Source organism: Perissodus microlepis, chromosome 3, assembly GCF_051167445.1.
Source record: "Perissodus microlepis isolate ML-2025 ecotype Zambia chromosome 3, ASM5116744v1, whole genome shotgun sequence".
In the NCBI taxonomy this organism is placed as follows: domain Eukaryota; kingdom Metazoa; phylum Chordata; class Actinopteri; order Cichliformes; family Cichlidae; genus Perissodus; species Perissodus microlepis.
Genome location: NC_140463.1, coordinates 1,729,076 through 1,801,164, shown reverse-complemented (window position 1 = coordinate 1,801,164; position 72,089 = coordinate 1,729,076). Strand labels below are relative to the sequence as shown.

Sequence of the window (72,089 nt, the reverse complement as noted above, 5' to 3'; positions counted from 1 at the left end):
AGATTTAAGTTGTTGTACATGTACAGACCATAAATATGGAGTTCAGGTCTGTTTGATGCTGCTGGGCAGACTGACCACTGGGAACCTCTGAGCTCTGCTGGTCCACTCTGTGGAGAAATCATGAAGAATTTCTGGAATTTTTAAAAAAAAAATTTTAATGTTTTTTTTTTTTTAGTTCAAATTTTAGTTGTTAGTTTTTTATGGACTTTGGTGGCAGACTTTTTAATCCCATGTATCATATCATTTTAGTATAGCAAGATACTTCTGACACCAATTGTATGCATGCATGTTGAATGTTATCACAAGTCGGCCCCAGGTTTTATTGCACCTTCACAGAGAGTATATTATAGACTTGAAGATCTCCAGACACCCTACTCTTAGGGAGGTGATGGATGGTCGTAACTTTAACCTACTCTGCTTGTTGGGTTTGGCGTAACTCACCTGCCTGCCTCCCTGCCAGGTTCTTTACAGTGAGAGAACTTGGTCTGGTTTAGCCTCACGCGGACCTTACTTCCCCCCAAGCCTTGCTTCCACCTGTAAAATTAAGATTAATGCCTCTTGCTTCCCCCTTTCTTCCTTTGGACTCTGCTGCCACACTCCTAGTGTGACTCAGGTTTTCATGTTATGTGACTTTTACTGAAATTGTTGTAGTTGAGATTAGTGCTTCACAGTTCTGCTTTTGTTCACAGCATACTACAGTAATACTCTGGTATAGTATCTAGTAATTTTGAAGTTTTTGCCAGTCATAGTGAGTTAATTTAATTTCTTAGCCCCTGAGCGTGGTGCATTGTGTTAGTGTTTTAGTTGGAGCCAACTCCAGAGTTTAGGTGTATTTCCACTCACCTTCAGTTCATGTTTAGTATGTGTGTTCTGGTTTTGGTCGAGTGAATGCTCGCGCGAGTTACTCCCACTATTCATCGCTAACCCTGTCGCTACTTTTATTGCTATTGGTGCTCTTTACTCCTGCTATTTGTACCTTGTTACCTGCTACTTGCCCCCTTGGTTTTGCTACCCTTTTCTCCTGTTACTGTTATCACCACTCACTGCTATCCTCTCCCGGCATCCCAGCTACTCCCTCCCACGGATTCCTGTTCTATTCGTGTCTATACGGCCCATCTGTGTCTCTGCTCCTGTTCATGATGTGGCCTCCCAGGATTTATGCACTGTCTGTGTGGGCCTGGATCCTTGTGTCATCGATCCTTCAACCCTGTACTGAAATCCATCAATACACAGCTGATGAGCTCCTTCGACTCCGCTTTTCCCTGGCTGCTCCACCGCCTGCTGTTCTTCACCTCCATGCGGATATTGTTTTCCTCTCTTGCCGAAGTTACATCCATGGTATTTTAATCAAGATAATTCTAAGCAACTACAATCTCTCTGGTCCACCTCTTGCCACTCTCCACAGAACCCTGGCAGGGCTGTTGACCACAATGTTTTGGCTAACCTGACCAGGTCGCCTAGCACTCTCACACAGTCTGACAGTACTTGCATCAACTTCGGCCTGCTTAACATCCGTTCGCTCACGAACAAAGGTCATCTTGTCCAGGATCTCCTCAAAGACCGTCAGTTTTACTTTTCCTATTTGCCTGAGACGTGGCAGCAGCCCAACGACTTTTCACATTTTGGAAGACCAAAGGTGTGAAAACAGCTGTCTATTGCCTATTGTTCCTGTAAGAGGTATTTAACTGAGGGCCACGCTAGGCTCAGTGAGGGATTTCGCCGATCATCTGCCCTGCGATGGCTTTTCTCTACGCATCAAGCTTGGGTTTCGGGGGTTTTTTTTATTAAAGGATCTTAGCTACCACTCACTGTTTGTCTGCAGGCTTTATTTAAATGGAAAACTCCCACAACAGGACTTACTCCTTCCAACTGCACAGCTGACAAACTACCATTCTCTGATCACCTGCTTCTTTCTTTTAATGTCCAAATGACTTTTTCCATAATCAAGAACGCTCACACTATTTCTTTTCAGAATATCAAGAAAATAAATCTTGATATTCTTTCCTCTGCTTTTTCTAGCTGATGTCTCTCAACAACCTGTCTATTCAAGATGAGCACCTCTGTTCTTTAAAGACAAACATGAACCCACTCAGGTCACACTTTCCCCCACAGATATGAGCATCACTGTCCTCAAACAGCAAATGACCAAGTCTAACATTTTGATCTTTTCTCTTTCATTGTTTTCTTTGTGAAAATCTCGGGATTTTCCAGGTCATATTTATGCAGGAAAACACAAACATGTAAAGGAGTCATCACAGTTCTCTGACCTCGTTGGTCCAGGTTCAGCACTGAAGTATGGATTGCTATCTTTGGACCGGTCACTCCTCACAGAGGAACAACTGGATCCTGCAGACTCTGCTCTGTCCTCCTCTTCCTCCATCATCATCTTCAGTCAGTCTGAGAGGTAAACCACAAACACTCAGTGAGTTGACATTAACAGGAGTAACTGAGTTACAGTCACTGACCTCTGACCTGTCATGTAACCTAGAAACCAGGTCAACATGTCTGTAGGTTCTCAGTCATCCAGGTCATGGTTATCTAAGGAGCTTGAAACGAAAAGAGACTTCTTTAAGTTTCTTGAAGATGTTTCATCTGAGAAGCTTCTTCAGTTCTAAAACCAAATGGTGGAGAGTCCCAGATATTTAAACCCTCGAGGGAAAGAGAGGGGCGCTGACCCACTTGTGATGAGGCACATGATCAGTAGTGGGTTTTACTGACTCTCACTAGCTCTGCTTTGACAGTGACAACCATCACTGAGCAGCATATCAAAGACAATTGTGCAAAAATAACTGCATGTTGCGGGTCAATGTTTGTTCATGTTAGATGTATTTCCTCTTTGTTGTGATCAGTGTTGGTCATTGCTCAAAAAAGTAATTATTACACATAATACACAGAACATTTTTATCAAAAGTAATTCATTCCATTACTTCATTATGTAATGATGTTACACAGTAACATTACTTTGATGTTACTCTGTAAAATGAGCTGAAACACTCTCATAATCACCATTTAACAATATGAAGCTGAGGCTACAGCCCCACACACCAACACAGATCCTATCCTTGACACACATGATCTTTCTCTGAGTGTTTATGAACACAAATCAAAGATGAAACCAGCACAAAGACATTTCAAAGTAATTCTACTGTAGAAACATGAACAGGTAGAAACCTGCAGCCTGACTGCTCATCAGTTTGTGACGTGTTCAAATTCAGTAGCCTTTCAGTTTATCATGGTGCTGGTCTGGTGTCAGCATTTATTCAGCTTTAACCCTCTGGGGTCCAGGGTATAACTGGCCATTTTTACCTACTTTTGATTTGACCTCTATATTTCACCTTTAAAAACTGTTTGCTTTGCCTTGTTTGGTATCTTTTTTTTCAGCACAACATAAAGTGTCTGAATTTAGTTAGTTTTTCATTTTGACTAACTGTATTGGCACAACTGATATAAAATCAGACAAATAACATAAAATCCGAGTAGGCAAAATGTGATATTTTTTACTGTACAAACCCCAAACATGTTTAACAAATGATTTTCAGAACTTAAAATGCAAATATAAATAGTAAACTTTAAAAACCTTTGTAAAATTTTTGAAACAACATACTTATATGCAAATATTCACCTGAGACAATGCCTCAGGCGTTTTTAGTACATCTCTTTACAAAATGATCGGTTGTAACAAAAAGACTTCACACAAATTATTTGTGCCATTCAAGAAAACAGTTCCTGTCCACCACAAGACACAGGGACACACCACAGGCTTCCAGGGTGTGTCACTCCCCCTGTTGTCCTCCTGGAGACAGCACTTACGTTTGGGTCTGCCTTTAGTGGCTGTCTGGACAGCATCTGTGTCTGTGAGAATAATGTGAGAAATGTGTTCAGCTCTCCTGCTGTGGGGAACACTTGTCTTGACCATGCCACAAAGCTGACACACCACCTCCACCATGAAATCTTTGTGTGCCATGGGATGAACCTGCTTGGCACTGCACATCTCACGATGCATGATGAATGCATTTAATGTCGCAATGTCCAAAGAATGCTGCAACGTGGTCCTGTACCAGCGAGCACTTTTTTTGTGAGTGGAATAATACCGAGTTAGCTGGTCAGACAGGTCAACCCCACCCATATTTTTGTTATATGCCATGATTGGTATGGGGCAGGGGATTTCTCTCGTAGCCCACTGTCCATCTCCATCCTTCACCTTTCTCTTCACCTGAAAATGAAAAGACCTGAAAAGTCTCCCCTGAAAATGCAGGATGGATGGTGGAGCACACAGACACCTCCCGTGTGTCCATCCACTTCACAAAAACAAGTGGGCCCTCTCTGATCCATCTCACAGATCCTCTTTGACATTTTCTGTTCAGAGCATTTGCCCTGTCTTTGGGACATGCTTTTCTCTTTTCCCTGTAGGTACCACATGCACCAAATCTCATCCTTGTCAGGTCCAGGAACAGTCTGGGACTTGTAAATGGTAAATGGCCTGTATTTGTATAGCGCTTTTCTAGTGCCTTAGGACCCCAAAGCGCTTTACACAACCTGTCATCCACCCATTCACACACACATTCACACACTGGTGATGGCAAGCTACATTGTAGCCACAGCCGCCCTGGGGCGCACTGACAGACGCTGGCGCCCCCAGGCCCTCTGACCACCACCAGTAGGCAACGGGTGAAGTGTCTTGCCCAAGGACACAACGACCGAGACTGTCCAAGCCGGGGCTCAAACCGGCAACCTTCCGATTACAAGGCGAACTCCCAACTCTTGCGCCACGATCGCCCCTTACATGGACGTGTAAAAATCGTCCATGTAAATATGGTATCCAGTGCCAAGACAGGAAGGCTAAATAAGATTCATCACCAATCATAGGCCAGCCTATGCTCACTTGCAGTTTCACTCTTGTATATGGTAAAGCTGATGGTGTAGCTGTCATGAACTGGCTGTGTGGAGGCAGATGAGGAGCCAAACGCAAAACTCACGGAGACAAAAAGCTGAACTCAAAATCACTGCTTTATTGCAGGCTTCACAGAGAAACAGAACTAAACTGGGAATGCTAACTGAGGACCGAGGGAACACAGAAAAGCACACAGGTTCGGGGAGGAGACATTGACGACGCAACACTGAACTGAGGGAGACATGCACATAAATACACGGAGGGTTAACGAGGGAAGTGGGAGCGCACGGGGAACACAGCTGACACAGATAATCGTAACGAGACAGGGCAGGAGTGAACACAACATGACGCATACTGACGAGAGACTGTCAAAGTAAAACAGGAAGTACACAGAGGTTCAGACAGGAGGAGAGAGAGCACAGACATAACGGGCTGGGGAAAACATTGAATGAAACACAAGGAGGGGAAACGAGGACTCACAGATACACAGAGGGGCACACAGGGGGTAATCAAATAAGGAACATCTTTAACAGAACCTAGGAACCACGGCATAAATAAGGAACAAAATACAAAAATACAAGAAAACTAAGAATGCTGGGCCAACATGGCCCAGGACCATGACATCAGCCACTTCTTGATTCAGCAAATATAGACATTTTCATCCCCCATTTAGTCAGTTTGTCTTTCATATATTGTGTCATCCCAGTTTTTGCTTTGGTTGCTACCATCATTTCATCTACTGACAACTCCCTCCTTGAGTGGTAATACGCCTGGCAGGCACTGAGGATCTCATCATATAGAGGCTTGATTCTAAAAAGTTTGTCATGGCCTGGTGTTCCCTTCTTCGTCTCATTTTTTTAGATCCTCCTCAGGATCACTGAGGTGGATGTTCCATAATATGCTGCGGAACCTGTCTCTCATCCTCACTTTGGATGGAAGGGGCACAAACAAGATATGATTCTGTCTCCAGTAATCTCTGACACTTGGAAGTGTCTCTATCTGGACACCTGGTGTTCTCCGTGGCTGAAACCTGCTGAATTCTACTTTAATGTCAGCATCCCCTTCTGACTTTCAGGGCTCAGAGCTGAGATGTGGCTCTGCTGCCTCACGCAGTGGAGATCTGTACCTGGACCTTGTCACTCTCCAGCTCAGAGTCTGGCTCCACATCTTCTTCCAGCTCAAAAAAGAGTTTCAGTGCCTGATCCACATTTAGTAGCTGTCTCATTGTTTTGATATGTGACATGTCAAACAACAACAAGAAAACAACTACAGAAGACCTCCAAAAGTTGATTCTGTTCATCAGGATGTAGCGTTTTCAGTGGAAGAAACATTTAGTCACTCATCCAAATGACTTCTTCAGTCTCAGCCGACTGCAGGTTTCTCCAATCTTATAAAAAGTACATTTGCATAATGACTGAAACCAGCCTACTGAAGGAACAAAGGGCCGAACCCTTGAAACGAGACACAGGAAGTGGTTACAGGAAGAGGGTGATAGACGGTCTGAAGGAGTTAGAAAAAGACAAGGCTATCGACCGGACCTCGTACAACAGGCTATACCCAGGGGAATCTACACCAAGTCTGTATGGTTTACCGAAGATACATAAACAGGGTGCACCTTTAAGACCGATTGTCTGTATGATCAACTCGGTCACCTACAACATCTCCAAGTTTCTGGCTTAGATCCTCAACCCGCTGGTAGGCAGCTCTGAACACGACATCCAGAACACTTTGGATTTTGTTGAGAAGGTGAGATATGTCATTATGGAGGCAGGTGAAACCATGGTTTCGTTCAATGTTACATCTCCACTTGCATCCCAGTCGTGGAAGCATTGGAGGTAGTTCGTAAGAAATTAAAGGATGACCCCAACCTCAGCAAAAGGACCACTCTCAGCATCGACCACGTGTGTTTGCTTTTGGAACTGTGACTTGATTCCACCTACTTCACATACAAGGGTGAGTTCTACAGGCAGAAACATGGGTGTGCCATGGGCTCCCCAGTTTCACCCATCGTGGCCAATTTGTACATGGAAGAAGTGGAAAAGAGGGCTTTGTTATCCTACCCTGGAACACCACAAAGTCATTGGTTCAGGTATGTGGATGACACCTTGGTGAAAATCTCAGGACGTAGCACATTTCACAGATCATATTAACTCGGTGGGTGGGGTGTGGATGGGTGCGGATTCGCTTGCAATGCGAGCTCTGTCTTTGGAAAGTCTGTTGTTTATCTGCTCGTCTTGCAGTAAACGTGACAACAGTGCTTGGGAAAAAGTATTGTGAATATAATTAATCATAACTCGAGTTTTTCTTGGCCTATCAGCACAATTTAAAAATTGGTATGTAGTTTGAAATTTGCACTTTCAACACATCAAAACAGAATCTCATTGAGGCTCCGTCTTGCTGCTATGCCATCTTTAATCATTTGGACACGGCTGCGCGTCCCTTGACCCCAGAGGGTTAACGTCACTCTGGTTTCTTGGCTAATTTAGCGTCAGCTTAGCATTAGCATGCTGTCTGGCTAGCTTTGCCTCAGAGCTCTGGCAGGTGTCTCGTGTGTAAATATTAATCAAAGTGACAGTAAAGGAGGTAAAGGCAATAAGCACACAGCAGCTGAGCTGTGATGTTATCATGTACGCTGTGTCATTTGTGGACTCTGAGTGAACTTACAAAGTAAAAACTATGGCTGTATGCCAATTCAGGGTCTGCAGCCTTGGATGATGCGGCCTTCGTGGTCTACATGGGCCACGTCCTCGAAGACTGTGAAGGCCGGAAGTGCAAGGCTTTTGAAATCGGATAGTCTAGCCCAGGGGTAGGCAACCTTTCTGATGATGAGTGCCATTTAAAATTTCCTCAGAAGTCAGTGTGACATATGATTGCATTAGCAATAAATTTAATAACGCTCTACATTAACAGTTACACACTATATAAAACAACTTTATAGAATTATATTTGTTCGCCGATGTTGGCAGCTATCAGCGAATAGTTATCAGCTATTTTGAAACAAAAAAAAGACACTTTTTATCCATAACAAGAATTTCATAACAGCAAATGAACTGTACAACAGAAAATACAAATGCTATTTATGGTCTCCTCACAACAATGATAAGAAAAATAAACTAAGCCAATATGGCATGTTTGTTAATGCAAAGACACACATGTTAATGTGATCTCTGGTCTCCCACTCAGAGACACAGATCTCCGAGTGTCCAGCATTCAGACGGCTACCTGAGGACTCATGTGAGAGAAAATCTGCTCACACAGATATTACAGCCAAATACTGCCAATAAGGCCTCTGCAATGTTCTGAAGACAGTTAAACTTGTCAGGTAGTGATGTCCAGCAGGTGAACATGCAGCTCCATGAACACGCACAGCTGTGGATTCCAGCTGCTTCGATGTTATATGCATGATTTCTATACATTTTACATCAGATAAAAACTTTGGTTGTAAGCTTCAGATAATTATTTAATAAAAGCGAGACATTTTAAATGAGAATAAGAAAGTATTTCTTTGTGCCCCCCTCTCCCTGTTAATGCCCCACCTGCCCCCCTGGCAAAACTTTGCTAGACCCGCCCCTGCACAGTTACCAGCTGTCAGCTACTTAGAAAAGGATCCTGGTGTTATTTGTCTCTCAGAAACAGTTCATAACTTCAACTCATTCATGTCACCTAAAGGTAAACCTGTTTCTCCATCACAGCTCTGATGATTCAGTAAGGACATCTCCTGGTTTCATCTTCATGTTTCTCACCACATATCCAAACCGACATCATGACCAGCAGCTTTACAGCTGTGGCTCCAGCAAACATCAGCTGATACTAGAAATTAATATTAAATAAATTCTAACAACAGCTGATCAAGCTTAAACATGCTGCTGTTGTTTAACACGACATCCGCTGGTTTCCTCTTTCTGGTGCAAATTGGGCGATAAACAAACAAGAGAGAAAAGCCGATCAGCTGATCATTGATCAGTTTCATGATTAAAGTAGCAACAGGAGAGGGGGGGGGAGAGAATGAGAGAAGAAGAGGCAGCTGTGCAGCGTAAAGACAGAATAAATCCAGCTTTGTGTCTTTTCCATTGTAGCTGAAGTACCGGACAAACTGTGTTCCTTTTCAGCTCAACACGAAACCCGTAATTTTTTCTCTGAATGCAGGAGGATTCCGTCTTTTTACAGGACGGTTGGCAACTCTACTAACTAACCTTGTTAATTAAATAAAGTTCAACATCAGTAACATCATAGCACCCACCCAGCTGTATAGAAACTCCGTCATGCTAGCTAGCACGCAGTACGAGTTATTGTAACTGACTAAAAAGTTAGCATAACGAAAATAAACTCCACCTAAACTTGGTTTATATCTGACCCAGATAGACTGCAGCTCATAACTTCTTACCTGAAGTTCAGTTCACCTGACACTCGGACCTGCGTCTGCCTCGGGTCTCTCCTCCTCCTGCCTCCCCTTTCTCTCATCCACCTGCTGGCCTCCACCACTTGCTAATGTTACTGAATCTGAGGAAGCTCCGCCACAGCCATCACCAAACAACTGAGTTATTTTTACACACCGACCAGCATCTGGCCAATCCACCACCTTTTATTGTTTATACCGTTACAAAGAAAAAAAAAGTCACCGGGCCACCGAGCAAATGCCCAGTATGCCAGTCCAGCTATGGTCGTGCCACCAGTTAACCCTTCACGTGCCAACTGTGGCACGCGTGCCTAGGGTTGCCAACCCCTGGTCTAGCCTCTGTTTTGCTGTGCAGGTTGCCTAGCAACCATGATACTAACTGCTGGAAACGTTTCATACAGCATTGTTTGACAGAAATGAAGGAGAAAAACTTTTGTCATTTGTTTGTTTGTTTTTACTGAGGCTGAGACCACGGGACTGTAAAAACATGATTGTTGGGCTTCATTTCTGTACTGAACAGTAATTTTAAGATTAGCTGGCAAATAACAATCAGCTAATGTTGTTCATGAGACTAAAGTCATCTCACTTTGGTAATGTAAATATAATATGGCCAACATTAAAGTTATTGTTATATTAATTATTACAGTAGTGAACTTGAACTATGTGTCAAATACTGAGCTTTATTAAAGATTCAAATGCAGTTATTTATATTTCCGGTCACCTTAAATCTTCACTCAAAGACAAGGATCTTTGACAGTGTATATATAGATGTGTTATGTATAAGACGCAAATATTGTTTTTTCAATATGTTGGCATTATTACATTTGGCTCCATGCTTACATATATGTGTAAAAAGAAAATGTACGAGCTGTGATAACTGTTTGTGATAGAATGAAGAGTAGACTGATATATGAAATATTCCTTTATTGGGTGAGAAAATCAGACCATGTCATAACTGCTTTAAGTCATACAGAATAGATATCAGAGCCTTAAGCAGGCTGACTTCTGCTAAATGGGTCAAACTGGGCAGAAAGTATACAAACACATAATATTCTCATAGAATATGATGTATGTTGCATCTTGTGTAACATACATCGCTCTGTGAGGAGTACGGTCTCTGACTCGTTTCCGCTTCCTTGGAAGGAATGGATGGAAGACTGCATCAACAGCATAGGCCCTGCCAAAATGCCCTGCCAAATTTGGCCCTGCCAAATTTATTACCAAACTCGATCTCAGGTTACTGGCAGGTGCCTCTGACTTCCAGAGCTACAGATATTTCTGCATTTGTCACCCCTGACCACTTCATGCAGTATACAGTTATGGCCTTTGGCTTGAAAAATGCCCCAGCTACCTTTCATTGTTTAATGCAGTCGCCTTAAATGATAAAAACTGGACTTCACCACTGCTCTAATTTGGTTGTCCAATTTAAAATCACTGTCCAACTTAAAACCAAGGTCAGTAACAACAGGTTTAAAATAGACTTCCAGGGATCCTAAATCAACAGAGGAGGACTCGCAGGGACCACTGGGTCCAAACACCAACACTTCTGTTTTCTTTTTGTTAAAATTTAAAAAGTATAGAGCCAACCAAGCTTTAACGTCATCTAGACATGTCAAGAGAGGTTTTATGGAGATGCCATCCTTCTGCTTTAGTGGTAAGTAAATTTGGCAGTCATCGGCATAACAGTGAAATAAGAGCCCATGCCTTCTAAGGATGGAACCCAGAGGCAATAGATACAGTAAAACGAGCAGTGGCCCTAAAATTGAGCCCTGTGGGACGCCGCATGACAGAGGAGCAGAACACGATTTGGAACCGAGAAGGCTGACAGAGAAAGTTCTGTCTGACAAATAAGACCTAAACCAATTAAGTGCAGTGCCACCAATACCCACTACATCACTTAATTGAGAAATTAGAATATTGTGGTCTACTGTGTCAAAGGCAGCAGTTCGGTTAAGACAAGAACAACATGGTTACCAGAATCACATGCCAGAAGGAGGTCATTAAAAACCCTTAGTAATGCAGATTCTGTGCTGTGAAGGGTTTTAAAACCTGATTGAAAAACCTCAAAGATGCCATTATCATCTAGAAAGTCTTTCAGTTGACTATAAACAATTTTCTCTAAAACCTTGGAGAGTGAAGGCAGCTTGGAAATAGGCCTATAATTCGCTAAAACTGTGTGATCAATGCCAGGTTTCTTAAGCAGTGGCTGCACTACTGTATGTTTGAAATTTGCAGGAACCGTACCAGAAGACAGGCTGCTGTTAATAATGGCAAGGACATACTGTCCTACACTAGGAAAAAATTGTGGAGGGACAGGATCCCGAGGGGAACCTGCAGGCTTAACATGGCGAACCACATCCTCTAAAGTGTAGAGGGTCACAAGATCAAACTGAGTAAAAACAGCAGCGTAAGGGACAGAGACAGAGGGGTCAGAGTCAGGAGCTGTGATGAGAGCCCTGGTGGTGACAACCTTTTCAATAAAAGAGTTCAGAAAATTATTGCAAATCTCAGGAGAAACTTCCAAACAGACATTCAATGGAGTATTTAGAACAGTGTCAATGGTCCTAAATAACACACGTGGGTTATGACAGTTGGAAGAAATAATATTTGCAAAATATTCCCTTTTTGCCTCTTTAACAGTGTTCTGGTAGCGATGCCAGCAGTCTTTTAGAATTTGAAATGACACCTGCAATTTATCCTTTTTCCATCTCCATTCTGCTCGATGACATTCCCACGAGTGCTCTCATTAAACCAAGGCTCAGGTTTAGTCTTGGGCTGCCCGGTTTTTAAAGGAGCCACAGAGTCCAAGACGGTTTCACAGTGAAACCAGGAATTTAGCTCTTCTGTGTCCGAGGAAACAAAGTCAGAAGGGCCGGCGAGCTGATTAAAAGCAGCAGAAAACTGCGCCGCAGTGGAGGGGTTAATAACCTGACAGCGCCGAGCAGGAGCGCCAGATTTAAGTGCAGTATATGTTAAAACAGCGTTGAATAACACAGGCATATGATCTGAGCGTGCACAGTCACAAATCTCCATGTCAGTGACAGGCAGACCATATGACAGAACAAGGTCCAGTGTGTTTCTGTGCTCATGTGTAGGGCCAGGCACGGATTGTACCAGGCTAATAGAGTCAGTAAAGCTTAAAAAGTCCTTTACCAGTGGCTTATCAGGACAACATACATATATATTAAAATCTCCAACAATAAGAACACTGTCATAGTTGGGCATAATCCCAGCTAAAAAATCAGAAAAGTCGTTTATCGGGGGACGATAGATGACAGCGCAGAAAACTGGGTTTGTACGACTCACCTCAAACGAGGAAAGTTCAAAGCTGGAGAATGAAGGCTGTAGAAAACACTGCTTACATTTGTAATCCTTTTTGTAAACAGTCACTGTGCCTCCACCTCTGCCTGACGTCCGTGGCGAATTAAAATAGCAACAATCCACAGATAAAAGTTCAGATAGAGCACTGGACTCACCAACACTCAGCCACGTCTCAGTCACACACAGAAAATCCAGATCACGGGAATTGAAGAAGTCCCGAAGAATAAAAGTTTTGTTTAAAAGTGATCTGGCGTTCACCAGGCCAATCCTGGTATGAGCTGGATTCGGTGCTCGGGGTTCAGGAGGTCCAGAAACCCGCCGCAGCGATCTCAGGTTCTGATAATGTTGACGGCGGAGGAGCCTGGGAGGGCATGGGCAGCGAGGCCGAGGAGCATCATCATCAAAGCTGACCACAGGCACCAAGCAGGCATCAATAGGATCCAGAAAACGCTGAGACACAAACAGTCTTGGAAATAATCGACGCACTGGTCGGAAAACAGCAGAATAATTCTTCAGAGAAACCTTTAGCTTCACCAAGCGACTGCTCACCATCTTGAGTCATACAAGATCATAAAGTTCTCAGCTGAACTACTCTACCATAGAGAAGGAAGCTTTAGCTCTGCTTCTGGCTCTGCAGCATTTCGCAGTGGGCTCCAGCTCTTCCCCGGTGACCGTGTTCACAGATCACAATCCCCTCGTTTTTCTGAACCGGATATACAACCACAACCTGGGCACTGCTGGCCCAGGATTATAATGTGGTTATCAAGCACAAGAAAGACAATATAGTAGCTGATGCACTCTCACGCAGCTCACAATAAGGAGTTTTTGTTGTTTTGGTAGAGCTTGAATGTAAGGGGGGATGTTAGAATGTACATCCTGTGAGGCCGCCTCCTCCTCTCTTGCCACTCCTACCCCCTCTGTCTCTCTCACTCTGCTCTCTCCCCAGAACACAGCTGCTTTTGATTAGCCTCGTTTGACACCTGGGCCCAGTCAGCAATCACCTTTGAGGCTATATAAGCTGGGGATGAACCGTGAGTGAGGTGTTTTTTTCCCCTCTGTGGCTCTACACCGTTTTTTGCTAGGTTTTGGACAGACAGCCTCCTTCGAGTAGAGAGTAGACAGTAGTGATGGCCAAATGAAGCTTTCTGAAGCATTGAAGCTTGTATTGAAAAACGGTTCATTACTCGAAGCTTTTCAACACAGTCCTCTCTGGTGACATCTGGTGGCCAAAAATATGAAGAGCAGCTTGAATCCACAAAATAAAACCAACTGCTTCATTATGACTGCTCACTCTACAGAGTGGAATTTTGTTTGATATTGGGCCACCGCTGTGTTGCTTTAAACATGTATTTTTGGGGGTGAAAAAAAGTTGTTTATTTCTTTAATACATAATTTTGACCAGTAAACTTTCCTTGTTTAAATATGCACCGTGGTTTGGTCTTTCTTTGCTTGTGACTTCTTGATGTTGGTAAATACAATAATTGAAAAGTACCACGCTACATATAATATACATATAATAATGTACAACACATTATGGAGTATGCTTCTGCTGTGAGGTCCTGCCTCCTTGTACTTATGCAATTAATCGCCGGACAGGCATATTTATAAATAATATTATATTAGGGACATTTTCCTATGCATATTTTTGACCTGGGGGTAGAATTGATTGTGAACTGGAAAAGGAAAATGCTTATGAACTTGCAAATTAAAAACATGATGCATTTAAAGTAGCCCTTTTTCATTTTTATTTAAGAAGAGAATTTGTTCTAGTGTGCGATGGCCAAACCTGTTCCTTTTCGTGGAGATCATTTCTCCTGCATTAAGGAAAATCCCTTCACATGGCACAGAGGAGGCTGGAATGCAGAGAAACTGGTAGAGATGCAGTTATACAGTCTACCTGGGCCCCACCAACTATCAGCTAAAGAGAATAAATAAATTAAATTGCTGCACATTTTGCAGACTAACGTTTTAAGATTAATTAAAAAAAAAAAAAGATATATATTTTTATAACATTAAATGTAAAGAGTCAAATGGAAGTTTTTCTAAAGTTATTTAATGATATTTATATTATGAAAATCAGATTTTTGACATTTTAAGTTTTTCCCGTTTTCAGATAAAATAAACACGCACAAAACAAAAGCAAACAGCCAGAACACAAAGCTGGAAAACCCACCCGATTGACCAAAATCAACTCAAATACTCCCACACAACAGAACCTCCTCTATTCCTGGCTGGCTTCAAATCTCTCAGTAGAAATATCAGTGGTTCGCTATCTGTCACCATCAAAACACTCCACAAATCCCGTGAATGATTCACTTCCTTATAAACCAGGGAATCAGACACCGAAGCAGTTAGGTTCTAAATGAAGCTTCGGACGTCACTGATCACGTGACTCTGGCCAAACGAATCAAGCTTCGACACAATGCTTCTGAAGCAGTGTGTCGATTTTTGTGACACACGCACCGGAGCGTCAGCTTCAAGCGGGCCATCACTAGTAGACGGGCTTGTGGGACCTGGAAGTGCCTCCCCGTGGTGTGGAGTAAAGTGAGAAGTGGGAAGTGCCTCCCTTATTTGTTTGGTCGTTTTTTCTTTTGTTGCTGTGACTGTTTCCTTTCGGGGGGTTTTGGCATTATTGGTAAAACGGCCTCGTTGGTCCAGCTGTGAGTGCGTTACTGTGAACTATGGAGCGGCAGATTTGTACTGGTTGTACTGGAACTAAGCTGCACACAGCTGATGTTAGCCAGGAAAACATTACACACTGACTTTAATACAAACACACACAGTTTGTTGTGTGAAGAAATCAAACATGAGCTGAACAAACAGTAAAGTTCCTAAAGACAAACTGTTAAAGGAGGAAACAAAGCAAACTTACAGTTTCTTCACACACCAACAACAAGCTCCACTCCACAAAGTTCAGGAAGTGAAAGTAAACTTTGAGCCTAATGCAGCGTTTGAGGACAGTCGGAAGCATCAAAACACTGTGCTGCGTTCAGATAAACCTCGGAAATTCCTAAACCTCTTGCAGGTCGCGATTTAGTTTTCCCGTTTAAAACACAAACATGTGTCATCACTTTATTGTTCTCCTTCCTGCAGCATTTGAATGTTTCAGTACTAAACTGATGTTTCTTCAAAGCTCACTTCAACCTGTTGAAGTCATGAATAAAAGTGCAGACTGAGAGTGAGAGCCAAAGTGAATCTTTTGTGTCTTTGTAGTGGTAGCGTAGGTGTTTAGATTTTCCTGCACCTCAGGTGATTGCATGAGGGCGTGGTCCTCTTCTCAAATGATATAAGTTCATAGATGCGCTTTTTGGTTTGAATGAAAGTGAAAAGTTTATTTGTTTTGAAATAAATACACAAACACAAGTGGGGCTCAGTTTGGCTTATTGGAGACGAGTCACAGCTCAAACCAACTCAGCCGGCAGCATCTTTATTTGTGGATGGAAATCGCAACACTGAGCGTGGATCACATGGTGTTTAAGGTGTGTCATGTGACATGTTCAGTATTCAATTCAATTTTATTTATATATTGCCAAATCACAACAGCAGTCGCTTCAAGGCGCTTTATATTTTACAGTAGATACAGAGAAAAACCCAACAATCATATGACCCCCTATGAGCAAGCCCTTGAAATCTTCATCAGCTTCTATGGCTGCAGCAAATGAAAAGCACATTTTTCTAACAGGATCTGTGGAAGCCCTGCTGGATCTGGTCTGCAGATGGTCCCATTCATTTTAAAGTCCAGCCTGTGTCTGCTGCAGAGCGCTGAGCTGTTAGCAACATGAACTCTTTAGAAACTGCAAACACGTCGTTCCCTCAATCCCAGTGAAACTGTCTCTTTAAAACAAGCCTTTGGTTTGGAAACAGCTGAAAATCCACTTCAGCAAACAGGAAGTGAAACATGGAAAAACATTTGATTCTAACATGAATTAAAGCAGAAACCGACTGAAATCCAACAAACTAAGTAACTCAGAATAGAAACAAAGTGTTGCTTTGTACAGAAACAGCAGTAAATGAAAATCATTCAATCAGGCGTGTGTCGTCCTGCAGAGGTAATGTGTGTGTAAATGTTGTTGTGTGTTTGTGAATAAATCCTCCATCATGTTTAATTCATTCAGCTCAGCTCTGTTTCACACACATGTTCATATGTGAAGCGGTGTGTGTTGGAGTGTTTCCACAAACACAGCAGTCAGAGTGGAAAGAGTGGATGTTGTAGGTGTTTCTGTAGTGAAGAGTGTGTGTAGGACTCCAGCTGCTCCAGCAGGCGTCTCCTTTGTGCTTCAAACACAGGCTGCATTTGAACCTCGTGTCTTCTATCAGTAACCTCTTCATTGAATCTTCTTTCAGCACATGTTGTAACCCTGCTGATTTCTGCAGGTCATTCAAAGGAGAGCAGCCTGTGAAACATCAGCTTTGAGTTAGAAAGAAACATTCAGGGTCGGATTTACTGACGTCTGCAGCAGCACAAAGACTTCTTTAGATAGTAAAAAGCTTCTGGATTTACTGACGCGGCTCTTTCTCAATATTCAGTTACACTAGTCTGTACTTCAAAGGTTCACACAAAGAAATGGTCACATGTGTAACCAGTGTCTGCTTCACCCGACTGTAACAGGCCCAAATAAACTCCTCAGCTCTGCGTTGTTGTATTTTTAAAGAACACAAGGAATCTGTGCAGATTTATTTCCTGAGTGGAAACATAACAGTGTGGGGTCAGTACAAATGGCTTCACCACTCCACATAGCACACTCTGGTGTACTTCAGCAGACTGACAGTCATTTCTGCAGCCAGCCTCGACTAACCAGCCACACCAACAGGGGGCGCTGTTTCCCCCATTGCACTGACATTTGTGGCAATAATAGCATAGAAACCCTGTTACACATGTATGCCTGAATACAAACAAACAGATGTTAGAAGGCTTTGATTTTTATTTGAGTAGACAATCAAACTGACAATAGACAGCAGGGGTTTGGAAGAGAACTGAACATCTAATCTGATCATTTTTAGAGCAGCGTTCAGGATCTCCACGTATTAACACACTGTTTCTGCTCCCGCTGAAAATGTTTCCTCTTAAATGCAGATATTTTATTGTTAGATTTAATGTAGATTGTTAAATATCAACACTTCACCGAGTTCTTCTGATTCTTCATCCGATGGAAGACAAAACACTGCTCAGTCGACCCTTTCACACTTTATTCTCTCACAAAATTACTTCTAGAAGGGAGATGCGTCCTGCATGACACGGTGCCGCCGACCTCAAAATGGTGACACGCGTTTTTATTACCAGCTCTCTCATTCTAGTCTAAACAACAGTGTCTCAGTAACTTTCCACTAGAAGATGCTCCCCTGTTATCTACTTTCTCCCAGGCAAGCGAGAGTCTACAGCCTTCTACCCCCCAAGGACACGTAGTTTAATGCCTTTATTTTTAGGGCCGTGTCCACTTAATACTAAAATATATGGTTATGTGGCATTTTAGTTCATATAAAGCAGAGAATTGAAGCACTTCGAATAATTTCATCTCAACAAGAGTCAGCTGTTTAAACAAGAACAGATGATGAAAGGACCAGACAGGGTTCAGGACGCACGCTGAAGTCATCTGCCCACCAGCTGGCGGGGTGTTCACCAACATCTTCAATCTGTCTCTGCAGCAGACTGCAGTCCCAACATGCCTCAGATCTACTACCATCATTCCTGTGCCCAAAAGACAGTCAGTAAAATGTCTGAATGACTATCACCCGGTCGCTCTGACACCAATGATCATGAAGTGTTTGAGAGACTCGTTCTTTCACACATCAAGGCCAACATCCCTGCTGACCTGGACAGCCTACAGTTTGCTTACTGCAGGAACAGATCAACAGAGGATGCAGTCTCAGTCACACTTCACACCAGCCTGACTCATCTGGAGCATCCCAATACATATGTTAGGATGCTATTTGTAGACTTCAGCTCGGCATTTAACACCATTGTGCCACACAAACTTGTAAACGAGCTGAATGACCTGGGACTAACCACCACACTCTGCTCATGGATCTTGGATTTCCTCACAAACAGGCCACAGAAGGTCAGGGTGGGCAGCCTTACATCATCTGCTATCACCATTAACACAGGAGTACCGCAGGGCTGCGTTCTCAGTCCAGCTCTTTTCACTCTATTCACACACGACTGCAAACCCATCCACGCCTCTTCTAACACCATAGTGAAGTTTGCTGATGACACTACAATAGTGGGAAGGATATCAGACAACAGCGAGTCTCACTGCAGAGAGGACGTCCAACATCTAATCAGAGGGTGTGGAAACGACGACCTGGTTCTGAACACTGCCAAAACAAAGGAGATGGTTGTAGACTACAGGAGAGCCAAGAAAACAACACGACCATCCCTCCACATAAATGGTGAGGAAGTTGAGGGTGAATGACATTAAATTCCTGGGCCTACACATAACAAAATATCTCACATGGACTATTAACACATCCCACTTAGTGAAGAAAGCACAGCAGAGACTTTTCTTCCTAAGAAAACCTAAAAAAGCAAATGTGCCAGCCAGGCACTTAGTAAACCTTTACAGGAGCACAGCAGAGAGCATCCTCTGTCACTGCATCACAGTGTGGTGCTTCAGCTGCACTGCAGAAAACCGTCGAGCTCTGACCCGGACCGTCAAACTGCCCAGAGGATCATTGGAACCAAACTCCCGAATCTCCACACGGTCTATGCTAGCTGTTTGCAGAAGCCAGCTAGCTGCATCATCAAGCACCCAACCCATCCAGGTCACAGACTTTTTGTACCCCTCCCATCAGGGAAGAGATACAGGCCAATCAGAACCCACACAAACAGACTAAAGAACAGCTTTTTCCCCAGAGCTGCAGCCTGTGTCACCCCTTCCCCAACACACCATAGCTAACTCTCCCTCTCTCCTTTACCCCATGTCATGTCTGCTGCTAATGTACAAAGTCATTTACTGGGCATTAATGTTTGCACTAAATTACCACACTGTAAATACTGTTAAGTTATATTATATTATACTGTTTGCGCTCAAACTACCATGGTGTAAATACTATTATTTTTTTATTTACTGTGCTAAGTGCCTTCTTTTTACTTTATATTTTATACTTTTACTACATTTACTATGGTTATTATGTTACTATGCTGCTTCTTGTTTTATTGCTGCTGGCCTCTGTGAGCTACCAAGCAAATTTCGTTGTATAACTACAATGACAATAAAGTTCTTCTTTATCTTATCTTTATCTTTTACATCAGGGGATATGACGGGTGAAACTCAAAACATAGCTCTCAGCTCTCCAAGTAAGATGTCAGTACTAAATGAAACGGTCCAGTTATGAAGCTGAACAAACTGATTTACTCAGGAACAAATCAAACACTGAAATAAACCAAACAGTAACATTTTAAGTTATCTTAGTGACTTATATGTCATGTTTAACCTGAGTAGCCAAAGACCGCGGGGGTTTGAAAACGATGTGTCGGGAGTTCGCTGTTCCCACTGGCTCTAGTGAGCCTTGAAACCCGGCTACCTATGGCGCTGGTGGGTAACAGACGTCTCTGAAAATGTCGGAGCACTTTTGCTAATATGTGATGTCTTATTAAATCGAGCAGATATGTGAAGTTTACACAGCTACATTCTCGCCTGAAAATATCTTAAAAGTTTATTTTGTGACCCAGAAAGAGTAATATTTAAAAGTTTTTAGCCGCGGTCCTCCACCATTGACGCGTCTGAGTTTAGGACAAAATGCATTCTGGGATATTAAGCTGTACCAAGTCCACACAAGCCACCGATGGATGCTCGATAAAAAAGGAGGAGCGAGACCACATCCGGGAATTTTGAGCGTACTTGGCTTGATGGTACTTTGAACTGGAACAGTACTTGGTCTGTAACTGATGATGTATCACGAGTCCACGAGAACACAAGTCCACATATTGAGAAACAGCCTCAGAGTTCAGTTTGCGTCAGTATTCATTTGTTTTGGTTGTCAGTGAATTATCAACTAGTAAAAAGCTGCCGCACCAGACAAACCAGTGTTCCATGTTAACTGGTTTTTATGTGAACTGGTTACATTTGTTCATGTTTTTCACTCTCTGTGTTCCAGATGTTGGCTCTGCAGATTCCTCATTTTTATTGAACGTTCGTCTCCGTTTGTCAGTGTATCTGATATTTGATTAAAGACCTTGGCAAAATACACGTCTCACACTGATAAATAAAGCACTTGGCATTAGATGAGTCAGATCAGATACAAGTTTAAGGAACCTGGATGAAATCATGTGTTTCTTGTAGGCTGATCTGCTGCTCAGTGTCCATTGCTCCTCATTTTAAATCCTGTTTATCATCTTCGACTCGGATCAGTCACTCTGAGGGAAACACAAGTTCCAGCAGCTCTAAGCTCAGGAAACAAACTACATTTACTTATTTTGTACACATTATTGTGATGATGTTATATTGAACAGCAGCTGCCCACATTAAACTGTGACTATCACCAGGTAACTTGTGTGTTTCCCCAATCATCAATGCTTCTGATAGCTGATGGAGTTTGATGAAGCTCGTACCAACATGTGCTTTGACTCCTTCGTCCACTCACCTTTTCATCTCCTCCAGATTCTGGACCTTCTCTGTGTCTCCTTTCTGCTTCATCTTCTCAATCAGGAAGTCCAAGTGGACAATAGTGGATGCTGAATCAGCTTCCAGAGCGATCTGCTCTAGTCTGATAACACGTTGGTAGGACTCATCCAGGAACTGGGAATTCTCGACTGTCAGCTGTTTCAGGGCTTCTTTCATGTTTCTGATTTCTCCCTTTTTCACTTCAGCCAGCTTGATTCTCTCTTTCAGGTTTTGGATGGAGGCTTTCAGTCTGATCCATTTAACACTTCAACTGTTCTCATCAGTTTTTGAGGATTAGATTTTCCCAAGAAGTCTGTCATCGATCCATGTTTGTTTGTGTAAGTTCCCATACATTTCTAAAAACTGCATTTTTCTCTCTTCGGTCTTCATGCTGGCAGCTATCAAACAGGAAGTAAACTGGCTGATTCTTCTTATTTTCGGCACATTTAATTTTTGCATCTTCAAGAGCTTTAAAAGCATTTTCAGGTCTGCTTCCATCTGAGTGTGTGATCAGAGCTACAGTGTTTTTCTCCAAGTTTTTTCCAAACAGAGACATCACTGAATCAAAGACATACTTCAGTCGGTCACCCATGAACTTCATGGACTCCATCATCTGATCCAAACAAGTCCAATAATCTCTGACTGGTGATGTCATCATGTTCGATCCCTCTGGTGTCTCCATATCCAGGAGTATTGATGATGGTCAGAGAGTAGGGCAGAGTTTCATCTTCAAAACCAAAGATCTCGTACACAATCACATCTGATGTCTGACTTCTTCTCTCCTCCTCTACAATCGCAAACCAGACTCTATCCTCCCACTTCACTCCCATGGTGTAGTTGAGCAGAGCGTTGATCAGATTTTCCTGCTCCTGTTTCTCCCACCAGTAAGATGCTTCTGTTTGTCTTATTTGGATGTTTTTCTCCAACAGTCATTCTTGTTCCAAACTTCTGTTTCTTTGGTCTCAGTTGAGGTCCTGAACTGATGAGAAAACTGTCTGAGACGATGTCTTCATGTGGTGATGAGATCAAACTGATCCTGCACAGTAAAAAACAGAAAGTCTTCACTACATGTAAACATTTTGAACAGGCTACTACTGTTTAACATGCTCGGCATCAAAAATCACATAAATTTTTTTCTTTTTTCCAATTAGATTGTTAGTTTTTTCTGTCTGCTCTGCCCAAAGCATTAGTGGTCACACTGCAACTCTTTATTAGACTGTGGAGGCTGACTGTACACTGCCCACCTAAACGGAACCAACCTCTAATTTTTGAATTTGTTTATTTGTAATTCACAGGCTGAACAAATAAAATTGTTTCCTCAACCTTTGACTGGGTTGACATCACAGTCATCTGGGTGGGTCAGAGTTGTTGCTGCCATGGATTCCTACAGTTTAATGTCACTTTTAGTGATATACAGTGTTGGTCAAGTTACTTGAAAAAAGTAATCAGTAACTAATTACCGATTACTTCCCCAAAAAAGTAATCCCGTTACTTTACTGATTACTTATTTTCAAAAGTAATTAATTACTTAGTTACTTAGTTACTTTTTAAAAACACGATTTACAACCTGAATAGGTGATAAAGCGATAGATCTTTCAGCCCAATTCTACTTTTTCTACATAATCCATCATACAAAATGTAATCAAATGGAAAAGTCTCTTTTTAAAACTTGTTTTATTAGTTTTAATCTTTTAACTTTATGCATCAAGCAAAAATTTAATTATACAGGGAGTGCAGAATTATTAGGCAAGTTGTATTTTTGAGGAATAATTTTATTATTGAACAACAGCCATGTTCTCAATGAACCCAAAAAACTCATTAATATCAAAGCTGAATGTTTTTGGAAGTTTAGTTTAGTTTGTTTTTAGTTTTAGCTATTTTAGGGGGATATCTGTGTGTGCAGGTGACTATTACTGTGCATAATTATTAGGCAACTTAACAAAAAACAAATATATACCCATTTCAATGATTTATTTTTACCAGTGAAACCAATATAACATCTCCACATTCACAAATATCCATTTCTGACATTCAAAAACAAAACAAAAACAAATCAGCGACCAATATAGCCACCTTTCTTTGCAAGGACACTCAAAAGCCTGCCATCCATGGATTCTGTCAGTGTTTTGATCTGTTCACCATCAACATTGCGTGCAGCAGCAACCACAGCCTCCCAGACACTGTTCAGAGAGGTGTACTGTTTTCCCTCCTTGTAAATCTCACATTTGATGATGGACCACAGGTTCTCAATGGGGTCCAGATCAGGTGAACAAGGAGGCCATGTCATTAGTTTTACTTCTTTTATACCCTTTCTTGCCAGCCACGCTGTGGAGTACTTGGACGCGTGTGATGGAGCATTGTCCTGCATGAAAATCATGTTTTTCTTGAAGGATGCAGACTTCTTCCTGTACCACTGCTTGAAGAAGGTGTCTTCCAGAAACTGGCAGTAGGACTGGGAGTTGAGCTTGACTCCATCCTCAACCCGAAAAGGCCCCACAAGCTCATCTTTGATGATACCAGCCCAAACCAGTACTCCACCTCCACCTTGCTGGTGTCTGAGTCGGACTGGAGCTCTCTGCCCTTTACTAATCCAGCCACGGGCCCATCCATCTGGCCCATCAAGACTCACTCTCATTTCATCAGTCCATAAAACCTTAGAAAAACCAGTCTTGAGATATTTCTTGGCCCAGTCTTGACGTTTCAGCTTGTGTGTCTTGTTCAGTGGTGGTCGTCTTTCAGCCTTTCTTACCTTGGCCATGTCTCTGAGTATTGCACACCTTGTGCTTTTGGGCACTTCAATGATGTTGCAGCTCTGAAATATGGCCAAACTGGTAGCAAGTGGCATCTTCTCTCACCCCAACCGGTCGCAGCAGATGGCCGCCCCTCCCTGAGCCTGGTTCTGCCGGAGGTTTCTTCCTGTTAAAAGGGAGTTTTTCCTTCCCACTGTCGCCAAAGTGCTTGCTCATAGGGGGTCATATGATTGTTGGGTTTTTCTCTGTATCTATGAAGCGCCTTGAGGCGACTTTTGTTGTGATTTGGCGCTATATAAATAAAATTGAATTGAATTGAATTGAATCTTGGCAGCTGCACGCTTGACTTTTCTCAGTTCATGGGCAGTTATTTTGCGCCTTGGTTTTTCCACACGCTTCTTGCGACCCTGTTGACTATTTTGAATGAAACGCTTGATTGTTCGATGATCACTCTTCAGAAGCTTTGCAATTTTGAGACTGCTGCATCCCTCTGCAAGATATCTCACTATTTTTGACTTTTCTGAGCCTGTCAAGTCCTTCTTTTGACCCATTTTGCCAAAGGAAAGGAAGTTGCCTAATAATTCTGCACTCCCTGTATGCAACATTCTCTGACTGGAAGAAATTTGTTTAACATTTAAACTTATTTTCTGCACATTCCAGCACATAAAATATTTTTTTTTGTGTGTGTTTACACTCACTCTTTCAAATAGATGCAAGTAAAACACAGCAGAAAATAAATAACATCAAAGACTAACGGTCCTGTTACTCTATTTTCACCTGTAAAGCAGGAGTTTGGTAGGCGGAGGTTTACCCTGGTGCATGTGGTGTATTCATAATTGTCTCTGGTACATTTGTTGTATGGGTAGTATGTGTTCATTGTTTGATTGTGTAATTACGTGTTACGCACTGGCAATGCATGCCGGGTGATGGTAATACAAGAAGTAAAAGAGATGGTCTTACCGCACACAGAGTAAGAATCACACATGGTGTCAGAAGTGCTGTGTGACTTGTAAGACTCCATACATCTGCCGAGTGTGAGGAGAAGGGGAAGCTGGAAACAAAATGCCGAATGACGACGTAGACGATCGTCCGAGGGCAGGAGTTAGCACCGCGGCTAGCACTCCCAACGCTACGTTTAGCATCCAACCACCGGAGCCCTTTGATTTTTCCAAACCACACGAATGGACAAGATGGGTCCGTCGCTTCGAGAGATTCCGTCAGGCAAGTAATCTGTCTGCGAGCTCGGAGGAAAATCAAGTGAACACTTTCATATATTGTATGGGAGACGAAGCGGATGACGTCCTGAGAGGACTAAAGTTAAGCGATGTAGACCAACGGGACTATGCTAAAGTGAGAGATAGCTTCCACAACTTTTTCATTGTCAGGAAAAATGTTGTTTATGAGCGCGCACGTTTTAATATGCGCAAACAAGAGCCGAATGAGACTGTTGATGCATTCGTGACTGCCTTGCATGCATTAGCAGAGCACTGTAACTACGGACCGCTCCACGATGAGCTGATAAGAGACAGAATAGTAGTGGGCTTGGCCGACACGAGGCTGTCTGAGCGCATGCAGATGGAAAAAGACTTGGACTTGGATAAAGCTATAAATATGGTCAGTTGAAGAATCCGCGAGTTTCTCTGTGAATTTCCGTGGTACGGAAATACGTGGTAGCGCACTCGGTGCTTGCTTGGAAGTTTAGGGTTTTTTTCACTGTAAAAAGAAGTTTTCTTCCCACGCACAACGGACACTAATGTTTTTGTCACTTTTTATGGAATCTAACTCAAAGTAAGGTCAGTACTTCCACGCTTTAAACGCTGCACGCTCATACTCTCTCCCGCACTCGATATATTATCCATTGTTGATCTGCACACAGCTGTTGTCACGAACGTCGCACTCGCTTACGTCTAGGGATGGATATCGTTTAGGTTTTATCCGATACCGGTGCCAAACCGGTACTTTTGAAATGGTGCCGGTGCTTAAACGGTGCTCAAACCGGTGCTTAAAGAATGGAGAACACAAAATTGGTCCAAAAACCTCTCATGTTCAGCTGTTTTTTTTTTTTGTAAAAAGATAACAATGTTAGCCTTTTCTGCAGCTATGGGGCATATATGGTATCACTCTTGGCTGGAAGCAGTGCTTAATCAATGGAAAAAACACAAACTTTGTCCAAAAACCTCTCATGTTTAGCTGTTTTCCACTTTTTCTTTGGTCATTTTAGCCTTTTTGTCCAGGGTGAAGGGAGTATCTGCCATCAAACAAGAAGACAGCTGCATGTAACTACAACGGTGTTTGCTAGTTCACCTTACATGCATTAATTTAATAACGTGGTTAGCCTACTCAACGTAAATTATACACGAACAACATTAAGCTACTCACGCAGAGAAGAACGGCTGCTGCTGCCATCATCATCCTCATCATTTCTGCTACACTGGCAGGGCTAGGGGCCAGGACTCTCCTCTTCGGGTTTTTGGGGGATGTTGCTAACTCCGGGTCAGATAACAGGCACCACACCCGCAGTAGATGTGCTCGGTGTGAGGTCTCGCAGCAAGCTATCAAATACGGCGCATTTTTCGGCTTTTAAAAAAAACGCTATGCGTCGCCAGGTGTTTCATCGAATTTGAGGTGTTACCTCCTTTGACAGTATCACAGTATCAGCTTAAAGCACTTGTTGCAGGCTGCTGAGTTTGCATATTTTGCTGTGAAGTACAGCCAGACTTTGACCGCTTCGCCTTGGGCATTTTTAATCTGTAGCTCAGCTCTAAAAGAACGTACATACCTGGACCCGCCTACTATCCTCAGAAACGTAAAATGATTGGCTAGAATTCAAAGTGTATGACATCTCAGGAAAAAAAAGCACCGAAATAAAGCACCGAAATGTGCGCTGCTTTTCGGTCTGGTTACTACCGTTTATGTCAGAACCGGTGCCATCATGGCACCGGATACCGGTACCCATCCCTACTTACGTCACTGTCATGAGACATTCTCGCAAAAAAATCACGGTTTTAGTAACGCAGTAACGCAGCGTTCCTACGGGAAAGTAACGGTAATCTAATTACCGTTTTTGCAATAGTAATCCCTTACTTTACTCGTTACCTGAAAAAAGTAATCAGATTACAGTAACGCGTTACTGCCCATCTGTGGTGATATATATATGAGTACTTGACTGTAATGTCAGAGTAAAGTCTCACAGACTTAAACACATTTCTACCTCTCCCTCCATGACTAAAGCATGTGTCAGATGTAATGTGCAGAACTGAATCGTGCTCTAATCGCTCTAATATTCTACTCTGTAGGTATTACAGGTACTGTGCTGCAGTGGTTTGTATCATATCTATCTAATAGACCCCAATTTGTTCATGTAAATGGAGAGTCCTCTTCACACACTGAGGTTAATTACGGGTTCCACAGGGTTCAGTGCTAGGACCAGTTCTGTTTACATTACACATGCTTCCCTTAGCAGGACTCTAGAGTGTCACATTTGTGACCAAATGTCTCAATGGTGCAACTAAAAAAAAATCCTTGGTCGCAGCGGTGAAACCAGCCCGTGTGGTCAACAATAGGCTCACATTATGCCCATATCGTGGTCTAAACCAATCAGAGATAGTCAGGGGAGGCACCTCTCTGATTGGCCGGGGTCCAGATATTCCGAGTCCTTTGCGTACGTACGTTTGAAAATGCAGGCAGATAGAGATGAGTCGCTTAAATAAAGAAATATCAATTCATTAAATCCTGAATCGACTTTTAAATATTAATGTATTTTAGCAGAAACGAATCTCAGTTTAAAGCTGGTTAAATCAAACAGCTAAAACTGTCAGAGACCCGGTTCCAGGGAGTCGTGGTCTGTGAGCAGTGTGGACCATTATTATTATTATTATTATTATTATTATTATTTGATGTGCGTTTCTTCTGCACTATGCTGTCATGTCTGTGTTCCACATGTTGTTATTATAGGCAGGGTGTGTGTGTATGTGTGTGTCTGCGGGTGTGGCTGTAGGATGGATGACAGGCACCTGCAGGCCTGATAGGTGTGGCCAGTCCTCCAGCAGGGCCACACCTAAGGCCCATGCCACGCACCTGCAGCTGATTCGGCTGGTCGGTGGAGCTATTTAGGAGAGTGATGGAGCTCCCACCGGCAGGATTGTTGAGTTACACTCCAAGTTAGTGTGTGTCTAGCAGAGGTGGGACCAGGTCATTGTTTTGCAAGTCTCAAGTCTTTATCCTCAAGTCACGAGTCAAGTCTCAAGTAAAGTCAAGCAAGTCAGAGTCAAGTCTTAAGTCAAGACAGACAACTTTCAAGTCAAGTCCCAAGTCTGAAACTTTGAATTTCAAGTCCTTTCAAGTCTTTTTTTTAAAATAATGTTGCAGTTATATGTTAAATGTAAATAATAGACCATGTGTTCTTTTTTCAATCTGTATTTATCTCATCATCTGATGAAACAACTTATAAAATATGCATCAACTAATTCTGAAATTGCACCTTTATTATGTACAGCTCAATTAACCTTTGCTGCAAGAATAGTCTTCCTCTAAATTACAAATTCACAGAATAAACATTCAGTGAAAAATGCAAAAGCAGAACTTCCTGTTGAAACAAAAAGTGCTGAGATTTCCTTATGTACAAAACAATGAACCATCACAGTAAATGTAGTGCAGTGTGAATAGCTTGTCCTCTCGCTCTCATTTAGTCTCTGTGTGAACAGGTGTGAACATGTGTGTTTGTATGTGTCCATGTGTGAGTGACAGAGGAAACAAAACAAAACATTACATATCTTTATATATATATAAATGAACAAGAATGTGCACTTTAAGTTATTTCAGTTAACTATTTCAGTTAACTATTAACTATTCTGCATTAAATTTGCAAAAGACCAAATTGGCCAAAAGTCTGTCAGTCATTTGTGCACGATGAGGCCGTAGAATGATGCCACCATAGCTGAACACTCGCTCCACAGGAGCACTACATGCAGGTACTGCCCAAACTCTGGTGGCCACACGAAACAGAGAAGTCTGCATGTTCATTGCCCAGAACAAGAGGGCGTTCTGTCCATCAGCAATATCCAGGTAGTGACTTAGCTGTAGAGCTGGACTCTTCCCCACATCCTTCTTCTGCCTCTGACAGTAAGCAGCAAAGAGTCCTCCATCTTCAGTCCTCTTGATGTTCCTCACCAGGAGTCACAGGTTGCTCTGACTTTGCAGGATCTGCCGCATCTTGCAGGATCAGATCTGGCAAAACAAATTAACAACAGCAAAAGAGCCTTTATTACAATTTTAGACAAAAAAATACAGAAAAAATATAAACTATATTCAATCTTTACCTTTAACTTTTTGTGTCACCTCTGTCTTTATGTCACAACTGCCCAACACATGGTGTTCCACCCACAACAGAGAAAATGCTGGATCCAAAGCAGCTGCTTTAAGGTACACTGGATCTGAAAAGGGGGCAGTGATCCCATCTTCTGCTCTAGCCATTCGCACACTGATAAAGATTCCAAGAAATCTTTTGTTCAAAGATGCTTGGAGGCTCCTGACCAGACCATTCAGGAAACGGACTTGAGGCTTCAGTTTCTCCAGGTGGTGATTGAGGGACAGCACGGATGGAACAACAGCGCTAATCGTGACTATTTTCTCACCTTGTGTCAAATCTGTTGCTTCTCCAAAGGGCTTCAAGATGTCCACCATCTCCTTCAACAGGTTCCGCTCTCGTGTTGTGAGTAATAACTCCTTGTGCCCAGCCATTTCAAGAACAGCACAGAGTTTTAGATGTTCACATTGGATAACTGCCTTCACTGGTCTCAGTGTTGAATTCCATCTTGTGATTACAGCTGCAGGGATCGCTTTCTGTTCACCAAATTCAGCTTCAAACACATCTTTGAATGTTGTGCTTGTGTGCAGTAGAGAGCTGAGCTCAGATAACTTGCCACTTTGGTCTCTGACAAACCATCTTTCACCACCAGCTGAAGTGTGTGCGCAAAACACTGCAGGCGCTGTGTCTTTGCCACAGCAGCACCTACTGTTTCCTGATCTTCCAAGGTTAAGTCGTGCCAGAGCTCTGGGTCGTCAAGATGATCACCGTCATCATCATGTTCCTCAGCTTGCTCAGTGGGGAAGCACACAGTGAATGCTTTCTGCATATTGGCAGCATTGTCACTAATAATATAGTCTAGTTTATCTTTGATGTTGTATTCGTCACATATAGCTTCAAATTTCTCACAGATTCTTTCACCAGTGTGTAATCCTTTGGAGCGGTCAAAGGCCAGCAGTTTGGATTTCAGCTGCATCCTCTCGGTCTCTTTCTGTATCCAGTGCACAGTGATACCAAGGAAACCCCTCATCCTTCGGTCCGACCAAATGTCCACAGTGACTGAAACATGGTCAGTCTCGCTCAACTGAGTTTTTAACATTGAACGTTTCTCAGCAGCGAGGTTCTCTGTTTTTGATGTAATTGTTCTGCGACATACCGGGCTGTATTTTCTGTCAACTACCGTCAGAAAGTGACGAAAATTCTTGTTTTCCACAATAGAAAGGGGCAGGTTGCAACCAATAATAAAGTCACTTAATAATGCATTGGTGATAGCTTTCTGCTGTGGATGAGTCATGCTGTACTGTCCGGCACAAGTGTCCATAAACTGTGATATGGAAGGCTGTTGAGGTTCATTTGTGATCCTCTTTTTCATCTGGTATTCTTCAAATCTGACAGAGGTAAACATATTAGACTCATGTCAGAAATTCCATTACAACCATTCATGAATTGCATTTGACTTTAAGTTGATCCTAATAATCCTAAATAACTATTAACACTTAAACCCTCATAGTTTTCAGACAATAAAAAATATAAATAAAAAATATATAAACAATATTTATTAAAACACTTTTGTCAAAACTCTGCATACAGTTCTAATAAGCAATGTTTAGCATCCCTGTTAAGAATAACTGACCTTTGCAAATAAACAACAGCTAATAATATAAGATCAAAGTATTTTATTTGATGTATTGACATAAATGACAGAAGAAAAGGGCATGTATAGCAGGACTACTCAATTACACACTGAGGTGGGCCAGATTTTCTAACCAAAAAAACATTTCCCTGGCTCAGACATTAAACACGACCATGCTCTCATTGCAAATTAAACACAGTTGTTTTGAATTGTGATGTGTTATGGACAGAACAGGACAGCATGCACAGGAAACACGGGAGCGGAGAGCACGAGCACAGACGTTTGAGTGAGACATGACACGGGAGTCAAGGAGCTACGGGGATTTATTGTGTACTGGTTATTTACCTCACTGTAAATAAACGCACTGTCTTCATTAAAGAGTCCAGTAAATAAATGTCAGACTTACAGCTCCTGTTTTACTGCATTAAAGTGATCAGATGACTTCAGCGCTTTGACATGGATGGTAGTGAAAGCAGGAAATGACAAAAGTAGCACAGCAGCAGCTTTTAACATGTCTGAGCTGGAAACAGAAACTCTGCTATGAACATCATTCATAGAACAACTTCCAGCTTCTTTTGCTCGGCTACAGTTTGGATGGATTTGCATGTAAAGATGCAAAGAGACTAAAATGGTTAGTGTTAGGAGGTCAAAGGTCAGAGCTCCTGTGAGTCTGAGAGCAGCCATGTCAGGAGTCTGACCTGAGCCAGTGTTTGACATGGACACATCAGCACTGCTGTCAGTGAGCCTAACGACAGCCGTTAGCATCATTTCAGTGTTTCAGTCATAAAAACACTTCCTGTCACTGTGGTGGTTACAGTGACATCATGCAGTTTGTGCTTTGACCTCCAGAGGGCGACAAATCAGCACAGACAGAGAGCTCCATTCAAACTTTGCTGCCATCAGTAATAATTCTTCAAATATAATCATCAGTTAAGTGCTGAAATTTTCCAAATGTCCAACATTTAGACTCCTCACAGTAGGACCATCAATAACATCGACTCACCTCAAATTAATGTTAAAGCAACGGCCCTTCTTTGAAAATGTAAGGTACAGATATTTGTTTAAAAATGTAGGGAGTAAAAGTAAAAAAAAATCTGAAAATGAAATTAAAATTAAAAAAATTATTTTTTTTATCCCACATTATGGCTCAATGTCTCCAAAGTGATATTTGATTAAAAGTATGTCATTTCTTTTAATTGAATCTAGTTTAGTATGTAATTTAACGGACTTTTGTTTTTCTCTCCAATGGAGCTGTTGACATTAATGTAATTCCATAAGAAGTCAAATTAAAGTAGTGGTCAGTCTCGAGTCAGAGGTGGTCAGGGAAGAGATTACCTCACTCACTTCATCAGTGTTGTTGGCAGTTCTCTGTACCACGTTCATGCAGGTTTCAGTGTTGTTCCTGACAAGGTGTAAACAGTCATTTCAGGCTCATGTAGAGACGTCCAAAGAAACTCAAAATATTTTTCTCTAAGAGTTCTTGTTAATATCTACGTTAGGCAACATGTGTTACCTTGTTGTGTCTGGTTGATTTTCCTCTTTCTCATCCATGAAATGAAGAGAGGCTGTTGTATCATTACCAGGTAAACTTGCATCAAAGTCTTTGTCAAAAATAATGTGTCAGTTAATCTGAAAAAATCAGCAGCTGATTTTCCAAAAAATCCAATGTAACATTAGAAACATATGAAGATGTTCACACATGATCCAGAATCAAGGTGAGTGATGGTGTAAGAGGAAATCTGTGTGCAGTATTTAGTGTTAGAAGCTCTGAATGGATGTGTGTGAGCTTTAAATGTTTGGCTGGAAAAAGGCTGCTGTGTTAATAAAGTTTATTTGAAGGCAGGAAGAAAAGCTGGTAAAAATACCAAACGTGTGAATTATCAGGCTGATCAATTTTATCATTAAGACACAAGATTATCTGATGGGTTATAAAAAATAATCTTTCTCTGCATGAGAGTTTTTTTTTTCTTCCCGCTGTTTAAAAAATACAGCAGCCAGAATCAAATGGATATTTGATCACATTTCCCCAGTAATCAGTGTTTCAGTCATAAAAACACTTCCTGTCACTGTGGTGGTTACAGTGACATCATGCAGTTTGTGCTTTGACCTCCAGAGGGCGACAAATCAGCACAGACAGAGAGCTCCATTCAAACTTTGCTGCCATCAGTAATAATTCTTCAAATATAATCATCAGTGTTTGAGCAGCTATGATATCAGGGACAATCTAGACATGTGTGACAATACTGAACATGTCACATGACACACCTTAAACATCATGTGATCCACTCTCAGTCTGCACTTTCATTCATGACTTCAACAGGTTGAAATGAGCTTTGAAGAAACATTCAGTGAAATAAAGCTTTCATCACAGGATGGTTGCTGCTCACTGATTGGACGGTTGGTTTCCGCTCTGTTCTCAGTCTTTACTGCACAGGTGAAGGTAGAAAGTGTGACTGGATCTACAGACTGGAAACAGAGAAACTGACTGTAAATGATTGTATTATAAAAAAGTTTTGTTCCACTCAAAGTAAACAGGATGTCAGAGCTGAGCTGGTATTGGTATGTTCACATTTGTGGTCACAATGTTTCATTACATTTCCTGTAGGTGGCCTCAGTGAACTTCACACTGAACCAGTGTGACCATTTTGAAGGGAAATGAAACAAAAACAAACAACAAAAAATCTGCACAGTGATCAGGATCTATGAAAATGTTGGACTGATTCAATTTGTTTTCTCTAAAATAACATTTTTCTCGTTTCCATAAATCCATCCATCCATTCGCTTCTCCTTTTCAGGGTCGTGGGGGGCGCTGGAGCCTATCCCAGCTGTCATAGGGCGAGAGGCGGGGTCCACCCTGGACAGGTCGCCAGTCTGTCGCAGGGCCAACACACAGGGACAGACAACCATTCACACTCACATTCATTCGCACATTCACACCTAGTGGCAATTTGGAATATCCAATTAACCTATCCCCACAAGCTGCATGTCTTTGGACGGTGGAAGGAAGCCGGAGTACCCGGAGGGAACCCACGCAAACACGGGGAGAACATGCAAACTCCACACAGAAAGACCCCGGCCTGATGGTGGAATTGAACTCAGGACCTTCTTGCTGTGCGGCAACAGTGCTAACCACTAATAATCCAAATTGCCACTATATGTGAGTGTGAATGGTTGTCTGTCCCTGTGTGTTGGCCCTGCGACAGACTTGCGACCTGTCCAGAGTGTACCCTGCCTCTCGCCCCATGACAGCTGGGATAGGCTCCAGCGCCCCCCACGACCCTGAAAAGGATAAGCGGATAGATGGATGGATGGATGAACCAGATGCATCCTGTTGGCCTTCAGGTAGAATGCAGGTTTTTAGGCACGGTGGTACGTTGGTGTTTTATAGGGTTTGTAAAATCAAGTGTGTGTTCCACTTTGGACGGTGCTGTATGTTTCTCCCTGTAAAAGTGGAGCACACTAAACCTGTGAACGCTTTAGTGCTTCAAACACATCCTGCTGTGAACTGTGTGTACACACGGCTAAAGCACAAATTACTGCACACTGAAGCATTTCAAAGAAAAAGGACTGTTACATGAACACAAGAACATGTTACATGTATGAAGTTCACATGTTAAACTCTGACAGTCACAGATATCATGCATGAACATCATGTGGTCCTAAAGTGTCTGAGTGACCATAAAAGAGCTTTAATGTAGTTTGATGCTGAGGTCGGAGTTTACAGTGAGCTGACTGTATCGTACTCAGAGCTGTTCCTAATGTTCTGTCCATGTGTTGCTTTTTTGGTTTGTTGTTGGAAGGTCTTAAATTTCAGAGTCAGCAGGTGAGATCAGGTTTCTCAGATCCCTGATGTGGATCATGTGACCTGGTTTCTAGGTTACATGACAGGTCAGAGGTCAGCGACTGTAACTCAGTTACTTCTGTTAATGTGAACTCACTGAGTGTTTGTGGTTTACCTCTCAGACTAACTGAAGTCCACAAGAAGATGATGGTGGAAGAAGAGGAGGACAGAGCAGAGTCTGCAGGATCCAGCTGTCCGTCTGCGAGGAGTGACTGGTCCAAAAATAAACCTCCAGCCTTCAGTGGTGAACCTGGACCAACGAGGTCAGAGAGCTGAACTCACTGAGTAACAGAAATAATTCTGCACTGACATTATAATCAGTGTTGATTCTGGTTGATTGTCTGACTGTGTTTGTGAGCTGAGAGGAAATGAAAATGAATCTGTAACAAAAATCAGTTTTGTCCAGTTTTCCTGTAAGAAGCTGAACTCTAATCTAAGAGGATGTTACTGACAGGAAACAGCTGCATTATCTGCAGTCTGTGTGATCACAGCTGCTTCCATCACTTTATCAGAGAATTTATCATTGAATAAAACATGTTTGTGTCTGCAGAGGTCAGAGGTCACATTCTGCAGGACCCAGCTGGAGTGTGAGGAGTGACATGTCCAAAGATGAACCTCCAGACTTCAGTGGTGAACCTGGACCAACGAGGTCAGAGAGCTGTGATGACTCCTTTACATGTTTGTGTTTCCTGGATAAATATGACCTGAAACATCCTCAGATTATTACAAAGATTCATTAAAAAGAAAACAATGAAAGAGAAAAGATCCAAATGTTAGACTTGGTCATTTGCTGTTTGAGGACAGTGATGCTCATATCTGTGGGTAAAGTGTGACCTGAGTGGGTTCATGTTTGTCTTTAAAGAACAGAGCTGCTCTGATTCTCTTTGTGTCTGATCTGTTAAACAGTCTGAGAGGTCACAAAGAGACCCAGCAGCTAAAGCCTGGATCATACTGGCTGCTGTTAATGAGACTCCATCAGGACAACACTGAACCACAGTGGTGTTCATGGAAATCAATCAATAGATTCAGTGCAACATATAACAGCTTAAACTTTTCTAAAAAGGTTTTTTCACAGGTTTAAAAGTGTTTACGGGAATTTTTAACGGTCCTTTTAGAAACACAAATGTGAGGTCAGACACAGGGAAGCAGCAAAACTGATTGAACACAGCTTTTAGAGGCTAAATTCACATTTTAATAATGAAAGTGGCTTCGTGTGTGTGTGTCCATGGTTCCTCCACAGAGTGGACCAGCAGAGCTCAGAGGTTCCCAGTGGTCAGTCTGCCCAGCAGCATCAAACACAGCTGGACTCCATAGTTATGGTCTGTACATGTACAACAACTACTTTATTATTAATATTAATAATAACACATTTATTTATAGGTCCCTTTCAGAACACCAAAGACTCTGTGGACTAAACGACCAAAAGAAATCAAACTTTGAAATCAGACGGTGCAAATGTGATCACAGGGAAACGTTTTAAACATCGAGGCTTTAAACAGAAACCAAAGTGAAACAGTTTGTAGTCGAGATCAGTGGGAATGAAGCTGAATAACTGTTTCTTTAATAACTTAGTAAATGACAAATATGATGAAAATTAGCAGCATTAGCACTTACTGATGATGTGAGTCGACACTCGGCTGTATTGAGACGACCACATTAGGTGGTCCTCAACTGTAATGGAAACCAGTGGATCCAGTCCAGTCGTGGTGACCTGTGGTGAGTCGATGTGAGCAGCTACTAATGGAAACGGGGCCATAGATGTGTTTGTGCTTAATAACAATGAATCACAGGATTTTTACATCACTGTTAAAATCTCATGTTGTTTGTTAAAGTGTGCAGTTCAGGGTGTGTTACTAAAACTGTGGTTTGCTCACTTTCCAAAGACCCAGCCCCCATAAAAAGCAGCCAATCAGCTTCTAAGAGTTACACACCCACACATATCTATCAAGTTAACTCTGGTCTAACACACTTGGATTTAGCTTGAAGAGTGTTCCTGTACGAGGACTGAAAATGATTCAGAGATGGTTTTTCCCCTTTCACATAAATGGCCTCCTTGACTCCACCCTCAAACCAGCGTTCACATTTACTCAGGACCTTCTTGATGTGATGATCTTCTGCTTCCCTGGCTGCTGTGTCTGTGGGGATGGTGTTTGTTCTGTGTTGTAGCATCCTGATGATGTCCAGTTTGTGCTCCAGTGGCTGATGAGAGTCAAACCTTAAATACTGATCTGTATGTGTAAACAGAATGTGCCTTTAAGACCAGCTGTCTATATGATCAACTCAGTTAGCTATAACATCTCCAAGTTTCTGGCTTTGATTCTCAGCCCGTTGGTAGTTCAGCTCTGAACATCAGTGAAATGTTTCTCCCACTGAAATCACTGCATTCATATGAACACAATCAACGTTTTGCGATCGTGGAGTTGTGGAGAATGTCTCAGTTAATCAGATACAGTCAAACTTGATATGCCCCTTGATCGTAAAGAAGTGGATGTTGTGTAGACTGAAGTTCAGAGTAGTGGGTCATTCATTTAGTATTCTGTTCCAGCTGCTGGAGGACAACATCATCACTTTTGTGAAGAACGAGCTGAAGAAGATCCAGAAGGTTCTGAATCCAAATAAGCCCCAGTGCTTGGAGTTTCAGAGGGAGGATGATGAGCAGAGGAGCAGCAGAGAGGCATTTGTGAAGATCACAGTGGACTTCCTGAGGAGAATGAAACAGGAGGAGCTGGCTGACCGTCTGCAGAGACGTAAGAGGATTTGTTACTTAAGGTTTTAAGCTGTTAGATAAATGAGAGACTTGTGATACCAGTGTGTTCAGTCATTTCTCAGAGGGTCAGAAATTGTCATCAGCATTTTGTAAGATCTGATTGTTGAAATTGTATTTTATTATTATTATTGTTCAGAACTTCCAGCTGCAGTTTGTCATCGTAGCCTTAAGTCTAAGCTGAAGAAGAGGTTCCAGTGTGTGTTTGAGGGGATCGCTAAAGCAGGAAACCCAACCCTTCTGAATCAGATCTACACAGAGCTCTACATGACAGAGGGAGGGACTGCAGAGGTCAATGATGAACATGAGGTCAGACAGATTGAAACAGCATCCAGGAAACCAGACAGACCAGAAACAACCATCAGACAAGGAGACATCTTTAAAGCCTCACCTGGAAGAGATGAACCAATCAGAACAGTGCTGACAAAGGGAGTGGCTGGCATTGGGAAAACAGTCTTAACACAGAAATACACCCTGGACTGGGCTGAAGACAAAGCCAACCAGGACATCCAGTTCATATTTCCATTCACTTTCAGAGAGCTGAATGTGCTGAAAGAGGAAAAGTTCAGCTTGGTGGAACTTGTTCATCACTTCTTTACTGAAACCAAAGAAGCAGGAATCTGCAGCTTTGAAGACTTCCAGGTTGTGTTCATCTTTGATGGTCTGGATGAGTGTCGCCTTCCTCTGGACTTCCACAAAACTACAATCCTAACTGACCCTAGAAAGTCCACCTCAGTGGATGTGCTGCTGATAAACCTCATCAGGGGGAAACTGCTTCCATCTGCTCGCCTCTGGATAACCACACGACCTGCAGCAGCCAATCAGATCCCTCCTGACTGTGTCAGCATGGTGACAGAGGTCAGAGGCTTCACTGACCCACAGAAGGAGGAGTACGTCAGGAAGAGATTCAGAGATGAGGAGCAGGCCAGCAGGATCATCTCCCACATCAAGACATCACGAAGCCTCCACATCATGTGCCACATCCCAGTCTTCTGCTGGATCACTGCTACAGTTCTGGAGGATGTGCTGGAAACCAGAGAGGGGGGACAACTGCCCAACACCCTAACTGAGATGTACATCTACTTCCTGGTGGTTCAGGCCAAAGTGAAGAAGGTCAAGTATGATGGAGGAGCTGAGACAGATCCACACTGGAGTCCAGAGAGCAGGAAGATGATGGAGTCTCTGGGAAAACTGGCTTTTGATCAGCTGCAGAAAGGAAACCTGATCTTCTATGAATCAGACCTGACAGAGTGTGGCATCGATATCAGAGCAGCCTCAGTGTACTCAGGAGTGTTCACACAGATCTTTAAAGAGGAGAGAGGACTGTACCAGGACAAGGTGTTCTGCTTCATCCATCTGAGTGTTCAGGAGTTTCTGGCTGCTCTTCATGTCCATCTGACCTTCATCAACTCTGGGCTTAATCTGCTGGAACAACAACAAACAACCTCCAAGCGGTCTAGCTTTTTTAGAAAAAAAGTGTCTCTCCACCAGAGTGCTGTGAACAAGGCCTTACAGAGTCCAAATGGACACCTGGACTTGTTCCTCCGCTTCCTCCTGGGTCTTTCACTGCAGACCAATCAGAGTCTCCTACGAGGTCTGCTGACACAGACAGGAAGTAGCTCACAGACCAATCAGGAAACAGTCCAGTACATCAAGAAGAAGCTCATTGAGAATCTGTCTGCAGAGAAAAGCATCAATCTGTTCCACTGTCTGAATGAACTGAATGATCGTTCTCTAGTGGAGGAGATCCAACAGTCCCTGAGATCAGGAAGTCTCTCCACAGATAAACTGTCTCCTGCTCAGTGGTCAGCTCTGGTCTTCATCTTACTGTCATCAGAAAAAGATCTGGATGTGTTCGACCTGAAGAAATACTCTGCTTCAGAGGAGGCTCTTCTGAGGCTGCTGCCAGTGGTCAAAGCCTCCAATAAGGCTCTGTAAGTAAATATGTGATCAGTCTTTTATTTATAACATAAACAGTGTAATGTGTGATGGACCCTTAAAACTTAAACATATTTAACTAAATCATCATCAGCACTAAATACAGTATATTATAGTTAATGTTTGATAGCAGCAGTAAATGTCAGAGTGTCTTAAACATATCTGGGTGTCAGCTTTTATCAAAGTCATATCCAGAATCATCCTGTAAGTAAAGTTTATTTATACAGCAGCTTTCACAGGTCAAAAACCACAAAGTGCTTTACAATAGAAACAGGCAATAAAAAACACAGAAGAATAAAACATTAAACAGCAAACACTGAACATCATACAGCCTAAAACTAGTTAAAGGCCACTCTGAATACTAGAGTCTGAATAAATGAGTTAGTGGGACCAGTAACAGCCTTTGACTGGAAGATCTCAGATGTGAGAAGAGCTGTAGGGTTCTAGAAGGTCAGAAATATAGACTGGGACTAAAAGTAAGGACTAAATCTTTAAATAACGCCTAAAATGAACTGGTTACCAGTGTGAAGAGATTAAAACTTGGAGTAATGTCCAGTCTATTTCATGTGCTGGTTAAAAGCCTAGCAGCATCATTCTGTACTGACTGAAGACATTCAAAGACTGTGATGGAGCCATAGGTGATAACCATCAACTCCCTAATTCCTCCTCTGGTCTTATTGCTCTGCATCAGTGCACTGCTCAGCTGAAGAGTTCACTTATATATGTTACAATCAGCATCACCAGTACAGCTCCAAGGATCTGCAGCTGCTGACAGATTCAATCATATTCCTCATGTTTCTTCTGGTTTCCTGTTGTTAGATCTGCATGCTTGATTGTTTTTCAATCTCTCCGATGTCGTGCACTTTGATTTCCGCCTGTACATATTCTGTGAACCGTGACAATTTGTGACAGAATACAATGATCAGTGAGGACCCAGAGGACACTGACATTTACACTGTGCAGAATGAGACTTGAGACTTTATCTCACTGCTTTGTGGACGACTGATGGAAGGACTAATCACTATATCTGCTTTAGTAGAAATAATTTCCATGATAATTTCACTGGTTCAGTCTCCCAGAATCTCTCAGTCATATCTTGACCTTTTCCTAGAGCAACTAACCCTCACTCACCAGGATATGAGCCATCCTTCCCTCTCATTGCTACATGCTTACAGTCTTGCCTATCACCTGTTCACAGAATGAGGAGTCATCCCTTGTTTTTGTTTAGCATTTAATGAGCAAGTTCCAGGTCTTTATATTTACACAGGGAACATTTTTAAATCAAAACGTTTTTTAGCCATAAATAGTAATGCACACTGACATTTGTCTTTCTTTTAAAGGTTCAACACAAGAAGTGATTTAAATTAATCACAAACAGTTTGTTATCAAATGACAATTTTTCAAATTATGTCTTTATTTTGTTTTTGTTTTTTTAGGCTGAGTGTCCCTGACCTCTCAGACAGAGGCTGTGAAGCTCTGTCCTCAGTTCTCAGCTCCCAGTCCTCTATTCTGAGAGAGTTGGACCTGAGTATCAACACCCTGCAGGATTCAGCAGTGAAGCTTCTGTCTGCTACAGTGGAGAGTCCACAGTGTACCCTGGAAACGTTCAGGTCAGATGAAGTCATATTCTGAATTCTTTATGAATTAGCATAAGACGTCAATTAAAATTCTAAGCAAATCAAGATAAGTGTTTATTCTTGTTTTAATAAATATATGAGCTAGAGGGACCTTTTTAGTCTAAAGTTATAATCATCTGCCACATTTCTAATCTCTTTACCACGTGGACTTTTAAAAAAATTTCTGTTCCCCCAGACTGAGTCTCTGTAACTTGTCGTAGAGTTCATTTAACTTGTCATTTGATAACAGTTTGTTATCAAATTACAGTTTTTCAAATTGTGTTTTTATTTTGTTTTTGTTGTTTAGGCTGAGTGTCCCTAATCTCTCTGAAAGAGGGTATGAAGCTCTGTCCTCAGTTCTCAGCTCCCAGTCTTCTACACTGAGAGAGCTGGACTTAAGTAACAACAACCTGCAGGATCCAGCAGTGGAGTTTCTTTCTGCAGGACTGAGAAGTCCACACTGTAAACTGAATACTCTGAGGTGAGATCAAGTTATGTTGTGCTTTTCATCAATTGACAGAATTAACCAATAAGAATCCACTAAATGGGGAAAAAAGTCAGTTAAACTTCTGTAATAGTTTTATGATAATTTAATGAGCAGAGAGAGTTATTGATCAATATGTCAGCTACTTTGGTGCTAATGCACTGCCCGGCACATGGAGCCCAATTGGCATTTGCAATAGAATACCAGAATTGATTGACCATTGTCAGTTAACAAATGTCAGCGTCATCCATTTGTTGTCTCCTAGTAAAAAAACAGGATTAATTGCTAAATCTAATAACTCTTTAGTGCACCCTCATTGCAATTTAACAACAGTGTTTGTTTAATGTTTATCTGTAATTTTTCAGACTGAGTCACTGTAAGCTCTCAGAGAGAGGCTATGAAGCTCTGTCCTCAGCTCTCAGCTCCCAGTCCTCTAGTCTGAGACAGCTGGACCTGAGTAACTCTGACCTGCAGGATTCAGGAGTGAAGTTTCTGTCTGCTGGAGTGAATAGTCCACACTGTAAAATGGAAACTCTCAGGTCAGGATTTAAAATTTTCCACTGATGATCATGTTAAATGTGATTTCTATTACTGCATAAACAGTAAATTGATTAAAAAAGTCTTAATGTAAAAATTAGTGTCTGGGGTTTTTAGTGATATTTGTTCACTTTCTGTCTTTCATTTGCAATGAAATGTCCCATCTGCTCCTCTGAGTCCAAAATCTTTTTTAGCAGTGCTTCATCCACCAAACCTTCTAGTTCGATTCCTGTATTCTGAAGGTTTTTACAGAGCTGTTTGTTCAGATATCAGAATTTGATTTTCAGAAACATCTAGTAATAAAAATATGATCAATTGATTATTTCTGACTGAAAAGATGAAATCAAATATATATTTAGTCATAGTGATATGACTCATTGCCTCACTTAAACATAAAATGTAAACAAAAATTCGAAACAATAGATTAATACAAAACAGAATTTGACTGTTGAGCTTAAAGTGGGGAAACCAAAACAGGAAACAACACTTAATGCAATTAGATTTTCTGGATATTTAACATTTGAAAAAAGGTGTTGTTGGAAATCAGGTGCAGTGAATGCTTAAGTTATATTCGCTGTGAAATCAAAACAAATGAACTTAGAATCAGTAACACCATAACATCTGATGACACTGTGTTTACAGACAATATTTTAATCAGTATTATAAGGGCTGTAGATTGGAGCCATTGGAGCTCTAACAGTGTATAAATGTAACAGGGCTTGGTGCTGATGCTAACAGTGCTAGCTGCTTCAGGCTTTATTTGCACATTATTATCACATTTAGCTTATTATAAACACTATATAAAACAGCTAGTACTGCTGGGACTTTTCACAATCTAACATGAGCCAATCACTGAAGAGTCGAGCCATGACAGTTGTTGCTGTGAGAAGAGTGGGGCTACATTCAGTGATGCTAGTGTTAGCCATGTTAGCTTCAGCAAGTGGTCAGTGTGAGACCAGTAGAGCGTCTGCATCAGCAGGGCTCCATTTCACTGCAGTATCACATTCTTCATATGTCCATGCTGGACATTTGAATAGATTGAGTACTGTTATGTAAAACAATAATCGGTGTTGTTGTTGTTGACCGAAATAAATTTCACTTTACTTCACTTCACATTCACTGAATATGTAACGGTTTGGTGTTTTTGTACTTTAAACTTCTTGTTTATTTTGAGCTGCTCTGTTTGATTGCTTCAGGGTTTCTTAGTTTAGTTTTCCTCTTAGGTTTTATTTTCAGTTATTTTGTAGTATTCTGAGCCTTCCAGTCTCGTTAGTTTTAGTTACTGTCCATATTTGTGAGTTTATTTACTTCCCTCAGTGTTCCTCTACATCTCTTTACTAGCTTCACTCAGGTGTTACACTCATGGTTGTTATTCACTTCCTGTTTTATTTTGGTAGTTATCGTCTCTGGTTTTTACTTTTACTTCCTCCCCCGACATTGTCTACATTAGTTTCAGCTGTAGAAGATTTTATTGACTGTTTGATTTGTCACTTTTTTTAACTATAATTGTTGACTTATAAACTATTGCTAAAATGTATTTTCATTAAAATACCAAATAATTTATTACTTTATCATCTAATTAGATTGTAATTCTGTAAATAGGGGTGATAGTTTGGCCTGTGTGGGTTGTCTTCAGGTACTCTTCCTCCCACAGTCCAAAAACATGCATGCAAGGTTAACTGGAGATGTGTGATTGTGAGCATAAATGTTTGTCTGTCTCTGTCCTAGCTCGGTGTCTACCTGGCTACATCACCATGGTTACTGATGCTGAACCAATAACCTGGTCTGGAGCAGGTTATGTTCAGAGTTTGTGTTTAAAATCAACTGAAGCGCCTCGTTTTCACTGATTCTTTCATTTACAGAAAGCTTTAAGTGTGATATAGATTCAGTCATATGTTACCAATGTCAGTGAATGAGGCCCAGCTGTAAAGTCACAGCAGTCACACTGTATGTGTCTCATTGTCACTGGAGTTTAGGCATTCAGCTGGTGCTGCAGAAAAAGTATAAATGTTTCTGTTTGGTTCTAATCTGCTGCTGAGTCTCTTTTACAAAGATGGAACTGCAGCTAATCGTGCTCATGTAGCCAGTTAGTAAAAACTCAAGTCACTGTCAGACACAGCAGACATTTAGTGATAATCTCACTGTATGTGGTCTTTTAGCGCCTCCTAGTGGTGAACATGTGGAGTGGTGTTAGTCTGGGTGACGAGTGTAACTGTTGAGTGAGAAAGACTGTGGTCGTGTCCAAATTCATGGGCTGCATCCTCCTGAGGACCTGGCCTTCGCGGTCTACGTGGGCCGGGTCCTCAGAAGGTCAGGTAGGCCGGAAGTAAACGACAGTGAAATTGGACGGTCTAGCCTTCTGATTAGTGTCACCGCTGTCTCGGTGGAGTTTAATAAACTCGGCCGTCTGCTCCTTGCTATCTAAAATATAACAGGACTCTGGCGGGAATTGTTGACCATCTCACACTTCTGTTTAATCAGTTTTTTGTTTGACGTTTATTCAGCTGTGTAAAAACCAAGGAGGAACCCACCCAGGGGATTAATAAAGTTTTATTTTATCTTATCTAATCTAATAACTTTAATCTCAGCCAAACCGATTTACTCACGAACAAATAAAACACTGAAAAAAGCAAAACAATAGCATTTTTAGGTTGTCTAAGTCAGCGGTCCCCAACTCCCGGGCCTCGGACCGGTACCGGTCCGTGAGTCGTTTGGTACCGGGCCGCGAGAGTTGAGGCTCAGGTGTGAAATGTATGGTTTTCAGGGTTTTTATCGGTTTTCAGCGTTATTTTGTTATCGTTTTTATTGTTAACTCTGTTTTCCTGGGTCTTTTCACGTGTGTTATGAATAAATCTTCTTTTTTTCGGTACCGGCACTAGTTTTATTTTGTTGTATTTATCCGCGGCACCTTATTGCCGGTCCGTGAAAATATTGTCGGGCATAAACCGGTCCGTGGCGCAAAAAAGTTTGGGGACCGCTGGTCTAAGTGACTTATATATTACTTTTATCCTGAGTAGCAAAAGTCCGCGGTGATCTGAAAATGATGTGCCGGGAGTTGTGCTGTTCTCTGCGGCTTCAGTAACCCTGGAGCTCCCGCCGAGCTATCGAGCTGGTGGGTAACAGACGTCTCCGAAAACTTTGAAGCGCTTTTGCAAATATGCGATATCTTGATAAACCAAGCAGATATTTGAAGTTTACACAGCTGCATTCTCGCCTGAAAATATGTTAAAAGTTTATTATGTGACCCAGGAAGATTAATAAGAGTAATTTTAAAACTTAGTAGCGGTCGCCATTACCGGAAACTGGAGTTTGGCTTGGCCGCACTATGAATTCTGGGATATGGTGGGCCACGAAGGACACACCCGACCCATCCTTCAAATTCGGGGAAAAGGAGGACGCATTTGTCGGCTGCATTCGGAGGAGTCCACGAATTTGGACAGCCTTTGGTGCGTCGCTGTGACGTAATCGGTCTACAAATGTTTCCTCAGGAGGATGCAGCCCATGAATTTGGACACACCGAGCCTGCGTGCTGGTAGCACCTTAGCCACAGCTCGGGTGTGGAGGAGAAGCTGAAAAAGAAGGTTTTCCAGTTTGTAAGGAGGAAAAAACTGAGAGGACTAAGTTAAAGAGAGGCTGGAGAGTAACACAGAGCAGCAATGAATGCTGCTCACACACTTTAGACAGTTTAGCATCAAATGTTCGAGTGAGTTAGCTTCCAGCTAACTAGCAGAGCAGCTAACTAGCAGAGCAGCTAACTAGCAAACCAGCTAACTAGCAACTGCAACTGCGTCTTTCTGACAAGAGCGTCAGACACTCAGACTGGTTTTCTTTGTGGATGATGATGTATTCTCACACTGATCCTTCATGATGATGCTGCCATCCACCCACTGCTCCTAGCAGTGTTGCCAACTCCTCAGTAAGGAAAATTGCTATTGGTTGTCCTAAAAGTTGCTGGAAGTCGCTAAATGACGTCATTGCCTAATTTGGATAAATGGTCATGCTAATGTAATTGTAACGTACATTGTAGGAGAGAAAAATAACATCGTGGAAGAGACATAACGTGAGTAAAAAACGTCCTGGAATGCATTTAAATAAATAAATCATAGTTCTGTCTGTAACTATTACAACACTCTCACCACATTTGTTAACAATTCTCTCAACAAATGTGTTTTTCCTCATTCTTTTTTTATCCAGCTGAGACTTTCGGTATAAATGTGTCATAAACAAGATAAAGCAGTGCAGGTTCAGTGTAATGAAACCTCAGACTGAGTTCAAAATCAACACCTGTCCCTGATACCACATCAGCACCAGAACCATGATGTGTTTACTCACATTTAAAAAGGTGGAGGTCAGTGTGAATGGACTGTCATTGGTCTGAATGTGCCTCTATAAACATGTGCTCTTCATTATTGATGTTTTCCTAATGAACAGAAAATGAGACTTAATAAAATCCTTTTGACTGTTGTTGGAGCAGGTTGGGCCCTGGGTTTGAGTCCCCCACTGTACCACAGGGGCTTCTAGCTTTGTTTCACAGTGTATAGAACACCAAATAAAACCAAATCACAAAAAAACACATCAAACTTTGAGGGTTTTTCCCAAGGATGGGAAAGCAGACTCGACCCCAAACAGCTGGATATATGGATGGTTACCACAGCAACCACAGCAGTGTGCTCTCAGTATATTTAGTTGTATAAAGGTGTTTGTGGTGTATTGCGTGTGAGAACACTGTTCACAGCAGTCACAGCTCGCTGCCTTCAACAGTCTCTTCCTTCCTTGTTTGGATGTCACTGATATCATCTTCTGCTCTCACACTGAACACCTGTTGGAGCTAACATGCTAACATGGAAGCAGCAGGTATGCCACCTGTGGCAGCTGAGGTCACGTGATCTGAGTGTTTGAACCACACGTTGGGGCAGCGTTTCCAAACATCTGCACTTCAGAAGCTCCAAAGTGTGGAAACGTCACTGTGGAGCGTCTCATCGCTATCTAAGAGATTTTCTTGCCTCTGCAAAGCTAAGCTTGCAAACAGCACCATAGTTTGTCAATCCCAACCAATCAGAGCGCTCCTTATGTCACGTCACATGACTCGTCTTTTCCTCTTTGACTAGCACCCAAAGAACTAAACAAAGGCTAAAAGGACGTTCAGCCAATCAAATCCCTCCTAGGAACAGGAAGTCTAGAGAGGAAATGGAGCAGAGCAGGAGAATCACCAGTTTAAATGTCTGAGTTTTAAACTGGTGACCCTCTAAAGAGGCTTTTATTGACTCTTTCTGTTTTCTTTACAGCTTTTTACACCATTTAAACTGTTTAATATCAGAATTAGAAATAACTTTTGGATAGTTTTTCTACATTTTCACTAAAATGTGACAAAAAATAATGACTTTCTGACTTTACTTTGGACTGTGGACTAATCTAACGACTCAGCCTGGCCATGTTGGACTTGGTGTGGAAGCAGCTCCCAGTTTGAGTTCAGCAGACAGACGCTCTCTCTACTTTGAAGATCAGCTGCAAACTTTCCTTTTTGATAAAGCTTATGGTTAGAGCTGGATCAGGTGACCCTGAACCATCCCTTAGTTATGCTGCTATAGGCTCAGGCTGTTGGTGGACTTCCCATGATGCTCTGCTTTCTTCTCCGCTCCCCTCTTTTCACTCCTGATGCTTTTATATGTCACTACTGCATGTCCTTAACTTTTGTCTTCTCTCTCCTTAGTTTGTGTTTTGTTCTTGTCTCTCTGAGCTCATCTCTTCTCTTTCCCCTCACCCTGCAACCAGTCATGGTAGATGCTCCTCCTGGAGCCTGTTTTCACTGGGAGGATCTTTGTTTCCTTCCCACCATCACCAAGTGCTGCTCACAGTCAATTGTCTGATGGTTGGGGCTTTCTCTCTAATATTGGAGGCTGTTACCTTACACTGTTAAACAGCTTGAGATGTTTTGTGTGTCTGCAGTCTGTCAGGCTGTCTGATCACAGAGGAAGGCTGTACTTCTCTGGCCTCAGCTCTGAGCTCCAACCCCTCCCATCTGAGAGAGCTGGACCTGAGCTACAATCATCCAGGCGATTCAGGAATGAAGCTGCTGTCGGCTGGACTGAAGGAACCAGGCTGGAGACTGGAGACTCTCAGGTATGAAGAGAATGTCTGATAGAGGAGGAAGAGCTGGAAACATTTCCTGTGTCCTTCACTCACTTCCTGTTTGTTTCCTGCAGATGAATCAGAATCAGAATCAGAATACTTTATTGATCCCTGGGGGAAATTATTTTTTGTTACAGTGCTCCATTATAAACCAACATTAAGACAAGACAGACAATACGCTAAGTAAGAATAGTACAATATATACATATATATACATACATACATAAGTCACTCATAAATAAATAGCTGGAAAAGAAACATGTGTAGTTGTAGCAGTAACCAGTGTGTTAAGTGGATGCGTTGTACAGGGAGATGGCCACAGGCAGGAAAGATTTCCTGTGTCGTTCAGTGGTGCTTTTCGGTAATCTCAGTCTCTCACTGAACGAGCTCCTGTGACTGACCAGCATGTCATGGAGTGGGTGGGAGGTGTTATCCAACATTGTCTTTATCTTGGACAGCATCCGCCTCTCCGACACCACCTTGAGGGAGTCCAGCTCCATCCCCACAACATTGCTGGCCTTACGGATTAGTTTATTAAGTCTGTTGGCATCTGCGACCCTCAGCCTGCTCCCCCAGCATGCAACAGCATAGAGGATCGCACTGGCCACAACAGACTCATAGAAAATCCTCAGCATTTTCTGGCAGATGTTGAAGGACCTCAGTCGCCTCAAAAAATAGAGACGACTCTGGCCCTTCCTGTAAAGTGCTGTGGTGTTTTTAGCCCAGTCCAGTTTATTGTCAATGTGTACTCCAAGGTATTTATAGTCCTCCACAATGTCAACACTGACCCCCTGGATTGAAACAGGGGTCAAGTGTTTCCTGGTCTTCCTGAAGTCCACGATCAGCTCCTTGGTCTTTGCCACGTTGAGCTGCAGATGATTCTGCTCACACCACGTGACAAAGGAGTCGACCACAGCCCGGTACTCTGTCTCATCATCCCTGCTGATGCATCCAACCACCGCAGAGTCATCAGAAAACTTCTGAAGATGGCAGGTCTCCGTGCAGTGGCTGAAGTCTGTGGTGTAGAGGGTGAAGAGGAAGGGGGAGAGGACAGTCCCCTGTGGTGCCCCTGTGTTGCTGATCACCTTGTCAGACACACACTGTGGGAGACGTACATATTGTGGTCTTCCTGTCAGGTAATCAACAATCCAGGACACCAGAGAAGCATCCACCTGCATCGCTGCTAACTTATCACCCAGGAGGGTCGGCCTGATGGTGTTGAAAGCACTAGAAAAGTCAAAAAACATGACCCTCACAGTGCTCGCCGGCTGGTCCAGATGGGTGTAGACACGATTGAGCAGGTAGATGATGGCGTCCTCAGTTCCGAGACGAGGCTGATAAGCGAACTGAAGGGGATCCAGATGTGGTCTTACTATGGGTCGCAGCTGGTCCAGGATGAGCCTTTCCAGGGTCTTCATGATGTGGGAGGTCAGTGCCACGGGCCTGTAATCCTGGGGGCCACTGGGACGTGGCGTCTTTGGTACAGGGACGAGGCATGATGTCTTCCACATCACTGGGACCCTCTGCAGACTCAGACTCAGCATAAACAGTTTATGAAAGACTCCACACAGCTGGGGGGCACAGGTCTTGAGGACGAGGGGACTCACTCCGTCTGGTCCAGCAGACTTGCCTGAGTGAAGTCTCCTCATTTGCATCTCAACCTGGTATTGAGTGAAGGTGATGGGTGGGGGAGGGGTGTCAGGAATCTCACAGGAGGCAACAGCGCCATGTGAAGAGAGAGGCTGGCACAGTGGTGTGGCTCTGGATTCCAGGCTGACTACAGGTGAGGTTGTGGGGGTCGGAGCAGACACTGTGGTGTCGAATCTATTGAAAAACAGATTCAACTCGTTAGCTCTGTTCTCACCTCCCTCAGCTCCCCTGCTGTTGGTTGGCCTGAATCCAGTGATGGTCTTCATGCCCCTCCACACCTCTCTCATGCTGTTCTGCTGGAGTTTCCACTCCAGCTTCCTCCTGTAATTGTCCTTAGCCTCTCTGATCTTGTCCTTTAGTAACACCTGGACCTTCCTCACCTCCTCTTTATTGCCCCCTCTGAAAGCCCTCTTCTTGTCGTTGAGGAGGGCTTTGATGTCCTTAGTCACCCACGGCTTGTTATTTGGGTAACAATGAACAGTCTGAGCTGGAACAATGGAGTCGGTGCAGAAAGTTATGTAGTCTGTGATACACTCAGTAAGCCCATTGATGTCCTCGGCGTGAGGCTCACAGAGTGTTTCCCAGTTGGTCACCTCAAAACAGCCCTGTAGTTCCGCTATTGCCTCCTCTGACCACCTCCTAACAGTCCTGGTGGTCACAGGTTCCCTCCTCACAATTGGCACATAGCGGGGGGTGAGGTGAATCAGGTTATGATCTGACCTACCAAGTGGGGGGAGGGAGGAGGAGCTGTATGCATCCTTGATGTTAGCATACAGTAAGTCTAAAATTTTCTCTCCCCTGGTGGGACAGTCCACATATTGTTTGAATGTTGTTAGTGTATTGTCCAGTGATACATGGTTGAAGTCACCCGAGATCACAATAAAGGCACTCGGGTGCTGAGTCTGTAACCGAGCTATGGCAGAGTGGATAGTGTCACATGCAGCTGTGGGGTTAGCAGGGGGAGGAACATAAACAGCCACCAAGATGACGTGAGAGAATTCCCTGGGTAAATAATACGGCCTGAGTCCAACAGCACACAGTTCAGTGTCCAGGCAACAAATCTTTTCTTTGATTGTTATGTTGGCAGGGTTACACCACCGGTTGTTAACTAAAACAGCAAGCCCACCTCCTTTCCGCTTACCGCTAGCTAGAGCTTGGCGATATAAGATTTTTTCATATCACGATATGTTTTTTTCATTTCAGGCGATAACGATATATATCACGATATAAGCCAAATAACTATATTTGTAAGATTTAAATGTGCCGTTGCTCACAAGTAAAATGTGAAATAATCAGCAGCTTGTTTTTATTTTATATATTTATTTCCCATAATAAGTTCAACAGGGTAGATGTACTTAAGGAACATGAGACTTTTTCAGATAAATAAAGGCAAATATTGCAAACTACACAAAAGGCAGCCGCTAAAGCATTCAAGTTTCAAAATAGAACAAACAAAACAGACTACTAAATTGTCAATTCCACTTAGAAACAAAATATTAATTCTAAAAATAAATCTTACTTTGTTTTACAGAAGAACAGACAAAATTGACTAACTTTTGTCAATATCAAATAAACTGAGAACTAAAAAGAAATTCTCAATCTCTCCTTGTTGTATAGCTTAGCTTTTCAAACAGTTTTAACAGTTACTTTAGTCTGACAAAAGCCGAATGACGAATTAGCGCTTCCAGTCAGAGACTGAGCATGCACCGCTTTATTGTATTTCCAGACTTGCTTTCGGCACAATTTACAGTGAACGCTACTCTGTTTTTTGCCAGACTTGAAATAGCCGAAATACCTTCACACTACGGAACTTCTTTGGCTCTAGGGATGGGTATCGAAAACCGGTTCTTGTTGAGAACCGGTTCCCACTGTTTCAATTCCTTGAAATTGTTTGCCATTTTTGCAAACGATTCCCTTATCGATTCCAGTCGCCCCGAATGACGTCACCACGTTGCGGAGCGTCATTTACCTGGCAGGAAACACGCGTAAGCGGCTCAAACGCTCAAAAGTTTGGTTATACTTTACAAGAACGGATGACAACAGGGCAACTTGCAATACTTGCAAAGTAGATATTTCATTTAAGGGAGGAAACACTACGAATATGCAAAAGCATTTGCTCACAAAACACGCGATGACCTTAAATGAATGTCGTGTTTTTAATTCCGCTCCGGACTCGTGAATCTCAACCCAGCAGCAGCGGTAACGTTTGCACGTCCTCTCCCGTTAATGCGGCAGGTAAATAATCAACTAACAGTGCATATTATGTTAGCGCGATCTGCCTTATTACAAAACCTGCCATTACTGTGCATTTAGGTGACCATGTTGAGTAAGACAGACAGAGTCTGGCTGGCTCAGATGCTGGCAGTTCTCGCTGCAGTCTACCGGTAGCGTCTCCTTTCAAGCCAGGATCGACGAATGTCACCGAGCAGTGACTAAGTTTGTGGTAAAAGGCTTGCACCCATTTGCCACAGCAGATGCCCCCGATTTTCGGTAAGTGAATGTGTTTAATTGTAGGCAGGGACATTACTGGATATTCTTGTGTAATTGCTACTGAATAATTTATGTTATACTTTGTTATTGCTACAGAAGAATATTTATTTTATTATTTTACATTTACAATTTTTTTCCTGGGGACCCTGTGACACCCCATTGAAGAGCCGTAGGCTGTGGATCTCACTGTTGGGTTTGTAAGGCCATGATACTCCTAAATTTCTATCTTGTTCAAAGAGAAGATATAAAACAAAGTTCTAAGCTAATCGACCTTAGTGTTCTCCTTTTTTAAAAAGAATCGATAAGAGAATCGATAAAGAATCGAATTGCTAAACAGAATCGAAAATGGAATCGGAATCGTGAAAATCTTATCAATACCCATCCCTATTTGGCTCTTCCGTTCGACAATCTCTCCGGCATTGGAACCATCATCTGTTTTCTCTTCGATAACCTTCGGTCACGCTCGGTTGATTTTTCTCTAGTCGGCACACTCATTTCCTCCATTACCCGGGCGGTACGGTGGCTGGCTGCTTCCCAAACAAATACACATGTGCGGCTTGGCACTTGTGCTGTACGTAACAAGTCACGTGACGTGACGCTGCGGCTGTGATTGGTTCGGCTCTGCGCTACTTAATTTGGATTGGCTGTTCTTTTTTTCTTTTTTTTTTAAGAGGACAAGAGCGGCGAGGTCTATCCCAATAGTTTAATTTTTCTATCGAGAAAAAGTTATATCGCAATACATATCGTTATCGTTCTATCGCCCAGCTCTACCTCTAGCGATGCTGTCCGTGTCCGCCCGAACAGTGTGGAAGCCTTCCACGGAAGCATTCTCATCGGGAATGTCCTGGTGCATCCATGATTCAGTGGAACACATCAGGCTACACTCTCGGTATTCCCTCTGACTCCGTACCACTGCTGAGAGCTCGTCGATTTTATTTGCCAACGATCGCACATTTCCCATCACGATAGACGGCAGACACGGTTTATACCTCCTCCTCGCTTCGAGCCTCCGCTGTCTCACCGGCTCCTTTTTTCTTCTCTTCTGTCCTTGACCTCTGCATCCCCGATGTGTTTTCCTCCAAATTTCAGCTGGTACTTCTGCGGGCCTGGCCAGCGAGCCGGCCGGCATCAGGGCGATCAGCTGATCTCTGGAGTAAACAGTCCGTGAGTGTAGGAGATGTGCCGCGGTCCCGTTCCTTGATAAAAGTAACAGTTCCACGGCCACCAGAAGAACAAAAACTCTCTCAATCCACATGATTGAGTAAGAGATAATAAACGGATGAAAATACAAGTCAGAAAAAAAAGAATACGTAAGAAAAAAGAGCTAAACTAAGAGAAAAGCAGGAGCGACTGTAACAGGCTGCACGCTGGTTGGCGCATGCGCACTAAAAAAAAAAAAAAAAAAAAAAAAAATGACACATGAACAATCACACATGCAGGAATATTTTCAGGGACAGACACACTAGTCTAGCTGGATAGTACATGGATATTTATGTAGGGGGTCTCCAAGGAGTCTGTTTGCAGGAACATCTAGGTCACAGGTGTACCTGAGATAGATGCCACGGTGTACCTAATAAAGTGTCAGCCATGTGTATGTTTCCCATGCTGTATGTCCACAGTGATAGTGACAGAAGGATGAAACAAGGCTGTGAATCATTTCAGTCTGTGTGTGTGACAAAGAGGCAGACAGGAGCAGCTAACATTTGGAAATGGAAGCTTAAATACTGGAAACTCTACATTCACATTCAATAAATTTGTTCTCAAGTGCACATTTAGCAGCTAATGCTAATACTGTTTTCCCTTGCTTTCTACAACTTGAGCAGCTATTGCTAAGTAGGCCACTTTGCTCTGCTAAGGATTTGTTTGACCATGATAGAAACTCTGATAAGCTAATGCTGCTAATCTAATGCTGTTTATGGGCCCTGTTAGAATCAATATTTCATTCTCATTCTGTTGTTTGAGAACAATATTAACGTCTCACATCATTATAACACCAGAGAAAAGGGTATTAGCGTTAGCTACTAATGCTTATTCACCTCAAATTAGCTTTAGCTGCTAATGGCAGCCTACTTAGCATAACCCCTTCACATCGTTATAATGCAAGAGAAAAGAGTCACTCATGGCAGCCTATTTAGCATTAACGTCACATCATTATAACACAAGAGAAAAGGGTATTAGCATTAGCTACTAGTGCTTATTCACCTCAAATTGCCTTTTGCTGCTAATGGCAGCCTACTTAGCATTAACTCCTCCCTAATATAATGCTAATTTACATCAAATTAGCAAGCTACTTAGCATTAGCTGCTCACATTGTTAGAAATCAAGAGAATATGGTATTAGCATTAGTTGCCAATGCTTATTCACCTAAAATTAGCATTAGCCATTAATGGTAGCCTATTTACGGGCGATCGTGGCTCAAGAGTTGGGAGTTCGCCTTGCAATCGGAAGGTTGCCGGTTCGAGCCCCGGCTTAGAAAGTCTTGATCGTTGTGTCCTTGGGCAAGACACTTGACCCGTTGCCTACTGGTGGTGGTCAGAGGGCCCGGTGGCGCCAGTATCCGGCAGCCTCGCCTCTGTCAGTGCACCCCAGGGTGGCTGTGGCTACAATGTAGCTTGCCATCACCAGTGTGTGAATGGGTGGATGACTGGTTGTGTAAAGCGCTTTGGGGTCCTTAGGGACTAGTAAAGCACTATACAAATACAGGCCATTTACCATTTTTACCATTTAGCATAAACTTCTTATGCTAAATGAAGTTAATTCATGCTAAATAGGCTTAACTGAAATGAAAGTAGTGTTAGCATTAGCTGCTGATATTGTTAAAAAGTAATAAAAAGTAAGATAAAACATTGCTAGCAGTAGCGGATAATGCTAACACACATCAAATTATCATTACTTAATAATGGCAGCCTTCTTAGCATTAACTGCTCATATTGTTATAATGCAAGGGAAAAGAGTTGGCAAAAACATTGTTAGCATTAGTAGATAATGCTAATTCACCTAAATTAGCGTTAGCTAATAATTGCTACGTACCTAGCATTAGCTACTGATATTGACATAAAGCAAGAAAATATGGTATTAGCATTAGCTTCTAATGTTTTTTCATCTAAAATTAGAATTATCCACTAATGGCGTCCTATTTAGCATTAACTCTTCACATCGCAGGGGAAAAGTTAAGATTGAATTAAAAAAGTGTTCACATCAGCTCCTCCTATTGTTAAAAGGTAAGAAAAAACATTGTTAGCATAAGCGGATAATGCTAATTCACCTCAAATTAGTATTAGCTAATAACGGCAACCTACTTAGCATTAGCTGGTCACATTGTTATAAAGCAAGAAAATATGGTATTAGCATTAGCTGCCAATTCCTATTCACCTAAAATTAGCATTAGCCACTAATGGCAGTCTACGTAGCATTAACACCTCACTAATATAATGCTAATTCACATCAAATTAGCTTTAGCCAATAAGAGCAGCCTACTTAGCATAACTCCTCACATCGTTATAATGCAAGGGAAAATAGTTAGCATTACTTGATAATGATAATTCACATCAAATTAGCAATAGTTAATAACGGTGACCCACTCAGTATTAGCTGCTCACATTGTTAAAATTGAAGGAAAAATAGTATAAGCATCAGCTACTCATATTGTTAAAATGTAAGAAACAACATTGTTAGCATTAGCAGATAAATTAGCATTAGCTAATAACGGCAACCTACTTGGCATTAGCTGCTCACATTGTTATAAATCAAGAGAATATGGTATTAGCATTAGTTGCCAATGGTTATTCACCTAAAATTAGCATTAGCCACTAATGCTAGCCTATTTAGCATAAACTTCTTAATGCTAAATGAAGTTAATTCATGCTAAATAGGCTTAACTGAAATGAAAGTACTTGTCACTACCCGATCCGTACCGGATACCCGATCCGTACCGGAAACCCGATCGGTGAAAGGTGTCTACTTCCGGTCGAAGCATTTTACGATAGTTACAGGTCAGAGTATCTGTTGAGATGTTAAGAATAACAAGTATCTCTTAAAATGTTTCCGATAATGAAACATTTAATATAATGTAGACAAAAACAAAAAAATAAAAAGATAGTGACAGATCGGGACTCCCGATCCTTACTGCGCATGTGCAAAGTCGGACCGTACAAATGGGGTCTACCCGATCCGTACCGCGCATGTGCAGGGGTTTTCTTCTTCTTCTGTTTGTTTAATGGCAGTGTACTCCCCAGTGTACGAGGATACCGCCACCTGCTGACTGAGCGAATGAACCCTATTGTAAACTGAATTAGCGTCATTACAAACGTGTGTTAAATTTGATTTAGTGATAATCGAGTGTGTTTATGCTTGTCTGTGTGGAGAGGATTGTTGGAATAGTGATGATGATGTCCGCTATCACTGTCAATTGCCAGTAAACACTTCATCTGGCTGCTGAATCTTCACGTGACATATTATAAAGTTTGTATTATTAACTCTATCATTAGGCACCATTCTTCTTATTTTACAGCGCTGTTGTTCAATCGGGGGACGCTCTCTGTTGAGAAGAAAAGCAAAAATTTGTTGCGGATACGGATTATCCATTGTTTAAATGTCCCGGTAGTCGAAAAGGAGGCAGAGCTGCTGAGAAATGCTAGGAGCTAACTGGGCGCTAACCGTATCATTCAAATATATTGAATGTCGCAATGTTGGCAAAGAGAGAAAGTGACGTAAGATTTGCGCATGCGGGGTACCGATCGGGTTTTCCGGTATGGATCGGGTAGTGACAGTAGTGTTAGCATTAGCTGCTGATATTGTTAAAAAGTAATAAAAAGTAAGATAAAACATTGTTAGCAGTAGCGGATAATGCTAACACACATCAAATTAGCATTAGCTAATAATGGCTATGTACCTAGCATTGGCTGCTCACATTGTTATAAATCAAGAGAATATGGTATTAGCATTAGCTGCGAATGCTTATTCACCAAAAATTAGCATTAGCCACCAATGGTAGCCAATTTAGTATTAACTTCTTAATGCTAAAACAAGTTAATTATTGTTAAATAGGCTTAATTGAAGGGAATGTGGTGTTAGCATTAACTACTGATATTGTTATAAAGCAAGGAAATATGGTATTAGCATTAGCTACTAATGCTTATTCACTTCAAATTAGCATTAGGTTCTAATGCGTATTTGCCCTAAATTAGACATAGGTGCTAATGGCGGCCTACTTAGCATTAGCAGCTAAGATTGTTGTAATGCTGGGGAAAAGAGTGTTAGCATTAGCCGTTCACATTGTTGGCTGAGAGGCCGAGGGCACCCCACCTCCGAAGTGGCCCGAGCGAGCCCCAGGCTCCAGGCCCCGATAAGCGGCCGCCAAGGAGTGAGCCGGTGTGTATCTGGACGCCCACCCCCGGACACAAAGAACCGCCAACGCACCGATGTCTGAGGGAGTCCGCCACTGGCAGGGGAAGTGGTGGTGGGGGGAGATAGGCCTCCAAACCTTGGAGGGCCTGAGATGTCCCCAGAGAGGTGGCGTCTGATACCCAACCTGACATATAGACACAGACATACAGGCACACACAGATACAAACATCCATTCCCACCCTCATGCTCTCATATGCACTTACTCCACACTCACCCAACGTGGAGACAGACATAAAGAGACGCTGTACACACGATCACACTCCCCAAGCGTACTCTACGAACCGGGTCTAGGTACCCTTGCCCCTGGAGGGGGGAACTGCACCCAGACCCAGGTGGTGTTACCCTTTTCCCTGCGGTGGGGAGAACACGGTTGCTGTACGCACACAGCCGGCTGTAGCTTTGCAGCTCACAGCCCGACACACACCAACACAACAGCATAGAGAGCACAGACGTTAAGACAGTGAGGCCTGATTGCGGGTGCCGCTCAGGTGCATCCGCCTCCCCTGCAGCGGCGCTGCAGACCACGCCCCGCCACACACATTAACCAAGTACAATACATATTTAGGCAGAATTTTGCAAATATCTATTTTTCATTTTTTTTAGCAGCATAGTGCTTTTTTTCCAATTACTTTTTAAAAGTCAGGTCAAGGCTCCAAAAGCCCAAAGGTGATATAAGGGTGGCTCACGACAGTTTTTGTTTGCTGGATCATTTTAGTTCAGCTGGGTGTCTTTGCTTTGTTATATTTCTTTAAGAGTTCAAAATGTGTTAATTGCATAAATAAAATGTAATTTTCTCTGTAGCACTTCATGGATTTCATAAGCAACACACCTTAGTTGTTCACACATGTTGTGTACAGTGTTATCTTCATTTTAGATGTCAAAAAGTATTTGATCCAAATGGCTCTTTGGGTGTTAAAGGTTGCTGACCCCTGGTATAGGAGGACACCTACTCTGTGTCTGGTTAAGTATAAGAGCCCTTTGTTAGGGGGACCGCTGGACTCTTAGCACCAGGTTTGGGGTCACAGGGTCACATCTGGAACACACACACACACACACACACCTACACTATGCGCAGACTGGTACTCTTTGTTCATACCTGTGTAAGACGTCATATGTTAATGAACTTGTGCATATTCACGTAACCTCAATAAAGAGCAGTGTTAGGAGGGAGCAGACGAGAGCGACTGAGGTCAAGTGAAGGAACGGCGCTGTCACAGTTCTCTCCCTCATGAATTGTCTGGTTCCAGCGGTGGCTCTGTGCTAGACGACCCATCACCAGCTTTTTCCACTGGTTACCAGTACGTGGTAGAATCCACTTCCAGATCTGGTTGTTTGTCTTTAAATCTCTGAATGGATTGGCTCCATCTTATCTCTCTTTAACAAAATAATCCAAGTGGAGCCCTCAGGTCTGCAGATAAGTAGCTTCTGACCAGAACTAGACGTAAAAACAGAGGTGAGCTTTATCGATGGCTGCAGCCAAACTCTGGAACAGTCGCCCTTCACATCAGGTCGTCACCAACACTCGACATTTTTAAAACCCGGTTGGAAACACATTTGTACTCTGTAGCTTTCAATTCTGACGAGTCTTTATAGTAATTACTGTGTATGTTTCCTACAGCACTTTGGCTCAACCTGTTTTTAAATGTGCTGATAAATAAATGTAGATTTCTTTGAATAAAACAGTGGAGCCGAGCTTTGAGCTCAGTGTGTAACAGTGTGTGTATGAGAGCCATGTAATGTCCATGTGTGCATGCTGACTGTGCTGCTCTGACCCCCCTCCTCCTTTCAGGGTGGAGCCTGCTGGAGTCCGATGGTTGAGACCAGGTCTGAGGAAGTGTAAGTGTGTTTTTAATGGGATTCATGAAAGCAAAGCAGCACACATTCAACCATCTTCATCATGTCAGGAGTCATCATCAAAGTGTCAATCAATGAACAGATGATGGATCAATAACTGCAGCTGGATTGTGTTTGTTCTCTCCATCAGATTCCTGTCAACTCACAATCGACACAAATACAGTGAACACAAAGCTCCAACTGTCTGACAACAACAGGAAGGTGACACGTGTGAAGGAGGTTCAGTCATATCCTGATCATCCAGACAGATTTGATGTTCATCATCAGCTGCTGTGTAGAAATGGTCTGACTGGTCGCTGTTACTGGGAGGTCGAGTGGAGAGGAGGCGTTTATATATCAGTGAGTTACAGAAGCATCAGAAGGAAAGGAGGCAGTAAGGACTGTGGGTTTGGATACAATGATCAGTCCTGGAGTCTGTGGTGTGATTATAATGGTCCTCGTCATGTCTGTCACAATAAGAGAGAAACACCCATCTCCTCCTCCTCCTCCTCCTCCTCTGTCTCTAACAGAGCAGCAGTGTATGTGGACTGTCCTGCTGGCACTCTGTCCTTCTACAGAGTCTCCTCTGACACTCTGATCCACCTCCACACCTTCAACACCACATTCACTCAAACTCTTTATCCTGGGTTTATGGTCTGGTTTCCTGGTTCCTCAGTGTCCCTGTGCTGAGTGGAGTGTAAAGAGTGTGTCCTGTTAGAGAAACACTCTGACTGTTGAACAGATAGTTCAGTCTGTACATGTCTGTCTCTTTCACTCACAAACACGTTTTCACATTCATGGATTCAATCAGTTGATGTCTGAAACTCTTCTAAATGATTCCTTGTAAACTTCTTCCTCTTCAGTCACAAACAAACAGGAAGTGATGTCACATGTGTTCCTGTCCACACAGCAGAATGAGTCTATTGCTGACAGTGATGTACAAACAGAGTGAGCATTTCTGAGGCCCAAAATAAACTGAGTAGTTCACTGAATGAACGATGGACTGTGAGCTCAGTTCCTTCATCATTAGTATGGATTATATATGTATATGTATTATATTAGTATCATATATATCAGGTGCTGCTGCTGCTGGTTTCAGTCATTGTGCAAATGTGCTGTTTGTAAGGTTGTAAAGCTGCAGTCAGCTGAGACTGAAGAAGTCACCTGATCAGTGAGCAAACGTTTCTGAAAACGTCCAGATGAACAGAATCAACCTTTTGGGATCAGCCAGCAATGCAGCATCATTGTTGTTCAGCTTCAGAGGTTTGCAGGAATGAACTGATGACCAGAAACAGCTGCAAAGTCCAAGAAAATACCAGCTGGAGTTCAGCTGCATTTGAAGAAGTCAAAGAAAAGTAAGGATGGCAAAGGGCGACGTTTTCTTCCAAAGAACTGAAAACATGGTCGACGCCTCATTAGAAGAATAATCTGGACATTTGTGAGGAACTCTAACCAAGAAAGCAACACAAGAAAGCAACGTCACACAGATCCAACAGACAGTTTCCATGACTGCAAGTGTTCAGTGTAAAAATGCTACATTGCATTATTGCATCCTCTCACCACAGGAGGCGCTGTTGGCACCACTGATTGCTGATCAGCTGTTCTCTGATGATCTGATTGATACTGTGAATAACGGGACTCACTGAACTCTGTGACACAGTGAAGATTACAGAGTTGAACTTCAACATCTGACTGACGTCACACAGACAGAAGGATGAACCAGTGAGGCACAGAACACAGTTACTGGAGATACTGGATCAGCTCCATGTGAACCTCTGATGGAGAAGCTGCTGACCCAGAGAAACATCAGGACATGACAGCAGCTGCACTTATCTAACAACATGTAGCAGAGCTGATCTATGTTAGAGGATCTATCACAGCAGCTGAAGCCAAAGTCCAACACTGGATACCAGCTGAGCCTGTGCTGAGTGTAGTGTTACAGGAAAAGGGCAGAAACACTGACACTGGTAGCTCCCAGTGATGCTGACTGGGGCACAGAGCTGAATGATGCAGCATCAGGACACTGTTTCAGTCTGACTGACAGAGAAACCTGTAGCTGTATCTACATGTGAGGCAGAGGCCACACAAGCAGGTTTCTATGTTTCACAGTGACTGAGATCTTCAGTGGGGGTGGACATGCTCCTGTACAGACCTCTGAGGAGAACCAAGGTGCAGTCACAGAGTCCAGTCTGTCCTCACAGATGTGAACATGTGGTTTCATCAGGTCTGCTGTCAGCTAGCAGGCTCACATCAGAATCACTGTTCCTGAAAAACACAGTCTGTGTGACATCATCAGTCAGATGATGGTCCCAGATCTGAATGGTTTCTGTCTCTACTGAGGAAGTCAGAGAATATCACTGAGGTGTGGATCAGGTCTGAGTGAGCTGTGGAGGGACAGCTTTAAACAGTCCACAGGTCTCACGTCCTGCTCAGTCTGAGTTATGTATGCCAAAATAATCAATATTAAAACAATGAAAGGCCTGAACTACTTCAGTTGTGTGTAATGAATCTAAAATATATGAAAGTCTAATGTTTATCAGTACATTACAGGAAATAATGAACTTTATCACAATATGCTAATTTTTTGAGAAGGACCTGTATTTTTGTCAGAAGACATATGCTGATATTTCTTCTCCTGTGTGTTAATAAACTCATCGTTTGATTGATCTTCTGGGGCCTCCGTGGTTTGTTTCACTGCTCTACATTGATTGATTTCGCGACACTAGGATGTCCTACATTTAGCTTGTTGATTAGCTACAATCACAGCATTATAGTGGCCACTGAGAAAACTCCTTTCTTGACACAATAAAATCATGAAATAATAAATGTTTTCCTCAGAGGTAGAAACATTTCAAGGTGTTATAACAAGGAAATTGGTGATTATACCCAGGAAAGGCAAAAGGTGTTTCAAATGCTCTCCAGCTTCTTGGTAAGCGAACATGCATTCTCCAAAACCATGTGAATATCCCACCTCTGTCAAACCATCCATCCATCCATCTTCTTCCGCTTTATCCTTGGCCGGGTCGCGGGGGCAGCATCACCACCTGGTATGGCACAGCACCACTTACAACCGCAAAGCTCTCCATAGACAGTGTTGGGAAGGTTACTTTTAAAATGTATTCCACTACAGATTACAGATTACATGCCATAAAATGTATTTCGTAACGTATTCTGTTACGTTACTCAATGAGAGTAAATTTCAGATATCCAAATTTATGATATCGGTATCGGACATACAAAAGTGGTATCGTGCCATCTCTAGTGAAAATTCTGGGTCTCCAGACTAATCCGGGTTGGTCTGGCGGTCAGCGAAGGAGAATGGAGAGAGGATGGATGGACAGATTGGGGACTTATGTGCTGACAGGCCTTAACGTCCCCACTTGATTTGATTTGATTACTAACAATGAATGACCTCACAGTTTATCTTAATAGCACAAAAAACACTCAGTGTCTTGTGGAGGCCAAATCCCCTCCAGATGTTAATGAGGAATCTGTCTGCCACTCTGGTTTTAATATAATGTGCTTAGTTAAGTTTTTAGTTAATTTATTGGGATTTTTATTATATATTGTTTTTTAGATTAATTTATATCTACCACTCTTCCCGCAAAGCTCAGAAGCTGAATATTTCACATTCATTTAATACAAGAACTCGTCAGTCACAGGGATCGGATACAGTATACGAGAAGAGGACCATGGAGGAAGAGGAGAAGAGGAGTAGATAAGTTCAACAGGAATTTCAAAGGAGAAATCTGGATGGTCCAGCGGCCCCGAGGACCGTGCAATAAAAACTTTTATAAAGTCAATTAAATGAAACTTTCTTTTATACCTAACCATAACCTAACTGTAACCCTGACACTAAAACCACATTTTGAGCCTTAAAAAGCTTACAGATGACCGTGTTGCTTTGGTATTTAGTTTGTTACCAAGCTAATATGCAAATGAACGACTCTTCACATGTGCTGCCAAACACACCTGTGACAAATATCTGGAGTATCTGGTTCTGCACGTATAGTAAGATGTTCTGGCATCCTTTTAATGAATTCTCTGAAGTCTTAAACAGATGACGCATGCTTCTCATCTGGGAGGTTCAGAGAGGCTTTGGAGCCCTGAGTTTTGTTCAGGTTTTGAGGAGAGGGTGGTGGGGGGAGGACACATCATCTCGGGAAATTTCAGGCATAAGCCTGTGGTTGGTGACCCTGCTTTTAAGCATTAACTTTATTTACACGCACAGTTGTTGTTCTAACACACAGCTGCAGCTCTCCAGCTACCAGCTCCACATACCAACAACAACATGACCCAGTTCAGTCTTTGTGGATGACCTGCAGGTGCGTTCAGGGAACGTTTGAAAAAACAAAAAAAACAAAAACGTAAATGGCCTGTATTTGTAAAGCACTTTACACATCCAGTCATCCACTGGTGATGGCAGCTACATTGTAGCCACAGCCACCCTGGGGCGCACTGACAGAGGCGAGGCCACCGGGCCCTCTGACCACCACCAGTAGGCAACGGGTGAAGTGTCTTGCCCAAGGACACAACGACAGAGACTGTCCAAGCCGGGGCTCGAACTGGCAACCTTCCGATTACAGGGCGACCTCCCAACTCTTGAGCCACGATCGTCCCCTCTGACAAAATCAGACACATTATTATCAGAGACGTGATGGCTGCTGGCAGAAGGACTTGAATCAAAGTGACGTCTTCTTTCTGAGTCAAACACAGAGCTGAATGTGTTGCTTTCACTTCTTTATTCAGTCGTTCAGGTTTGAACGCTCTCAGCAGGTGTTTCTAACGCTGACCTGGATGACTGAGAACTTCACAGACACGTCCACCATAATATCCTGTTAGAACCATTAGAGCCTGCTGGATGTTACAGGTCCTGCCAGCCTCACTCACAGCCACTCAGGGTGCTCAGCAGCCCCTGTGCTGGCCTCACTGGCTGCCTGTGTCTTTAAATTTCTTATGTTTGTTTTTAAATGCCTTCACAATCTGTGTAAACGTTATAAAAATGCACTTTTGGGTCCACGTACACGTACTGGCCTCCGGGCTTGACCAGCTGCAGAGAGGCGTGTAGGACTGCAACTCTTCTTCACCGTCACAACTTTGCTTGTAAGTCACAAAGGAGCCAGAAGATGCAACGCTGCTGTCAGTTAATACAGCTACACATCACTGACAACACACAGATGCTAAGGCAAGAAGTTTATTTGTTGACTTGACTCTAAAACAACGAGGACACACATTTTATTGCAGTGATTCATTATTCACTGGATCAGAGACTTTCTTACTGATCGACCACAGAAAGTTTGTATGAATGTTTGATCTGATGAAATCATTGTTAGTCCTGCAGCGTGTGTCAAGGGTGTGTCTGAGTAACAAGCTGAGCTTTATTAAAACTCGAGGGGAGTAACAAAGATCACAGGAGGAAACAAGAAGTTATCTATAAGTTTTCAATTACATTTGCTACACAGATCAGCAAAAGCACCACTGTGTGTTGGAACAGGAAGTGATGCCACAGAGAGAGCCAACACCAACTGACAGCACCATCCACTTTGTCCATGTGCTCTGGTGAAATACTGACCTAATGAGGTCCCTGCCAGTGCGGTCAGACTGGACTTCCATTCACCAGCTGACTCTCCACGCAGGATGCATCCGGCCAATAAAATTGGACCAGTAGTCGCTCCAAAATGTTATCATATCCCATCCGATCAACCGTGGGTTCGTAAAGAGCTGACTTGAAAATAATTTCTCTGCAGCTTTGTCCCCATCATTGCCTTTTATTGAGCAATGCTGCTGCCATCAAGTTCAAAATGAGCTCTCAGTTTAAATATCTGACATATTTTCTGTGTTCTACTGTGAATAAATGTGACTTTATCAGATTTATAAATCATTGTCTTCAACAACAAATACAGGAAGTGGACTTTCAAATACTAGATTCACTTTAGACTCACACAAGAAATGACTCAACTAGCTGTGTTTGATTGACTCCTTTGACTATATGAAAGCTCAGTGTGTGTCTGTACACAGACTGTTGTGTTGGACTGTTATTCAGTTGTGTGCTGAATGTTTTCAAATGTCTGCATCTCAGCTGTGATGAGGCTGGGGGTCATGGGAGGCCACCATAGCAGCCTCTTCAACATCATGACATCATCATAAATGCTGCTGGACTGTCTGATGGGCTGACGGTGAAAAAGCCGTCGGGAAGGAAACAAAAGACATTTCAGAGGCTGCAGGCAGATTTCTTTGATTCGGGGCCTTTTTCAGCTTTATTGGACAGAGCAGTGAAGATAAGTGACAGCAAAGCAGAGAGAAAGGGGGCGTGGCCCGGGTCAGAATTAAACCAGGCCAGCTGCTCTCCACCTCGTGGCACATGGTCACCTGCTCATCCTAGTGAGCTCCACCAGCAGCCCTTTCACACAGTTTACACTGTCAAACACTGTGTGTGGACCTCAGCTAACAATAGGCTACATTTAAGTCTGGACTACATGCTTTTATATTGAGGAGATGTTTCACTGTTTTTATTCCATCAGCAGCTCAACATCATGAGCAGCTTTGACATAAAGACATCAAACTCAAGCTGACTTTAAACTGGATCTACTTTTAATACAGGGGCTCAAAAACAACAACATCTTTATTATATATCAGTACAGAAAGTCATTTCATCTCAAATGGAAAACAGCTTTATTTGGAATAATCAGCATTATCAACTGGTTTGGGATTTCCACCAGTTTCATGTCTTTAGAGCTTCTCCAACAAAGTTCCTGTAAAATCAGCATGTTTGTCTTTATTGGTTTGATAGTGATTGATTATTCAGTCCCAATCTGCTGTCATCTAAAGAACAAAATGATGTTTCTATGAGTCAAAAAGCTCCAGATGTTGTCAGGTTCACAAAGAAAACAAAGATTAGGAACTTAAACACAAAGTGTTTGGAGCCAAAATGTTCCCAAGCTGCTCTTTTTGAAATGGCAGAGGTACAGTGGTGTCTAACAGCACACTGTGGAAGGCAAACATGTTATTGTTGGATGAAACTTCATGAATCCTTTGTAGATTTGAGCTGTTGGAGCCTTTCTTTTCTCTTCAGGTGTACAGATGCTGAGGAGGCAGGTAAAGCAGGTGGAGCTGTTGTGATGCTGGCAGGGGGTGTGTCTTAGTAACTCTGTGAGGCAGAACTGGATCCAACATTGTGGATGTGTTGATGTTGGAGCCATTAAGATTCTCTGGCCACACTGTAGGATTTCCCTTTGATTCACTGCGGGGGCATTTTGGAGTCTGTCAGTGAAACTCTTCATATTTGTGTTTGACTCCAGTTTATAGAAACAGAGAAATGTGTCATGCTTTAGGTTCAAGGTTCTTTGCTGTTCCTGCATCCACCTGCATTGCTCATCTTAAGTGCTTGCTCATAGGGGGTCATATGATCGTTGGGTTTTTCTCTGTATCTATTATTGCACGATCTACTGTACAATATAAAGCACCTTGAGGCGACTGTTGTTGTGATTTGGCGCTGTATAAAAAATTTAATTGAATTGAATCTGTTCATGCAAGCCCTGTGTTTCCACTGATCACAGCATTATGCACCTGTAACAAAACTTAATAGTTCTTTCTCACTGTCAGTACTCAAGATTTAACATCATGAGGAAATTTACACTAACAAAAGCACTACGGTGTCTGTTTATATCAGTGTGCCGGTGTCCTGCATGTTATAGATATGACCCTGGGTCAACACACGAATCATATCTAAACCACTGAAATCAAAAGACTGGCAAGGTCCCCCATATTTCCCATTTCATATTAATAGTCAGTTGCTTTTTGATACAAAAATATACATCCACAGTCTAATTTTTTTCAAAGTAGTGTGTGTGTGTGTGTGTGTGTGTGTGTGTATACATACATAATACCATGTGTCACATCTTCTTATAACTGTATTTTTTCTTGTTTGTAAATTTGCCCTTAATGTATCGTCTTTTATTTTATATTATTTTAACCTTTGTGTGATTGCACAGCATACAGCAAAGTTAACAAGTAGCTTTCATATGTAAACAGTAGTGATGGGTAGCTGAGGCCTTGTGAACCGTTTCAGCACATTCCCCAAACTGTATTGATACTGTGTCGACACAGTGTTGCTGTTTTGCTTCATACTGACACCTGCTGGACCTTAAATATCACTGCTAGCAATTCTTGAGACTCACAACAGACACTGATTCAAATACCTTGTCATACTTGTATACACTGTAAGGTATTGTACTTTACATGGAATCATTTTATATCTTTTATATTTCGAATTTTATAGACATCTTTAAAATATATTGTGAATGACATTAAGTGAAAATTAAAATGAAAGTATTGTGAATGTAATATTACCCATTTAAATGTAATTGACTCAGAATTTATTATAAATTTTTATTCAGAAAAATAAGTTCATCCAATGCTTTTGCATTCAGTCTAATGCATTTTTTTGACACTATTTCCCCAGCTTTGGAAAACAAGCTCACAGGCACAGATGAAGCTGGGGTACACAAAAACTGTAAAGCCAGGTGGAAAATGTTTGGATAAGATGTTTTGCAGTACGTTAAAGGATAATACTGAACTTGCCTGGAACAGGTGACTGCTCTGATGAAGGCCTAGGCTGTGGCTCAGATGTGTGGGCAATTACTGCAGCACACTCCATTTTCAGGTGCCTCACTACACTTGGAGGAACTACAAAATCCGAGCGTTTTAAATCTTGGGTCTAAAAGTGTTGGATCAGCGGTGAGAAGTCGAAGACTATGCGAGTTGGTTACGCTACACCATCAAACACAGTGGTTACTGTGAAGCAGCAGCAGCAGCTAGAAGAGGTGGACAGGTTCATGTACCTGGCTTTTAGCAGTGACGGGGACGTGGAGCATGACGTTAAGTGCAGAATTGGGAAAGCATGGGCAGCCTTTCAACGATTACGACCTATATGGATGACCACCGCACTGCCTTTATCAACCAAGTTGCGGCTCCTGAAGACCATCGTTATACCGACGGCACTGTATGCAGCGGAGACTTGGAAATCAACTGCAAAGATTAACCACCATCTTGACGTCTTCCAACAACGTTGTCTTCGACGGCTGCTCAAGATCACATATCGGGATCGCGTTACCAATGAAGAAGTATATCGCCGTGTGGGAGTAGAGCCGCTCCATGTCCACGTCACCAAGCGTCGGTTCAGATTTGCCGGTCACATCCTTCGGCTACCGGACCCGAGACCTGTCCGTGTCGCGGTTCTGCGGAACCCGAAGAATGGAAAGAGACGGCGAGGAAGACCTAAAATAACATGGAGGAGGACTTTCCTTGAAGATTTACGTTCAGTCGAACTGTCATGGGATGAAGCAACAACTGCCGCGATAGACCGAGTTCGATGGCGTTCTCTTGTCGCCCGATGCGCCGATCGGCACGGGAGGATCTAAGTCTAAGTAAGTCTAAAAGTGTTGAGAGGGTCAACACACTTAATGACTCCAGATTAGAAGCAGTGTCTGTGACACGACGCCTAAGTTGGTCATGGAGATGGGTGGCTGCTTGTGTGTGGAGATGTAAAGAGTTCTGCTCAAGTGCACAATATAGCATTCTCATCATTGGGATGACCTTTGATCCTGAAACTCTCCTCTCCTCAGACAACTCCACTGTGGCCTGATGGAAAGGGCCAGCACAAGAAGTGCTTCCCTTACGATGTAACACTCATCGGCCGTAAGTGGAGTTAAATGTGTTGGAAGAGAAGCAAGTGATACCCAGACTGCTTCTTTCTCATCATGTAGCCGTGACAGCATCTGATATGTGCTGTTCCAACGTGTTGGTACCTCGTTGATAAGTTTCAAGATGGGCCGTCCCATCTGCTGCTGCCCTTGAGCAAGCTTTTCTTTGGCTGTAGTGCTGGATCTGAAGAATGATACGATTTGTCTCTTATGGATGAAAGTTCAGGGATTTGATCACATGATTTTTTGACTAATAAATTGAGTTTGTGTGCAATGCAAACTGAATGTTGAATTTGGAGAGTTCTTGTTGCTGCAGTCATGTTTGGTGCTGCATTGGTAACAAGACACCTTACCTTATTTGTGATCATCCATCATGCCCGTTTTGAATTGGGCCAAATTGCCTGCAGTGTGACTTTGTGGAAAGTGTTTCACACCCAACACAGATGTACACTGCATATTCTCATTAATGTAGTGACAGGTAAGAGCCAAGTAAGCCTCACAGGCACAATACTAAAGGGTTGGCAGTCCTTTATAATAAAATTCAGGACTGCCTGGTCCACAACAGTCTTCCTAGATGCTTGATTTTAAAATAATAAAACACATATTAATAAAAGAAAATGATGATAAAGCTGCTCAATGTCTATATAGGCCGACCTCTGTTCATTCTCGGTGTGTTTGTCTCCTCATTTTCATGTTTGGCTCTGTAATGCCTGAACACTGAGGAGGTGCTTTTGTTTGTGTAAGAAAGCAGAACAGATGTGACATTTAACCTGCATAAAATGAAATAAATAATTCACACTGCAAGTCACATTGCTGTTTTTCCTATTCTAATAGGTTACACTGAAACAAAGGCAGACAAACAGTTACATTATTTGCAGTTAAAAGATCGAAATGATCCCACACAGCAGAAACAAAGATTTGTATTTTTTTTATCTTTGCGAGAGTAATTTTGTTTTTTGTTTTTTTGGTGGTGACTCATTCCGTTAACAAATGCTGATGCGGTATCTTTTAAACACAGTGTGGCGCCTTGGCAGTGAGTGATACAGCAGCTGCATCGATCACGTGACTTTTTCTTAAAGCGACACACGCACCGATACAGGCACCGCTAGGTGAGCTTGATACATGCGCCGGTGCGTCAGTGTTGCTGGACCCATCACTAGTAAACAGTAAACACTGCTTCACGTAATACTTGGCTAGATGACAGTAGTGTGACTCCCCAATCACAGCCTTTGGTCAGTCCAGTGTTTCTGTTTCAGTCATTTAAACATTGTGATATCCAGATAAGACCTTCCACAGAACAGCAGCAGCATGACTACATGATTTTCCTAATCTGGCGATACAGGAACAGCCGACTGTCTCCCCTATTCCACTTTCTCTTAGCATTAGTGATGGGAATTCTGGATCTTTTTAGAGAACCGGCTCTTTTGGCTCGGCAACAAAAGCTCAACACTGCACCTAGCATCTTGGAGCACTTCTGTTGTGTTTTGTACATGTTTTGGAGTTTGTACGTGCTTCTGAGTTTTTACGTGCTTCTGAGTTTTGTACATGTTTTGGAGTTTGTATGTGCTTTGTCTCTAGGGGCTACTGTAAATATACTTTTATTCATTCACTCCACATAAAATGTAATAACTAAACCATATATTACAAAAACCAACTAGTCACAGTTCAACTTTTAACTATTTAAATTTTCAGTTTTTTCCTTTTAAACAAATTTAAAGTGAAACAACACAAAACACTGCAAACCACAACACAATTAAATATAGATTAAAATATGAAAACAAAAAGAAGATGCACATTCTCTGTCATATGGGCCTGCATGAATAAACTTTCTGAATCCTTTATCATCCGCAAATGAAAATAGTTGTGGATGATTACTATACCTTTCTAATGTGACGTTGTTGTCCCTGGCTCTCTCTCTCTCTCTCTCCCTCCCGCTCTGTTCCTGTGCTACTGCGAGTGTAACTACCGCCCCTCCCCCCTCTGCCCAGCGCAAAGCACAAGGCTCGCGTGAGGGGTGAAGTGGAAAAAACATGCGAGAGAGAGGGTGAGAGAAAGAAAAAAAACACACGAGCCGACTCGCGTCGTTCACTTCAAAGAGTCGGCTCTAAGAGCCGTTTCGTTCGCGACCGACACATCACTACTCATGCTAAGTGTTTAGCTTGATTAACGCTCTGGGTCGGCTCTACAGCTGCTTTAAGAAAAATAAAGTCTCCTTTTTTTTGAGCAGTACTTTATCAATGTTGTTGCTGTGCAGGTAATTATACGCCTCGGTGCTGTTGTAATTACGCAGTTCCTCGCCATCAACGCCTGCTGAAAATACAAGGTAATTAATATGTAGATGTATCTAACATCCGGCCATAGTTTCATGTCATCTATCCGTGAGAAGTGACAGGTGAAGCGCTGCTACTGAACTGTCCTCGCTGATTTTTAAAACATCTCTACTGTTTATCCACTGTTTAGAAGGGTGAAAGAAACCTGAGCTGGCAGCAATCACTTCAGAGTGTCGGGTCAGAACACTTGCAAATGGTCAGATGTGAGAGGAACAAACAGGCAGAGTCCAGGAATAAAGTTGTCATTCTTTGTATTTCCAATTAAGAATGTGCCCGAAGCTGGGCGAAAGAGTGTGTGTGAGTGTGGTTTCTGCAGACAAAGCATAATGATACAAATCAATTAGAATCAAATTACATAATAAACATAAAGATACAACTGAGGTGTACTCAAGTACAGTATATAACTAAATAAGCTGAAATTATACTTCAGACTGGTTACATAAACTTAAAGTCAGGCATTATGCATTAACACAC

At 42.4% G+C, this 72,089-nt stretch overlaps 2 protein-coding genes and 1 pseudogene across 4 annotated transcripts in view; 1 reads left to right on the top strand and 2 right to left on the bottom strand.

Annotated features, from left to right (window-relative positions):
* The window catches only part of LOC146389386 (protein NLRC3-like), a 30,429-nt gene extending 14,882 nt beyond the window's left edge, over positions 1-15,547 (bottom strand). For 2 of the 3 annotated variants that reach the window (XM_084910318.1, XM_084910333.1), the window contains exons 1-3: positions 15,481-15,547; positions 2,268-2,397; positions 29-107 (exon numbers count right to left, since the gene is read on the bottom strand). In XM_084910318.1, coding sequence (XP_084766444.1) covers positions 29-107; positions 2,268-2,386 — 198 coding nt within the window. In that variant the 5' untranslated portion in view covers positions 2,387-2,397; positions 15,481-15,547. Of the gene's footprint in view, positions 1-28; positions 108-2,267; positions 2,961-15,480 lie in introns of those variants that run through there. The other variant, XM_084910325.1, reaches the window with a different exon arrangement.
* A 13,256-nt stretch (positions 15,548-28,803) lies between these two features.
* On the bottom strand, positions 28,804-30,092 carry LOC146389385 (uncharacterized; annotated as a pseudogene).
* Positions 30,093-35,344: 5,252 nt separating this feature from the next.
* LOC146389384 (protein NLRC3-like) lies at positions 35,345-61,874 on the top strand. The gene is made up of 10 exons (XM_084912167.1): positions 35,345-35,386; positions 35,978-36,056; positions 37,283-37,484; positions 37,641-39,435; positions 40,876-41,049; positions 41,363-41,536; positions 41,905-42,078; positions 48,023-48,196; positions 59,541-59,587; positions 59,736-61,874. Exons 2-10 carry the CDS (start codon positions 36,054-36,056, stop codon positions 60,272-60,274), a joined length of 3,282 nt encoding a protein of 1,093 aa, XP_084768293.1. The 5' UTR covers positions 35,345-35,386; positions 35,978-36,053; the 3' UTR covers positions 60,275-61,874.
* The last annotated feature ends 10,215 nt before the right edge of the window (positions 61,875-72,089 follow it).

Excerpts from the sequence above, each read along its gene's own strand:
- LOC146389384 (XM_084912167.1), top strand. Across the intron at positions 48,197-59,540 it reads TGGAGACTGGAGACTCTCAG|GGTGGAGCCTGCTGGAGTCC; the intron begins GTATGAAGAGAA and ends TCCTCCTTTCAG. Across the intron at positions 59,588-59,735 it reads GAGACCAGGTCTGAGGAAGT|ATTCCTGTCAACTCACAATC; the intron begins GTAAGTGTGTTT and ends TCTCTCCATCAG.